General features: G+C 36.1%; 1 long non-coding RNA gene across 1 annotated transcript; it reads right to left on the bottom strand.

Annotated features, from left to right (window-relative positions):
- Positions 1-29,442: 29,442 nt before the first annotated feature.
- On the bottom strand, positions 29,443-67,089 carry LOC138715682 (uncharacterized). The gene is made up of 4 exons (XR_011336544.1): positions 66,943-67,089; positions 52,790-52,973; positions 42,086-42,231; positions 29,443-30,879 (listed from the first exon to the last, which is right to left on the bottom strand). It is a non-coding gene; the product is annotated as an uncharacterized lncRNA (long non-coding RNA).
- Between the last annotated feature and the right edge of the window lie 5,000 nt (positions 67,090-72,089).

Below are 72,089 nucleotides of genomic sequence, written 5' to 3'. Positions count from 1 at the left end.
CGAGTTCACCATAGTCGAGTTATTTTCTTCCACTCAGTAGCGGCTGGTGGTCAAAATAATGAGTGTGCTACAATCTCTATATCTGCCTACTATATACACTTATATGTATTTATCTTAATTTGAGACTCGCCTAGTGACGAAATATGAAGTCCATACGACGTTCCTTCCTACTGCAGAACTTGTCAATTACCCTGGTGTTAAACCCCTCCATCTTCGAAATCATACTCTTTTCTATTGACAGTATTGCAAGAGCAGTGAGGCGATCCTGAGACATAGTGTTCCTTAAAAACGTTTTTATGCGTTTAAAAAAAGAAAAACATCTTTCTGGCTCAGCAGTGGTCATTGGTGTTGTAACCAAAATATTTAACAACTTCGTTACTTCACAGAATGGATCCTGTGAATTGTTGGAGGCTATGTTATGTATTGTAACAATTGAAGAGCTCCATCTAAATTTCGGAAATCGGGTCTTCCACATAGAACCCCAAGTTGTGTCTTTAACACTCTTTTGTTCAGTATAGTATAGCTGTTGACAGCAACTTCAAGTTCGCGTTCAGGAAAATTATGCGAAAAATTGTCAAAAAATTTGCTGTTTAACAATTTTGTTGCGTCTAGGTAGGTTAAAGACTGGAAACGGTGAGTAGCTTCCTGAATTATACGGTCACATACTACCTTGGCTTCAATTTTCTAGACTGACTGATTCAGGAGGAACCTCAAAAACCAGGTAGATGGCAGCAGCGGTCGGACACTTGAATTACCAAACAAATTGTACATAGTTCCGAGTTCTTCCACAAACAAGCATTCTTTCATTACGCTTTACTTTTGTAATCTCCAAGCTGTGTTGTGCTGAAGCTGACTACAGCACTTCCCCGCGTAAAAATAGCCAATCAAAGCAGTGATTTCAGCTTCGCACATGCGCATTAGTTGTCTACATTCTCATACAGAGGTTTGAGTAGCACAACGTACCGCCTGAGGCACCAAAGAGCGAAGAGCGAAGAATAAACACTCTGTAACGCGTCGTGAACATAACCACGGGAAATTGTCAAATGGCAGATCAAATACTGTGGTATTGCAAATACATTATTTGAGCAAAAATTATCATTATGCTGTAGCACTGTAGCACATAAGGACGGGCCGCCCCTGCTTCCACTTCGTCTGCCATGGCTGATGAATTGTATATGCTTTTAAAATGATTACTAGTCTGTATAGCTCTACTGATGAATTGTATATGCTGTAAATTGAATGGTAGTCTGTATAGCTCAACTGATGAATTGTATATGCTGTAAATTGTATAGTAGTCTGTATTACTCAACTGATGAATTGTTTATGATTATAAATTGAATTAATCTACTTGATATTAATTGCACAAATTTGTATAGCTTAATGAAAGTATGCTTGCAAATTGAATTAATCTGCTTACTTTATATTGTATATGTTTGTATAGTTTTGGCCGATGAATTGTATATGCTTTAAATTGAATAGTAATCTGTATAGCTCTATTGATAAATTGTTTGTGTTTGTAATTTGAAGTAGTTTGCGTGATATGTATTATCAGTTTCTGTATATCACAACTGGTTGAATTGTTTATGCCTTAAATTTAATTAACTTACTTGTTTTGTATTATACATATAGCTCAACTTATGAATGATCGTTTGCGTTTGTAAATTTAATAATCTGATTGGCTATGTATTGTATACTTTTAGTAGAGCCATCGATGTAGCTCAGTCGGCAGACTCGCTGGGCTGCTGATCCGGAGCTGCGTTCGGGTTTGGGTTGGATCCCCCTTTAGTCTTTGGTTTCTTCCGAGGTTTTCCACAGCCGTGGGACTGAAGCCGGATGGTCTATGGCGAGTCCTCGGCATCAACCCCTTTGATTTGATTAACCCCCTTTGATTTGATTACCTGGTTGGGTTTTTCCGAGGTTTTCCCCAACCAAAAGGCAAATGCCGGGTAATATTTTGGCGAATCCTCGGACCTCACCTCATCTCACTACATCTCGCCAAAATATTGTAAAAAATTGCACAAAATTGTAAAAATTGTAGAAAATTACTAAATTTTAAAATTGTAAAAATTTGTAAAAATTGTAATTGTAATATTGTAAAATTTTGACTTGTTCCATATCTTAAAGCTTCATTGCTCATGTAAGATCTATGGAATAAAATGAATGAATGAATGAATGAATGAATGAATGAATGAATGAATGAATGAATGAATGAATGAATGAACATGTTCTACATCAAGTCACGTGACAAGAAGCAACAGCTTTCATTAGACGTTTGGATATGGCCCACTCTGCTTCTCAAAAGAACTGACATTTGTTTGAGAGAGTATTTTTGTTGCTTTAATTATTTCATAACGTGAGGGATTTGGACCAAATGACGCTATCTGTTGAGTACGTGAGTCAGCAGGCAATCAAAAGATGAGATAAGCTTCAAAACTCTGGAAATGATTTGGCCCACTATGGCTCTCAAACCTTCAAATCTATACTAATAATAAATCTGTAACCGAAATTTTTCTGTAATTTTCGCTTTTATAAACGTATTTGGTGTTTAACATGTATAATTGACTACTCTGAGACAAAAAATTGCATTTTTCACATTTTTGTTTGTATGTCTGTCTGTCTGGTTGTTTGTTACCTTTTCACGCGATAATGGCTGAACAGATTTATATGAAAATTGGAATATAAATTAAGTTCGTTCTAACTTAGATTTTAGGCTATAAGACATTCAGAATACTTTATTTAAAAGAGGGTTATAAGGTGGCTTGAATTATATAAAGCGAAATAAGTATATCCACTTTTATTGATTTTCATGAAAAATGTTACACAACAAAAGTCTCTTTAAAAACTATGTCCGATAAGTTTTATTCTATGCAAAATTTTGATAGGACTGATATTTAAAGAGATATGAGTTTTAAAATAAAAATACGTTTTATCAGTGGCGCCTTAGACAAATAAGCTATAATGAAATGAAAACAAATGACTCCGTCTATTTAAGTCGAACTTGCATACAAAAAGAGGGGAATATTATTCATTTAACACTATTCTTATATGGATATATTTCTATTCTATGATAAATGTTTTTTTCAATAGTAATATACAGAGTATGTTTGTGTGTTTGTATGAAGTAATCTCAGTAGCTACTTAACCGATTTGGATAATTTCTTCACTATTTGAAAGTGTAATTTCTCTAGATGAAGATAATACTATATGAGGACTGAGTTGAGATTAAAATAGATACTTATGCACAGAAAACTTGATATTCTGTCGAAACATTGTATAGCTTGATTATATAAACTTTATTAGGTTCACGTAAAATACTCTTAATTTTATACACTTCAGTTTCTTTTTGTCCACAAAACATAATGGTATTTTTAAAGAGTTTTGTCGCAAAGATAAATAATTTTACTGAACCAAAAATATGCACATACGGAGTAAAAATTTGTTCGGAATATGTATGATAAGAACTTTCTTGTGTTAAATTTTAACGTACCTTGTTAACATGTTTCGACCTATTTTCGGTCATCTTCAGAACTGGTCGTTGTTGGTCTTGGCGCCTCTTGTTTCCTGTGTGGGTGCGTTCGTAGTGTAGAGTATATGTTTTGAAATTGAGTTGTGTGTTGAGCATATCGTTGGGATGTGATATTCACACACAGCAATTCTACCTCGACAATCGCAAAGAGGTGAATGACTTTTGGGAAGACTCCAAAACACTGGTAGAATACCATAATTAATATGTCCCATACATGGAGAGGTGGTGGTAGTGATGACGATGTTCTACTGACAATTACGATAATGATAAAGTAGGCCTATTAAGTTGTTTTATATTTAACTTCTCAAAGCAGTCGAAAATCAGGAACATGACCTCTATCCCACGAACTTACTATATAGCTAGTGTGGTAGTAGCTCCTGAAATTATGAAATACGAGAGAAGTTGCAACAGTAAGAGTCACTTAAACACACATTAAAACTAACTTAATCAATAGACATGTTACAAATCTTACTTCTGCTCAATCCTCCACATGGTCACCGAAGAGTTACAACAATTTATTACAGAGTATCAATGAATTATTTCTTTTTCCACTTAAAATTTTTGTCTCTTAAGTTACTAAGCTAATTCCTTGTTCCAATTACCATATTCTTATCAGAGACAAAACGTTATCATGTATAATTACAATTCTCCAAATAGTTGGAAGGCTGAAGAAGGAAAATCGGAACTGTAATGGGAATGTTCGAGAACTTGTCACCTTAGATTGTAGCAAATTCCCATATTGCGATGGTAATATGAAAGTTTGATCCAGAGAAAAGAATCCGAAGCATACTTCATGATTAGTTTCAATCATGTTTTACAGTATCTCATTGTTGTTCATTCTTCTTTAATTTATGTTTTTGACTTTTACTTATAAAGAATATTTGATTACTATAAGGCTATAAGCTATACAAATATTCGTCTTTTAAATAGAAAATAAAGACTAGGCTTCGGACAATGAAGAATTCCACCTAGAAACTAGCCAGCCAGGTAATTTAACCAGTGAAGAAGTTATAAAGTTAATCAGTGAAAATAAAGAATTATATATTTGAAAATTTATACAGAATATTTTGTTTGATTTATAGAATCTCGTTACAGATGTTATTTACATTACATCCTTACATCGGATGAATTTTCAATCAGCATTTTAAAAAATAATTGCTATAATCTCCAAACGCAAAGCAATAAGAAACTGAGGCCCACAAAGAAATTAAATTTTAGTTACCGGTACTGTCAAGTACGAAAGCAGTTTTGTTTAGAACACTTTGCGCGCATGCGTGCAGGCGAACCAATCAGTAAAGTTGCCTGGTGTGGCATGATGGTGGGCTGGAGGAGTAAAGATGGTGGCTGCCCAGCGTGGCATGATGGTTAGCTGGAGAAGCAGAGATGGTGGCTGCCCGGCGTGGCATGATGATGGCTGGAGGAGCAGAGATGATGGCTGCCCGGTGTGGCATGATGTTGGCTGGAGGAGCAGAGATGGTGGCTGCCCGGCGTGGCATGATGTTGGCTGGAGGAGCAGAGATGATGGCTGCCCGGCGTGGCATGATGTTGGTTGGAGGAGCAGAGATGATGGCTGCCCGGCGTGGCATGATGTTGGCTGGTGGAGCAGAGATGGTGGCTGCCCGGCATGGCATGATGTTGGCTGGTGGAGCAGAGATGGTGGCTGCCCGGTGTGGCATGATGTTGGCTGGTGGAGCAGAGATGGTGGCTGCCCGGCGTGGCATGATGTTGGCTGGTGGAGCAGAGATGGTGGCTGCCCGGCATGGCATGATGTTGGCTGGTGGAGCAGAGATGATGGCTGCCCGGCGTGGCATGATGATTGGCTGGAGGAGCAGAGATGGTGGCTGCCCGGCGTGGGATGATGGTGGGCTGGAGGAGCAGAGATGGTGGCTGCCCGGCGTGGCATGATGGTGGGCTGGAGGAGCAGAGATGGTGGCTGCCCGGCGTGGCATGTTGTTGGCTGGAGGAGCAGAGATGGTGGCTGCCCGGCGTGGCATGATGGTGGGCTGGAGGAGCAGAGATGGTGGCTGCCCGGCGTGGCATGATGGTGGACTGGAGGAGCAGAGATGGTGGCTGCCCGGCGTGGCATGATGGTGGGCTGGAGGAGCAGAGATGGTTGCTGTCCGACGTGGCATGATGGTGGGCTGGAGGAGCAGAGATGGTTGCTGCCCGGCGTGGCATGATGGTGGACTGGAGGAGCAGAGATGGTGGCTGCCCGGCGTGGCATGATGGTGGGCTGGAGGAGCAGAGATGGTTGCTGTCCGACGTGGCATGATGGTGGGCTGGAGGAGCAGAGATGGTTGCTGCCCGACGTGGCATGATGGTGGGCTAGAGGAGCAGAGATGGTTGCTGCCCGATGTGGCATGATGGTGGGCTGGAGGAGCAGAGATGGTGGCTGGCAGGCTGGCAGGGCAGACATGAACATTTGACAAGTTTTAGGAAACTGTATAAATATTTTCAGGATGAAGGTGTCTCAGAGATAAAAGTAGCAGTTCAAACGTGTTTGTGGAGCGTGTATTCAGTACCATGAATAACATATTAATGTAATGATGAGAGTGAAAACACTAAAGGCTGAACATTGTGACATGGTAAACCTTGAATTTAGTTGTGCAGAGTGGCGATTTATTGGAGAAGAAAAACAAGTTCTTGAAGTTGTGGCAACATGCTCCAAACAGAAATTTTAAAAGTGAATTTGGAGCACTGAAGGAAAATTGCTCTTTCTCAAACATTTGTATTTCTCATATCAGTCATGCCTATCACCAGTGTGTATAGTTCAATAAAAAGAAATTGTTTCATTAGTCGAATCTGTATTTAGTATATTAATATACTCTTATTCATGCAAACTTGCAGATGTAAGATGACCGGTATTTTTATTTACCACAGTTGACAACCCTTAATCACATATCGCAAAATGTCACTTTCACCAAACATTTACTTTGGAACCATAGATTTTTTTATGTGGGAATTGTTTATTGAGTGGTTTGTCTTAGTATATATATATATATATATATATTTATTTTAAATTAAAGATTTTATGATTTTATATTACTAAATTCTGTTTTAAGTAAAATGAAAGTTGTCAGCCATGTCGGCTGTCTTGAGAGGAGATGTCAATATTATTTATTACTCTCGTACGACATTGGGATGTGCAGATTAGCGGCAACTAGTTGTTTTCGGAAGAACGAGGAATCTGTTAATAATTATTGATTATTGTGCTGCAATGGTAAAGTGTTTTATAAGTTTCTCTTATGAAACTGAAAAATATAAATTTCTCTAGATTAATTATAGAAGAAGAATTGATTACTAAAAATAATGGAAGACTTAGCCATCAGTAAATTTAGCAGGCCTACAAAGTAATACCGGTATGTGCAAAGGCAGGGAGATGAATCGAAGATGTAATGTCGATGTATATTAAAAAGTCTTGGATTTGAGGATGTGAAATTACAGATATGTTATTTTGTACGAAGTCTGAGGATAGACTTAGTGCGTTGGCTATGATGTACTTTGAAAATAAACTTGAGGGTCATCCAGAAGTTTAACGAGAAAAAAATGGATAATTTCGCAGTGAAAGAGAAAAGGGTGAACTTTTCATGCAAGCATCCATACTAAAGTTACGGACTATTGTTTTCTTTGATAAATATTTAAGAGTTAATATTATAGTAATTTTTCATGTATGCTTATTTAAATGTTTCGTAATATTAAAAAAAATGAAAAATGCACACCCAAGACGAAAAGTCACGAGCCGCATCACTGATTAAACTTAACTTTAACATGTTCTTTGATTTTTCTCAGATTTTGGGACTATTTGTTTGCTTGTGTCAGACTTCTGACAGGCAGGGTTTAACAGAAGAGAGATCGCTTGAGGGACTTCTCTTGGCTCCCAAATCTTGCATACCTATCTGATATTTTTAGTTTTTTAATTTTTATAAATTCAGTTTTCAGTGTTCCAATTTTAAGTGTTCACCGTTCTGGATAAGATTGAAGCAACAGTAAAGAAGTTAAACTTGTTGTGTCGCTGAGTTGTCAGTAGAGAATTCAATTGATTTCCCACTCGAAGTGACTTTCTAGCAACAAATAATGATGAACTCTAGTTCGATATCGCAGGAGTATAAGAATATCTTGATTAATTAGCATTGAAATTAATGAAATATTTTTCTTCTTCTAACTGAAAAAAAAATTGAGTGAAAACATTTTCTTGGTGAAAAAAAGAAAAACAGTTTGCTCGACAAAGAAGAGAAGCTGTTAGAATTAACTGCTGAGTACAGCTTAAAAATGGTTTCCTACAACTAACCTTATGTAATCTTGGTTCCATGCACCACCATGGGGCCCGTTTTTTTCGAATTACAGTACAATATTTAAATGTCAATTGCGTACTTATACGTTTTCTGCTTTGGTCTTCTTGAAAAACAAATAGCTATAGAAGTAAATTTAATGTTGAGCTAGACTTACCTACAATTGAAACAGACTTCTCAGAACTGACTAGGGTTGCCAACTTTTTTTTAAAGAAAATACGGGAAATTAAGGAATCGACAGAATTTCACATAGTAAATTGACAGATTATTCCGTTCAGTTACTAAAGGACAGATTCTTTCTACACTTCGATAACTAGACTTAAATTAAGAGTATTTTGAGAATACTGATATTGTTTGATTTTAAAGAGATGGCACTAAAACCCATTTATAGCTAGCATTACTTCTAAAAAGACTCCACATTTTAATGCATCTCTTGAACAACAAAATTCATCATATAAACAATCATCATTCAGGGCAAAATCAAGTGTTTAGAATAATGATTCGTATATTATCTTAATATATAAAATGAATGTGGGTATGTATATATGTATGTATGTATATGTGTGTGTATGTTCTCTATACAAATCTATACGCTTTGACCGATATGTGCCAAAGATTGCACATTTAACCTTCATAACCAGGAGAACATAGGCTACATTAAAATTGTGCAAATGGACGTTAAATTAATTAACATTATGAAAAATAAAAATAAATAGATCAAATATTCATGTGTAATATTAAAATACAAAATCTTATACAGTCAACTGTTTTTTATTATTGTCTGTTGTGTTCAACATCGACATTCACGAGGCCTTGGAAATTTTAACACAAAATTAAATTACATTGTTGTTACAGATCATGAAGACTAAAACTACATAATTCATGCAATATGTATCTTTACGCAGTCCAGGACCGTATTATGAATTCCTCGAACCAGTTTTGTAGATAGTGAGCAAACTGTTTTATACAACTGAATTCTAGAATTCTTTGAAACTACAAGGATTGCTACCACATAATTTACTTAATATTGAATAACTAATAGTACTATTGCGAAATATTGACCCACCAAAATTATGCACGAATAAGAATTGGTGTAAAATCTCATACGAAATGTAATAGAATTGGTAATATTAACTGCAAAAATAAAAGGATGTGTTTTTATTCCACGTATTGCTAGGATACTCAATCAATTTTAAGCAACTGCAATTTCAATGCCACTAGCATTTGTAATGGCCATATAAAAATGAAGCTCAAGGACAGTCGCTCAAAGTTGCAGACATTAACTTAAAAACTGCGTGTTTTTCACATCCTCAACCATATTTTATACAAAGAAGTGGGGAAAAAAAAAAAAAAAAAAAGATTTTACACATATCAATAAGCAATTCAATGATACTTTTGTCATGTTGCTAATGCAGTATGTGAATGTACATAAGCCCACTGAAAATAACATTGTATTAATTCTCAGAATATTGTTGTTCACGTCCCAAAAATGTGTTGCTGCGAAATTATATCTGTATAATCACGTATGTATGTTAAGCGTTGTGGAAATAAAAATCTCTTAATTTCTCAAAAAGCGGTAGGCCTATACGTTTCTCAGAATATTAGCCTCTATGTTAAAAAATGACTTATTGCGAGTTTATATTGTATCTGTATTCTGTGTATAAAATTATAATTAATACAGTATGTTTTGAATTTATGTTATATGGTTTCAAGTTATATTAAAAAAAACTGGATATGATATAAGTAGATGTACAGTGGTCCGGTCAAGAGGTAAAAAAAATCTTCCAATATAAATTAAATTATATATGTATATATTGATTTGATGCTGAAACTGATCAGAAAGAGGAGAAGGAATTATATTTTCGTTGGGTTTTACTTTGTTTATAGTTTGATTTTTCTATTACTTTATTTGTATTTCTGGCGGTGTGGAAGAGAAGGCCTAATGACCTTAACTACACCAGAATAAATAAATAAATAAATAAATAAAAACAAATGAATAAATAAATACAAATAAGTAAATAAAAAAAACATAAATATATAAATAAAAACAAATAAATAAATAAATTTAAAACATCAGTTTAACGTCAGGCACATGATGAAATGTTTTCTTTTCGGTGGCTGATTTACAACTGTTTTAAATTGAGTTAACCCTGGCAGGCATTTGGCTAAGGAGTTAATTAATTCATGTAAGTGATGTTAAGTAAAGCTTCATCTTTATGGGCGAGGAAAGCTTAGTAAAGACAATTCGTTTTGGTTGTTTACAGTTAGGTTTCCGAGATTTCCGAAAATTTAATAACCAGTTTAATTAAAAATAGAAGCAGAAAGGAAAACCTGGGCAACGCCGGGTGCTTTCAGCTAGTGGAAAAATAAGAGAGTAATATGCTCGAAAAGAAGAAAAAGTACGGGTTAAAACTAGGGCCAAATACGGGAGATCCCGGGAAATACGGGAGGGTAGGCAGCCCTAGAACTGACAGCTGTAATGCAATAACAACCATCACATTAAAAACCTTATGGTAAATATAAATCTAAATTCATTTTTCTCAGGAAATGTCATGCAACGTAATAGTTATTTATGCAGAAAGTGGATAATCTTGATGATTATGGCAAGAGTGCATTTTTTCGTACGAACGCTAGTGAGTGTCATAATGAGATTATCCACGAGTTGGATACAACACTTTATGGCATCTTAGCATTATAAACTGTAGGAAATAAATTATGAAAGAAATTCGGGATCCACAGCTGACAGTCTTCATTTGTTCGAATCGATAAGTTGCGCCTGGTAGTGACACTGAATAAAGAGAAATGGATGACCTTGCAGGCTGTGTTACAAATGTTCCTTTATTTTGTCAATATAGATAGTTTCTCTAAACCACTGAACTGTTTTATGTGATATTATAAAAGTGTTAAATATTGGATATAAATGATATGTTACCTTCTGTCGTGCATTTCATTTCTTGTTACGTCGCGCGTAGAAGTGGTAAGCAAGATAGCAAGCGTTCTGGTATTACGACATAGCGAATACGTCATTGCTTTTATTGGCACGCGTGCTATAATCGGCCAATTTCGAACGATATTGGATGTAGTAACAACCTGTTTATAATGCTAGGATAGCATAAAATATATCACATTTGTATTTACCTATGCAACTTCAGATCATATTCAAAAGCTAAAACCAAAATTTAATTTCTCTAGAGATTTATTAAGGATGCTTACTTCACTAGATTATGCAAAAATATGAGTAGAACACATTTTTTGGGCCTAAAATATGCAATAGTAATATGCGTTACAAGAGCGGTATGTTGAAGTTTTCATGTTCGAGGAAAAGTTTGAAAAAGCGAAACGTAGTTGAGCTTTTTTAATTTCCAAGAATTGAAAGAAAACATACCGCTCATGTATCGTACATTATTTTGTGCGAAGATCGTTTATTACATACCTGAAAGAGGAATTTCTAATTAGTTGCAATGAAATCTTCATCTTGGTTTCTGTTCAATGACGGCAAATTTGTAAAACAAAAATATCTATCTTCAACATTGTTGCTTTGAAATGTTTTCTGTGTTTATTATACTCCAGCAAGCCGTGATATACGTCTGTCTTTTTTTCCCCAGTCCATAAATGCGAACTTAAAACAAACGGTAAGGTTATGTAATGATTTATTTTTCATTTTAATATTTTAACAATATTATTTATATAACATATTGCAGTAATAACATCGGCATCTGGAATCTTGTTGATTTTTTCACGGCTTCCTTAATGTTACTTGCATCACGGATCCAGTAATTTTAGTGGAGTTGTAGAGTTTACTTAATTTTTGCAAATATTTAAAACCAATAATTAACAGTGCAATTTAGGTAAAATTGCAGTGGTAAGTTTCCAATTTATAATTATTACTATATTGAACGCGTCTAAAAATAATATGTTAGAAGCCTAAAGCAGTAAAATCAATATGTCACTTAAGCGGCAAGAAAAGGGAAATTGTTATGTGTGTTAGGTTGGGAATACTGAATGTGGAATTTTAGACTTACCGCGGATTGGTTTTGTGCGGAAACCAAGCAAACACACACGATCCCGCACAAAACATTTTAGAGGGTCCGTCAAAATGAAATATGAGACTTACGGTGACTGTGACACTCAAAAGGCTGGGGGCCACTGTCTAGTAACAGAGTACAGAACTGCTAGAGATGGAGACAGGAGTTAATTATTATATACTGTAAGCCAAAGTTGTCAATAAGCACTGGTAGTGAACGGACGCGGCTCTGACGTTGCGAGTGGAGAGGCATTGCCCTTACGGAAGAAGATTCAATCCAAGAAAGTGAAAATGCACAGGAGTGTACAACAGGAGATATTAGCAGGGGCGAAAGAATTAGTAGAGCGGAAGAAGGAGATCTAAATTAATAATGAAGAAAGAACAATTAATAATGAATCGAGTACAGACAGGAGATTGAAAGAGCTAAGACAAACGTAGAGGGACACGGTGAGAAGATTGAATTGTTGAGTCGACCTGGTTGGCGAGTTGGTATAGCTCTGGCCTTCTATGCCCAAGGTTGCGGGTTCGATCCCGGGCCAGGTCGATGGCATTTAAGTGTGCTTAAATGCGACAGGCTCATGTCAGTAGATTTACTGGCATGTAAAAGAACTCCTGTGGGACAAAATTCCGGCACATCCGGTGACGCTGAAATAATCTCTGCAGTTGCGAGCGTCGTTAAATAAAACATAACATTTAACATTTGAATTGTTGAGACAAGAAATAGAACAAATGAAGAGGAAAATTAAGCAGTACGAAATAAGTAAAAAAAAGGAAATTGTTATTCTTCGGAGTAGAGGAAAAGGGACGTGAATTCGCAATATAAACCGGGGAGGCAGTACGCAGTGTATGCTACGAAATCTTCAAACTGGAGGTAAGAGCAGAAGATATCGAGGAGACTTATAGAATCCGATTAGGATATAAAATACCTATTGTGATAAGATTCTCAAATATAGTAACCAAAAGAAAAAATATTAAGGAACTTACACAGAGTGCGAGGAACGGGAATGAGAGTTGAAAATGACCTGAACTACGAGATCAGATGTAAAAGGGAGCCATCATGAAGGCGGCAAGAGCGAATGGACACTTTGCAAAGTTATACGAAGACAAATTAAACATCAATGGGAAATTCTATGACGTAGAATTCTGTAAACCAAATGAAGATCATCCAATGTATGAATTAAGTACGAGGAAGTGAGAACATCAATATGCAAAAGAGCAGAGGACATCTGAAGACACGAGGCACAACGTACGAATGGGCAAACTGATGGAATTACAATCGTGAGGGAGAAGAAAGGTCAAGAGACAAATAAATGAAGCAACCGCAGTTATCGCACAAACTGGAAAGTAGGGAAATTGAAGGAAGTCATTGGCATGGATTAATACCGACCAGCCCAACTAAACAGATGTTAAGTGAAGATCGGAATTCGAACTGGGACAAAATATACGTGACAGGTGATGGACAGTCTGCACAAACATTTGCTAATATACTGAACGCAAAGATCTCTAGTAGGCCTATAGATCCATTCGTTATTGAATGATACTCCACAACTCGGTCAACAAACGCTCTCAGCTCTCAACAAACGCCGGCAAGGGCAGAAAAGTACAACTAGCCGTAAAACAGCGAAGAAAATTAAGAAAATCGTCAACTATGTAATGTGAGCACAATAACATAATATTCTTCTTAGAGAGTCAATCTGTATTATTTTCATATCCTCACATAAGTGTTTAACGAAGTCTAAAGAGCCCACAATAATTGAAAAATTGTTTGGGATCACAATGGTCTTCTTATGAGTGTCATAAATATCTTCGGTGCATTGCTTTCCATAGTACGAGGCATGTTAAAAGTCCCGCCTTGACGACAGATGACGTCACGAGAGGTGTGATGGCCCCTGCCTTCTATATCTATTCTATTTTCCTTGGTGGAGGAGGCTAGATAGGATAGCGAAGTATAATATGTAGAAAATCAGTGAGATCTGAAAATGAAATGTACCCAAGAAACAGAACAAGTATTATTAGAAACAGTGTGTGTTCGATATAGTCTAAGTGAACTGAAAACCAAGAACGGAAAAGAAAAGAAAAGTGAAATTTTCAGATATAGGCCTATTTATTTACTAGCCTTACAGAATGTTTTCGTAACTCTAATATACCGTATATACGTATTACTGAAGATAGTGTATTGAAATTTTTGAAAATATTCGCATGGAAATTGTTTGTAAGGAAATGAATTAACAAAGCAACTATTGTTACATCATAAGCAAAATATACGTGCTTATGTGTTGTATAGCTTCACAGGCGCGGATACAAGGGGGGGTCTGGGGGGCTATAGACCCCCCTATCATTTCAAAGACTTTTTTTATTTAAAATGTACAAAGCATTATTTTTTCATTCATATAACTTCTATGATTTCTTCACTCTCTAAACTTCATATTATTTTGCTATTTTACTTTGACATACAAACTCTCTTTACAGTTCGCAGTGAATAGATCAGGTAAGTGGTCGCATTCCTTAGGGGTCGTTACCGTGGGGTTTAACAATAGCTCGGACTTCGGAACGGAAATCTAACGGTAACCACCTCTACCACACTGTAGCTAGGCTGCTACCAATATCTTTGTTATCGTACTTTACAATAGCCACTACATTCGACTTCTGAATTGAGACGAGAAGTGATCAGTCTGCACAGGTGAATTATTTAGTGTAACAGTTATAAGAAATTATAAAATGTCGGAACGTAAGTTTCAAACAAATATCTTACAGTTTTTCAAGAAGCCGTGTGGTGAAGTGAAAGAAAAGTGCAGTACGGATGACAATGATACAACTGATGAAGAAAAGTGTATGCCTGTTAATACCGTAACAGGGAATTGGTTATGTGCGGTGAAAGTGATGACGCTAGTTCGACGACTCATAATGTATTAGATATTGGTTGCTTAGTGGAAAAAGAAATATGCAGTGACGAGATAAAATACAAAGCTCTAACAAATCCATGGGTTCCAGACGAAAAATATCCATTTCCGAGGACACTAGAATCGGGACAGTCTAGACAATTTCAGCATGCGTGGCTTAAAAGATTTCCATGGCTGTCTTACAGTAAGAAGGATGAAGGTGCGTTCTGTCACGTGTGCGTTTTATTCGGAACTAAAGAGGGAGGGCGAAGCAAACTTACGTTACACAATTTAGTTACGAAACCTCTAAGAAAATTCAAAAAGGCCTCTGAAATATTCAGGAGACATTCAGAGAACAGTTATAACAAAACTGCTCTCTTAAAATGTGACAACTTTAAACGAGTGTTTGAAGGTAAGGTAGAGAACGTTCTGGTTCAATTGAATAATGAAGTGTTACAAACAATGCGCGAAAACGGGATGAAACTTGTCCCAATAGTAAAAACAATTATTCTGTGCGGCCGACAAAATATTCCATTAAGAGGACACAGGGATGATGGTGCGATTGACTTGGAAAGCGAAAATCAAAACGAAGGTAATTCCAAGGAGCTTCTTAAATATCGCGTTGATGCCGGTGATCAGATTCTGCATATTCATCTTAAAAATGCCCCAAAAAAACTCTTCTCTAACAAGTAAAACAACGCAAAACGATCTCATAAACTGTTGTGGCACCATTATTGAAAAGAAAATTGTTGAAGAGGTTAACCAAAGTAAAACATCCCAGACGACTTCAGCTTCGTTAAACTGTAAGTAACATTTAATCGACTTTCCATTCCAGTCACCATTTCCTTTAGAATTAGAACTAACTGAAGACTTAGAACCTAAGAGTGACAATATTGTTGTGGTTTATTTATTTGTTTTTAATCCCATTGTTCTGTGTAATGATTATACTACTGTATTCATATGTTAATTGAGGGGTTGGTGCAAGAAAGGCACTTCTCTCAAATGCAAGTTTAGAGAAAATTGATGTTGGAAACTCAAACCGTAATAATGTTATCTATGCATGCCTTTACATTTTGTGTACCGGTACTCCTGACCTCTATGATTACAGTATTGAACTACAACTTTGTGATCATATGCATAACAGAACAGAGATCACAATAAAGCGTTTTACTCAAAAAGGGCACATCCTCTAAAATGCCCTTCTTGCACCCAGCCCCTCAATTATTATTAGCCCCCCCCCCCTATTATTAAATTCTAGATCCGCGCCTGTAGCTTCAGCACATTTCGAGAAAATAATTTAATATTCTGATGATAGGAAGTTGCTCACCAATATCACCTTAAAAACATAATACAATGAGAGTTTTGTTATGGAATATTAGTTACACTTAAAACATATACAGTACCTAAGTAACTTTGTTTTGTACTATAATATTGTTTTGTTAGTTTGTTAATTACATTTTTAAGGCTAAAGGTACCATCAATACCAATTCCATCTTATCATGTCATACTCAATCCCTTTCTTTGGGACATCACTTTCTTTATGAATGATGTGTTTCATCCATTATTTTAGTACAGTATAGTTGTACTTCTATGGAATTTATGTGAATATTCCTTCTTAACTCTTTATTATGTTATTAACATTTAAAACACAAGTGCAATATTAAGAAATTGGTATTAGTACTTTTGTTTTACAGACAATATAGATAATATCAAACAGAAAGAAGCCATATAAAAATAACGACATAAAATTTCACGTTCCGTTTGAAGTTTGTGCATCACTGTTTTCTTAATCCAACAGGCTGCTTATTCATACACACAACCCTTCCTCTTTCCATACTTAGCGCTTGATGCCCGCGCTCGACGTCAAGATCAGAAAAATGTGCTTGCTTTGACATCACTGCCCTAGACTCTAGGGGTAAAGCGCTCTCCTCTAGGCCGAAAGTTTGCGGGTCCAAACCCGGCTGGGTTCCGAAGCTTCAAGTCCTCCACTAGGAACTTTAAGTCGTGCGTGCCGTGTCGGGGAAAAAGGGGAAAGGGAAAAAACGTAATACGGCGAACGCTAAGCTCCGCCCACGACCCCTTTTCACTTTTCTCCTCCAAGCTCACCACATACTCTAGCGGGAAAGATTGGAAATAGGGGTTTGGGGTGGGGTGACATCTAGTGTAGGAAAGTGGAACAAAAAGAAAAAATGCGACATCTATGAACCAAAACAGGAACTTCGTCCTGTCAGCCTCTGTCTCTCCTTTCTCTCTCTCTCTCTAGCCTCTCCTTCTCTGTTCCTTGCTTCATGTCTCTTTTTTTTTTCTTATGACTTTGCAGTGAGTAAGTTTCGATCCGAGTAAGTTCGTAACTAAACGCTAAACGCACGCTTTAGACCTCTCGGCTACCGAGACGAGTTGGGGGTAGAAGGGAAAATGAATCTATTTATGTTTAAGGGAACTGCCATAACGTATTGCAGAAGAATGGCACGGGGGACAATGACCGAGGGTAGAAACTGGCGGGCTTTTGTGAATGTAGCTTGGTAGGGGTTGACTGCGGGGGTGGCATAAGTTTTAACACGCTCTGGTGGAGCTTCATTGTGTCCGTGTCCAGCTTCGTGTAGTGATGAGCCGTACCGAAGACGTGTACTTCTTCCTCAAATTGTGCAGGGAGAATTTGATGGCGGATACGGTAAGGTACTGTGAGGAGCATGCACTACTTCTAGTAATTACGAGTGTCGAACCTGTGGGGAAAATATGAAATTAGCGCCGAAAAGCGATGCTACTGATGGTGTGCATTGGACAGTGGGGCAGTGCGAAGTTAACAGGTGAGTGTTGTTTAATGAAAAAAACCACATTACAAATTAGCGCCGAAAAGCGGTGTGCTCTGGTGACTATTGTGATACACATTACATTGTATTGTATTGTGTTGTGTTAGTATACCTTATTTTATTTCAAGGAGCGCAGTTCGGTGGCTCCTTTGAACACCCACTTACAGATTTATGACTTCCTACACAAACACCTCTGACAATTCCATCCTGTCCCCTCGTCCCAACATTGCACAGTTTCCACAATCCTGGTGACCTTCGAAATTATGCAGCGAAACTGACGGGATTCTTGAAATTCGGAAAAGATGCGGCAACTCTGCCTCCACGTGGATTTGACGGGCACCTGTCAATTCTTCTGAACGAGGGTTGTGATTGTTTACTAGTAAGAGAAGACAAGATTTCCGTCACAGTAAGGAAGACATTTATTTATGACAACCAATTAGTAGGGGGCAGTAGAAGGTCTGTCGGCAAAGTCCTTTGTATGAAACTGCACTCCATGAAAAAAAAATTAAGTATACATGTGGTGGAGTGTTGTCTAATGCGAATTACATTGTGGTAGGCAGTGATCCATCGAAGCGGGACAGACAGTAGAGAGAGAGCATGCGAGCGAGGTGCTGAGGGGCGCGGGTGGGATAACTTCCCAAAGACGAACTTCACCTACTGGCGTTCGCCGTGTTACGTTTTTGCCCTTTCTTTGCATATTAGGTGGCGTTTCAGGCGATGAGCTTACCACTTGTGCCTCTGCTCCCATAGTCCCTATTTACACTTGCTATTTGTCGCGCAACATCAAGCGCTTTCTGTCGGCTATATGTAGCATCACCGTTTACACTTGGCAGATTTTTCGTCCACAAGTCGACGCAAGTTGTTGCGCTTTCTGTCGGCTAAATGTAGCATCACCGTTCACTCTTGGCAGATTTCTCGTCTGCTACTCGAGGCTAGTTGCTGAACTCGAGCAACGTGTGAATGATGTGGTGAGCCTTTTAAATGAACAGAATGGATTTTAACAATAAAAAGTAGCTGTTTTAGTTTCTGCAGCTTCAAGAGTGTTTTGTTAGCTTGCACTAACAAAAAAAAAAAAAAAAAAAAAAAAAAAAAAAAAAAGAGAGAGAGAGAGAGAGACTGGGAAAGGAAATGGATATCCAGAAGGCAGGAGAAAGGTTTGTTCAAAGCTCTGGTTATTCCATGTTCTCAGTAAAGATTTCAAACTGGAACAAAATTGTCCAATAGATATTTATTATATTAAAATGAATTGAAAGTTTAATTTTTTTCTTGCATGTTGACTTCTGATGTTCTTATTTTTGTTTTGATGTCGGAGGGAATATTATTGGGACGAACAGACTCCAAATTTTTACAAATAAACTCCAGTGCATTTTCCCTCCGAACCCTATTTTGATAGTCCTTATTTGTGATGTCGTAAAAGTATGGAAATTCCTCGTAAAGCTTGATTAATTTCATTACTTGGTTTCTGTTCCACTCTGACATGACGCTACAAGGCGCGCGGAAAGAGAGAAACAGCTGATTAAATGTTGTCTGCTACTGCTTTTCCGAACCATGTTCAGGTCCTGTCGCGTCAATTCGGCTGGCCCACCTAGGAAATGTCGCACAGAAATAGAGACAGCTTCTACCCAGCAGATGTCGAAAGGAAAGGAACGAAATCCGTACTGCGCATGCGCCCGCGCTGTAAGTCGAACGACAAATAGCGAGTATAGACTTACTAAATAACCGCTGCCCCCTGTCGGCAAATAAGTGTAATTAAATTCTTGTGGGTATGGAAGTCTCCGCTAGGGGATACCTATGTTCAGACTTCGGAATTATGGGTTAAATTACGATATTACTGGTACAGATAGGGTCGTTTTGGGAGTTCTCGGCATTTTTGTATATCTCGACACTTTTAAGAAAAGCAGCCATTGCGAGCACTGTTTCTAGTGAAAACAGTTCGAACTATATGAGATCTGTGTTGACTGTGTTTATAATCTCTGTGTAAGTAAAACTCGTGGCTCCAACTTATGTTTTACGATCACACAAGGCAATAAACATAATACATATTGTGTAAAGCTTGCTGTCCCCTCCATATTTACAGGAATTATGTAGACCTTATAATGACCTCCCGGGTTATGTCATTAGTAGGATACATTAACATAATGGAACACAGTTCACTATATACATTGAATTTAATACATAAGTAAATAATTAACATTAAGAGAAAAATATCTTAATATATAAAAGTGAATGTGGGTATGTACTGTTCTCCAACCAGGAGATTAACCGTGAAAGGATATGCTTACTATTGCGTCATCTATTAGAGCGAAGTAGATAGATAATGTTACCGTTATAACGTCAGTTTAAAAAACATGGGTTCTCCTGCATATGTTATTTCCTGTATGGAGAGATTAAAAGACCAGAGGTGCTATTCATAGTCATTTCGCAGCACGCGCTACGAGCGTACTAAGCTAGCCCCGGCTATCCACTGGTTACTTGTACAGAATTCAAATCATATCCTATCGCTAACACTGGTTTATGGATACGAAAAACGCTGATCATCCACCGGAAGCCCGCGCTAAACATGTCTATGAATACGGCTCCAGGAGATTAACCTTGATCTAATTTTGTAATTAGGGTAGTATAAATATGTGTGCATCAGTGTTATCGTTTGTGCTTTGATAGTTAGCCAATGGAGATGCGTGTACCCACGTGTGCGACCTTATGACATCAACATTCATTCACAGCATTACCCCGCTGCGTCTCATTCCCCTGAGACTTTCTCCTGGTTGGAGTACAGTATGTATGCCTATGTGTGTATGTTCTCTATACATATCTACACGCTTTGACCGATATGTGCCAAAATTTGCACATTTAACCCGTCACAACCAGGAGAAAAACATAGGCTATATTAAAATTGTTACAATGAACGTTATATTAATTAAAAAAAAATAAAAGATAAAAATAAATACGATCAAACATTCATGTGTAAAACTAAAATGCAATCTTTGTATTATTGTCTGTTGTATTCAACATCGACTTTCACGAGGTCATGGGAATTATAACACGAAATTAAATAACATTGTTGATACATCTTGAAGCCTAAAACTAGAAAATAAAATTCATGCAATAAGTATCTTTATGCTCGACCATGCCGAAATGTAGTAATTATACACCTGGTAGCAATCCTTTAATGCATGTCATTAAAGTACACCTACTCATTAAAGTTCAGATGTTCAGCCAATGACAAGTCAGCTTTGTACCGTTATATCGATTATTCTCGGATATGCAATCGAAAGACAATTAGCGAAAAGTCACGGAGGCTGGAAATCCAATACTGTCGCAGAAGGTTACGTTCTGTTACTATAATAATTAGCGTTAATTGTAAATGATATTCAAATAAATTCAATTTGTCATCTCGTTTTTCAATTCTAAATCAATTTCCAGGTTATATCAGAGTAATCTTCATCTTATTCTCTGCCAAGGTCAATGACATTCGGCCTTGGAAAAATCAATACTTTCGCATCTGCGCACATCTCACAATTCAGGTCAGTTCGCACATAACCATAAGAAAACCTAATTTTAAATAATTTCAAGTTACAAATATGGTCGAGCATAAAAAGTCGTATGAAACTTGCCTATAATGGTAATTAAGACGCTCGTATGAAAATTATGAAACTCGCTTGCGCTCGTTTCATAAACAATCATACTTGCGTCTTAATTACTACCATTATAGGCTCGTTGCATAATGTACTATTACGCAGTTGTAGATAGTGAGCAGACTGTGTTTTATCCAACTGAATTCTTTGAAACCACAAGGATTGCTACTATATAATTTAATAATTATTACTGAATCACCAATAGTACTATTGCGAAATAATGACCCACTAAAATTTTGCAGTGGAACAAGAATTGGTGTGAAAAAGCTCATTCGGAACTTAAGAAGTGACAACATTAACTAGCAAAACGAAAGAAAATGTTTTTATCCCACACATTCCAATGATATCCACTAAAATGCCTTTCCATTTTAAGTAACAGCAATTTCAGTGCTGGCCATATTAAAATTAAGTTCACGGACAGTCGCTCAAAGTTGCAGACATTAACTTAAAAACTCCGTGTTTTTCACATTCTCAACTATATTTCGCGGGTGCTCGTATAAAGGGGGTTAAGTATGATTTCGCTAAACTGGGATAAGTACAGATTTCAACTCTCCACAATTACTTTTTTCTTGTGTTAAATATTTTGTGAAAAAGGGGTTTTGTTCAGTACCAAAGGAGAGAAGTTTACATACCTTACAATTTGCATTCAGCTAATTAAAATAATATACAGTATAACATTTTACACAAACTATCAATTGAACTGCTTCCGCCTGTTGATCTTGTTGTTTATTCAACTGTCCAAAGAGAAGTCTGAACCTCATAAGTGATACCAACAAGGCACCACTTATGAGGCAACTAGGCCAGAATATCATGGGGTAGAGTGGCCAGTTCCTTTTCCCTTCCATTGCATATATTGCCGACTAGCTACATATTACACTAGTCAGACTTCATATGCATACAAACAGTATTGTTCTTCCTCTGACACATACCGTCAAGTGAGATGTAGGCCTACAGCCTGATAACAGATGTACATATCAGCCAGAACCTCAATCAGAGGTAGTATGTTGATGATATTGTTCATTATGTGTTGTGTCTTAGAGAATTTGCAGTCGCCCATTATTCAGGAAGTGTAATTAAGAATACTTTTAGAATTAAATCACATTAAAATACGTAATTTATAGAGACATTATACACACAAATATTACACACGTCACGACATCAAATATAAGTATATCAATGTTTTCGTAATATGACTGTTCATCCTCATTCCATGGTCTGAATTCTGATTTAAATGCCAAACAACCTGATATTTCAGGAATTTTGTAGTTACATTTTTACAGTCCTCTAGCAGTACTGAACTTTCCACTGAGTCTATAAAATAATTAAATACTGGAGATTGCTGGGTTTGCAGTGAAAGACCTGCCCTTGGGCAGAACACCATGAATCAATGAGCCTATTCTTACTAATATTACAACTTTTTATCGGCAGAAAGCCGTATGTAATCTCTATATTACACATGACTGCGAGCCTGTAGTTAATTAGGAATTGAGACACTGCACGGCGCCACCAGTACGATTTTGAGACCCATTCACGGTGCCTATACACAAAGCCCCACATTACTGACACTATTCATGACCTTCAAAAAACCTCAAAAAGCTGTATTAATAACTCAAAATGAAGATAAAGTACATTACGTAAACCACGGCCCTCTGCACAACACTACGAAACGAACTGCAAGATGTCCTACGGTATACGCTTTACTGCGACGATCGTACATATTTTTTTTAATTTAAAGCTTCTTATGAACTTCGCTACAACCCATTTAGATTTTCCCGCAGTATTAATATTATTAACTTTCCATTGAGACATCACACAACCTTGCAGGATGTATAGTTTTCACAAAATTATCTGCCATAGTTCAAATTAAATATATAGATAGATGTTTTGAATTTGTGAACTATAATTTCTCAAGTCACATTAAAAAAAAAAAGGCGTACAGCGGTCAAAGGGTAAAAAATCTTCCAATATAAATTAAATTATATATCTACGTATATATTGATTCTTTGGTACGATCGATAGAGAGATAAATTTTGGCTCTCCATGACACCCCAACGGGTTCAGACTGGGAACAAGTGAATTCCCTGTTTATCGTCAGCTGTCTCTGAAATTCAAGCGAACGCATACACAGACATGAAATTACGTGAATTGCAGAGCTTCAGAATCAATGTACGGATTTTATAATTATTTTATCTCTGCCACTGTGCAACGTCACAGTTGCGGGGGAGGAAAGGAGACGGTAGAAAGGTTGTAATGCTTTTTAATACGTTGATTCCTATGACTAAGATAGCTACTTGAAATCTAACAGTCACTGACCGGCAGAGATAAAATGTAAGACCTGTAGAGCATTGATACAATGCTAAGTGGGCCTATAGGGACCGAGGGGTGTGATTTTGTTTTGCTAAATTTTAAGATAATGCTAATTCATTTAAAGTTTGTGTGACTGTAGCGTATATATAGGCCTATGTTCGTTTGGTTTTACTTTATTTATAGTTTGATTTTTTATTTGTCTTTCTGGTGATGTGGAAGAGAAGGCTTGTTGGCCTTAACTACGCCAGAATAAATAAATAATGCTTTTTAATACGTTGATTCCTATGACTAAGATAGCTACTTGAAATCTAACAGTCACTGACCGGCAGAGATAAAATGTAAGACCTGTAGAGCATTGATACAATGCTAAGTGGGCCTATAGGGACCGAGGGGTGTGATTTTGTTTTGCTAAATTTTAAGATAATGCTAATTCATTTAAAGTTTGTGTGACTGTAGCGTATATATAGGCCTATGTTCGTTTGGTTTTACTTTATTTATAGTTTGATTTTTTATTTGTCTTTCTGGTGATGTGGAAGAGAAGGCTTGTTGGCCTTAACTACGCCAGAATAAATAAATAATGCTTTTTAATACGTTGATTCCTATGACTAAGATAGCTACTTGAAATCTAACAGTCACTGACCGGCAGAGATAAAATGTAAGACCTGTAGAGCATTGATACAATGCTAAGTGGGCCTATAGGGACCGAGGGGTGTGATTTTGTTTTGCTAAATTTTAAGATAATGCTAATTCATTTAAAGTTTGTGTGACTGTAGCGTATATATAGGCCTATGTTCGTTTGGTTTTACTTTATTTATAGTTTGATTTTTTATTTGTCTTTCTGGTGATGTGGAAGAGAAGGCTTGTTGGCCTTAACTACGCCAGAATAAATAAATAAACACACACAGTTACATACATACATACATACATACATAGATACATACATACATTCATACATACAAGTTAAAACACATTTGAAACAGTAGCTGCTCGTGCCTGAAAAAGTAGGTGAAGCATAAAATTGTTGCAAGGTTTTCAAAGCCCATGTAGGCTAGTTACATTGATAATCGGACCTCTATGTAACTAAAGTAATTCCCTCCCATAAATTCTCATGATATTCAATCGTGAAAGTGATTTCAATGTATTTATTTCTGCCAGCTATCAGTGCACTTAACGGTACATGTAAATTAAGATATGCTTATCGCTTACCTATCTTTTGTACGTACAGTAAGCTGATCCTTCGTTCCTTCAGGGCTGCGAACCTGCCTACTGTATAACGTTCTCATGGAAGGGCCGTGATTCCATCATCTTGTCCAACATATCTGTTTGGAGCGAAATATTCCCTAAAGCTGACAGTCTCTTCTGTGACATTGAGTTTCTCTGTTTTGTTTGTATTCGTTTCAAACACGAGAAGCTCCTCTCGACCGATACGCTAGTAGACGGTAGTATTAAAATGAGGGAATATAACTTACACACTTCTCCAAATACATCTTTGTGTCACGAAGTCTAGCACTTTCTTAACTGGTATATTTCTATATTCATTGTTCTGGAACAAAAGCATAAGTTCAGTTTTTAGAATCTGCGTCTTTTTTTAATATGCTAAAATAGCTAGCTTACAGTGAAAAAAAAAAGCGGATCATGTGGGAAGTTTCTACTATAAGTGTCAAATTTGGAAGTATCAGCAAGGCTGACGAAACGAAGTTCTTCTAAATCCCCAAATCTTTTATCGATCTGGATGATAATGTTGTCAATGATCTCAAAGAACAATATCTTGTAATTAAGATCATGTTCTACATCACTTTTTCCATTGTAGTAGCAGTCTGCAGGACCGCCGAGAAGGGGGGGGGCAAAGGGGGCAAGTGTATATGGGCCCGTGAGCAGTAAGTGCCCTCAGATCAAGTGAGTCTGATTACTTTTTATTATCACAAATAATTATTCACAGATAGGCCTATATACTGGTACTATAAAATTTTGTAAGAACATTTGTTACATGAATCTGACATATTAACCAACAATAGTAGAATTAATACAAATTACTACTTCATTATGTAAATGTTTAACTTTCATATAATAGAATATCAGTTTCCCACGTTAACAATTATCAACACGACACTTAAGGCCTCCGGGATTTGCATGAAATATAATTCCGTCGCTTGTACCGAACACGTTCAATTGGCTTGTCCTCTTAATTATCAACCCCTGCCGGCCCACCGCAATATGCTAGTGGACTCTCCCAAATCCAAGCCGCAGGATCACGATTCCTTTTCAGTAGGGCCTACATAGTATGTTTCGTGACGAAACTTTCGTCTTTTCGTTGTCGTTTTTCTAGTAAATTCTGTTCATTAGTGTTACCGGTGGACAATGGAAAAGTAGACGCATAAGTCGGGAGCTGAGAAGTGCAAGGAGAGACAGAAAAATTGGTGTAAAATTGAGCGACCTTGGAAAACTAAAAAGTAGCAGACAAATTGTGTTATTGAATGTGTTGTTCGAAAACAAGAGCCTTTCCAAAAGCAGTATTACAGTATTTTCAAAACTCAAGAATGGAGAATGTGTTTCCAGAGACTGGCTAGTGTGGAGTGAAACAAATCAGGGAAAATAGTACAGTGACAGATTTGTTTCACTCCACACTAGCCAGTCTCTGGGAACACATTCTCCATTCTTGAGTTTTGAAAATAATTCTGTAAAGGCTCTTGTTCCGTCACTTAGAAGGTTATTAGGCAGGTTGGGAGTAGTTTTTCGAACAACATATTCAGTGACATTTACAATTTATCTGCCACTTTTTACCTTTCCAAGATCGCATGTTACTTGCCATGACTCAGAGTTAGGAACTGGTGTATGTAAATTTGTTTCACTTGCACATATTAACACATAATTTTTACTATTGTTTGCTTGTTCTCATTCAGTACTATTGTTATCAGATTTTTTTTCTAAACAGCCACAACCATCAGTATTCACTTCTAAGCATGAACTGTCTTCATTTTTGACAACCTGAACAGACGGGCTTGAGATTGGTTTATTTTCTGCACCTTCACTAGCAACGCTCAATTTCACACCAAATTCAAACAAAATGAAGCAAATCAAAATGTATTCAAAGTAACAATGTGTCAAGAGAGACTGAGTAACTAAGCCTCCTTAGTCTGGAGAGCGATCTTGCTATGTCTTTCAATTTTGACGATACAATTGATGATTTTGCATTAATGAAGTCAAGGAGAGTTGTTTGTTGATGTTGGCCTGCAAGTCAGAAATTACAGCTGTTTAAGAATAATGTTTTATGAAAACGAAACGAAACAAACGACAACGAAAAGACGAAAGTTTCGTCACGAAACGTACTATGTAGGCCCTACTGAAAAAGAAGCATGATGAATACAATACATTGTGCTAATGCGAAGTTTTGCTAAAAGTTTTCAATGTAACAAAAGTGTATATTTTTAGATTCGTATCTGTGTATGAAGTTATCTTTTATTTATTTTGCAAATACTTATTATGGTCAGAATAATTGGTAACTTGGCATTTCTTTTTCAACAGGGCCCGAGCACAATATTGCACAGGGGCCCATAAATCCTGTCGGCGACCCTGACAGTCTGTACTTTCTCCCTGAGAATTCACTTCTACTTTTTGTTACGTTTAAAATCCTAGCATAGTGCAGTATCTGAAATTTCCACAGTAAGCGAAGAAGTGCTTTCGTCATGGCCCCGAACTAATTGCTGCTTGCTTAAATACAAAGCGGCGTCGATGACTGACCGCATAACATGTCTGTTTAAACGAACATTTTCAATATATTGCACTAACAACAGCCTAGCATTTTCTTTCAGAATATTCCCAATAGTGTTCATATTCTTCTGTAAATGTTTGAACTGCACTTTAAATGTTCCGCCGAATTTTCATGTTTTTGTAGAGCACGACTAACATTATTTTAGAAAAACACTGAATCCAGTTTCATTCCACACATGTTTTTTAACTCCAGTAGTAGGCATGACTAACAAAATAGTATTTCAATGTAGTGGCTCCCACACAACCACTCAGTGATGCTTGCAGTACCATGAAGTTTTAAAATTAAGTTCGTATGATTTACCAGCTTGTGAGCTTAACTTTTTACAGTTTATGTCTAAAATTGGTTGAGTTCTGTCTAGAAACAATAGATATCTCTTATACTGCTCACACCAGCGATTAAACGAGGTTTGAATTAATGTACACACTGTGTCATTGAACGGATTCATTTTCACATTGCAACATAACAATACAAAAACTTATATAGTACAGGTAGGTTCTAACACAGTTTGTATTGTATTGTATTTATTTATTCCCTGTACAATCATTACAGATTATAGGTTCGTTATTAGAAATTCATTAAAAACTGAAACACACTTAATGTATTCACTTAATAAAGTAATAAGTAAAATAAATTATATTTTAAAAATTAGGCCTATCACAACTGAATAGCCCGACATAGGCCTACCGACACAAAACACGACGAAAAACAGAGTGAGACACTGAGGAAAGGCAAAAATTCATTCACAACTTCCATAAACAAGGCTGTGTTCAGAAAATCAAACTTTCTTTCCATTGCTTTCATAGTATACATTTTTAATGGAATTTTCCTATGAGGGTCAGTAAAATTGTGGCCAGAAGAATGAAAAATGAAAGGAATGAAGATATCAGCATAAAAATTAAAATCATAAAACATGAGAGGACCTATATAGGAAGAAGAGTTGACAAAGCAGAATTTTTAGGAAAGAATTTTCTTTAGGACGGGCCATGTTGCTGGACAGACAAGTACTGTCTTCCTCCGACGAGTTTAGTGCTGGGACCTGAGGTATTCTTGCCTCGGTGCGGGGAGGATTGCAGGCAGATTCTTTTGTTGCTACAGCCAAGCCGAGCCGAGCGGAGTGGGAAGTATTAATCGTCCAAAAACATGCAGTCTTCAGTTTGTAGTAGTGTGTGAATATTTCATATACATATTGTTTATCTAGGCCTATATGGTTTTGTTATTAATATATTAGAGCAGCGTTGTCAGACACAGCCTAAACAGAGCGGAGCGCTCCACTATAACTCGTTGCGTGCTCCGGTGCTTCCACAGACATAAGCAAGTTCACGCTCCGACTGGACGTCTCTAGCTCCACAACCGACTTCGGAGCTTACAACTCTGACACTAATGTATTAGAGAGAAAGACATTCTGTCAGCTTTCCCAATAACGGGACTGCCTCATTGGACAAAGCATTACAAACACACAGAGTGAAAACAAAAACAAATCACAAAAGAGAAATGTGGAGAACGAACAAAAAAGGGAAATTAAGTACAGATAATAGCATACACATAACAGGCCTAAACATAGTTGTAATTTTTGCTCAAACATCTCCCTGATGTTAGCTATGTTAATATTATATGAATTACTCATTAAATATTTCACCGTTACAAGTCATTTTTAAGGAAACATGCTGTAGAAAAGTTTTTGGTTTTATTCTATTGGAATTTTAGAATATGTGTGATTGGTATCGTGAAAAACAGATTCCTATAGCCTAATGTCATGCGAAAATCATTTGTTGGTGATATCTTAAAATACAAATCAAGTAGTTCTACTTCTCAAGTGAGTTCAGCAGTACAGTAGGCCTATATTTAAAATGATTACTTTACAAATTTAATTCAATTCTACTAATCACTAAATTGTATAGTATACTTCTTCTTTTCATTTATATTATTGTAATCGTATTAAGATTTCCTTTTTATTTATTTTATTGTGTTTGTATTTCTGGTGGTGTGATAGCCTTAACTTCACCTGAATAAATAAATAAATAAATAAATAAATAAATAAATAAATAAATAAATAAATAAATAAATAAATAAATAAATAAATATATGAATATATGAATAATCTAAAGTTATCTGCACCTAAGTTGGCTTTGGAGACTGAAAAGTGTTTAGGGAAGAAATGTAACCCTGAAACAATTAGAAATGTATTGAGAAAACACAACCAGAAGCGAGGAAGAAACCGTTCGTTAGTGAGGTCAACAGGAGAAGAAGAGTACAGTTTGCTAAGGAGTACATAAATAAGGATTCTAAATTTTGGAAAAGGTTCTATTTACTGATGAGAATATGACATATCTCTTTGGTTCAGATGGGAGGGTTTATGTGTGGCGTAAGCCGAATACGGAACCCAAGAAAAAAATCTAAGCCCTCTATGAAACACGGTGGAGGATCAGTTATGATATGGGGTTGTATGGCTGCTAGTGGGGCCGGTAATTTGGAGTTCATTGAAGAGACCATGGACCAGAATGTATATTTAGACATTTTAAAAAAGAATGTGAAGCTCAAGTACACAGAAACTAGGGATAAATAACACATTAAAATGTTATCAGGATAATGATCCGAAACATAAGGCTCTGAAAGTACGCACTTGGCTTCCTTAAAACTGCCCCAAAGTGTTAGAAACTCCACCCCTGTCACCAGACATTAATGTAATAGAGCATTTAAGGTCTGAATTACAAGTTAAAATACAGCAGCACTCCATAAAAAATAAACAAGAGTTGAAGAAAGCTATATTAGAAGAATGGTCGAAGATTCCTGTATCTTACTGTGAAAATTTGGTAAACTCTATTCCAAAAAGATTGCAAGATGTTATCAATAAATAATAAAGGACTTCCAAGAAAATATTCATAAACCAAAGTTGTAGCATATTTTCACTTTTTACTGTGGTAAAAGATTATGTTATTTTGTTATAGTCAGAGTGTGTACGAGGTTTATTTTTAGACAGAAAATGTTCAATTTGCGTCCAAATATTTATTTTTTCCAGTATTACTGCAAGTTGTAAATCTTAAATATGTATTGTATTATTGTCATATTTAGTAGTATTATAAACTGTAAGTTTTGTTTAGTACTTATTTATTATATTGTACATCGTTTGGTACTTCATTGTACGAGTTTCACTTCGAGCCACTGTACCATCTTGGAATGATACTCAGCATTGTCCGGTCCGACTAACGGAGAAAATGGCAGGAAAACCCAAAAATATGCACTCTGTCTCTGATAACGTGCTCACAAACCCGGTTGGTACCACACAGCACCACGACCAGTAGAAAATACATCAAGCTTTGTTCTCATCTCCAGTCCTATAATTTCCATACAGTACCGTCCACGACGATCACTGAGTTGCGGACGTAATACGTCTATCCTGGAGCGCTGACAGTCCTCGTCCCGCAGCAAGCGTAACATCGATGAACGCCGTTAACTAGTCCATAATCCACTCTGCTCGATGCGTATTTGTCGGAGGCGGGCGGGTCACTCTAACCCCGCTTCCTCGTAATTCACTGGACTTCATCTGTAATTCTCGGATGTCGGGCACATTCTCTCTAACTCCGCTTCTACATAAGCCACTGGAGTCGATGTGTGCTTCCTGGTGGTCGACCACTCACTAAGTCTGTTCAGAAATACCATGAGAAAAACCGTTACATATAAGACAATTGGCATACCTGGCCTGAAAACCAATAACAGAACATCGTTAATCTCGATACCTGTAGATATACATGAAATAACGAGTTCTCCGTGTTGTTTATCTAGCCTTGTTTCAATCAGTCATTCAATACGGAATAATAGGATGGGGTGGAATGACAAAGACTATCTTAACTCCATTAATATTATTACAAAAACGTATCATCAAAATTTGTTTGCATAAACCACTTGATTATCCGACACAATTTATTTATTCTGAATTCCAAGTACTAAAAATTGAGCAAATATATAAACATTCATTACTAACTAATTTCACAAAAATCGAATGAATTTTATAACTGAAAAACATATACACAACACCAGAAGAAATGTCCCAACTCTTTTGGCAGAACCTAAATGCCATACTACAGCTGGATTAAGACACAGTAGGAATTATGGACCAAGACTATACAATTCAGTATTGAAAAATAATCCAGACCTAAGCAATTTACACATTCTTAAGTTTAAAAATAAAGTGAAAATGTTTGTATGATATTTGATAATTTTTATTATAATTTTTTTTAAGTGTTACTAGCATTATATGGTACTAATTTTTATTGTATTTATCTGATGCATGTAACCTGTAAGATAAAACATTGTAATAAATATAAATAGATCATTTTCTTAATTAATAACAGTGTATATCTCCAATAAATGATTCCTTAGCATAGCCACAGATACACTTGATTGTACTTGTCACTAGAAAGTTATTGAAATTTATATTTTCCCCGCCATTCATAAAATATTTTGATATGATACCTCTTGCACAAAAGGAGAGATCTATAACTGAAACTCGATTAATATATTTCAGTATTATTTGTATTTATCCTGGTAATAATGAACAGTTTGACTCGTAGACATTTTGTTTTTACAGCATTAACTTCCCATGATTGTACGAGAAGATTCGAAGAGAACGGCAGTAACGTAGACTTTCAGCTCCCCCCTACTACCAATAATGCACAACACAATGTCAATACGGCGGTTGCTGTCGTCTGCGATACAACGAACTTTTCTGTTGATTTTCGAGTTTGGCATTTTTTCCGGTTATTATATGCTTATTTAAGTTGTGTTAACTCTCGCTAGTGGTTTTATATTTTATTTTATCCGTCTTAGTATTTATTTTATTATTGTAAATATTTTTGTTTTATCACTATTATTATTATCATTATTATTATTATTATTATTATTATTATTATTATTATTATTATTATTATTATTATTAATGAATTATTTTGTATTACGATCTTTGTATAATTTCTGTCACGATTATTCTATTATTATTATTATTATTATTATTATTATTATTATTATTATTATTATTATTATTATTATTATTATTGTTACTATTATTTTATATCATCAGCATTATTATTTGAACCCTGTAAAATTTATGTAGACTACTGGACTGTACCCGAGCACGAGCATATGCTCATTTCTGGTATCTATCCAAATGTAAATTCAAATGTAAATTGTAAATAAATTGTAAATTGTAAAATTGTAAATAGAAAATCTCTTCTAACTCGTTGTGAAATAAGGACACGCTTCCTAGCGGAATTTTAAGGAAACACTAGAAATATCCGGAACTCTAACGTAACACTAACTACATAGAACATCCTAGAACAAAGTAATAAAAAAAAAAGATAGACATGAATAAAGAAAACCAAAACAGAAATAAAGGAATAAGGAAAATAGGAAAAGGCATGGTGTTGGGAACCTACGCCACAAATGTGGATTCCACTTTTCTTTTCTATCATGAAATGTAATATACAGTAAAACCTTGCTAAAAGGTATCATCTATAAAAAGGAAACCTGCACAAACGAAAAATAAATTCGGGAACGGAATGATTTCCTATGTAAAATAATACTTTAAAACGGAAAACTGCCTAACGCGAAAACGGAATCATTTTTGGGTACCATTTAGGTAAAAGAAAATCTGACTAAAACGAATAATTTTAAGCGTAACTGTTGCTAAATTCTTTCAAATCATTTTTAATTTTGTGTTAATACTGTACATAATATTTTTGTGTGACTCTACATGCAATGATCGTGAAGACTTTCGCTATTCTTTGTTAGGCGTTGGGGGTGAAGCTTCTCTAACCATGTCGTTATTCTGAGCTTATTGTCAAGGACCCGGGAAGGTTACTGACCTCCTGTACCGTTACTTCTTCCAACCCTCTTGCATTTTCTTTAATTTATTCTCAGTTTTTTGCTAACAATCCAATACAGTGATAAAGAACAGTGCGAGTAGAATAAAACTGCGAATAATTGTAGTGTAGTGTCAATTTAGCTTCACATTTACGTTTATTTATTCTGAGTTTTGTGTTAATATGCCAGTACAGTGTTAAATAACAGTGCGAATAAAGTAAAACAATAATAAATAGTAAAAAAACCTACGTGAACAGTTCTATCATGGAAGAGTGGCTTCATAATTTTAATGGAGCAATGAAACGTCAAGGTCGTAAGGTCATACTGTTTTTAGACAATGCTACCTGCCATCCAAGGATTGATTTGTCTAACGTGAAGTTAATCCATTTTCCAGTCAAACACAACTTCAGTTACACAACCGATGGATCAGGGCGGAGTTTACACTCTGAATTGATAGATCTCTCCTTTTGTGCAAGAGGTATCATATCAAAATATTTTATGAATGGCGGGGAAAATATAAATTTCAATAACTTTCTAGTGACAAGTACAATCAAGTGTATCTGTGGCTATGCTAAGGAATCATTTATTGGAGATATACAGGACGCAAAGGAAATCCTACAACATTCCCTTAAAAAAAAAAGTCGCGGCAATGCACTTTAAAAGAAATGTGGGGGCCAAGAAACTAGGACGCGAGAGAGAGAGAGAGAGAGAGAGAGAGAGAGAGAGAGAGAGAGAGAGAGAGAGAGAGAGAGAGAGAGAGGCGGGCTGCAATTACGTAAGTTAATAATTATGAAAATAAAATTCACTTTGCATGTACTGTAGTAACTTTTATTCCAAATTATTTCTTCATTGTGTTCTTCCTAAAGTGAGCATATCGTAGTAGTCTATTCTTAGTTTTGCCAAAACTCAACCCTTTGTAAAACGAAAACCTGCGAAAATAGGAAAAACATTTCTGGAACGATCGCGTTTCGTTTTAGGGAGGTTTTACTCAGGCGCGGCTCGCAAGGTGAAGTGGCTGAAGTGGCTGTTCACCTACATTTTAAAATTATAATCACAATACTTATGCATTTTCATCTTATCATAGTTATAACCTGCTCACAAATCTTCTATCGCTATCTGAAAGACGAAAGCCTTGTGAAGTGTCTGGGTGTATCGCTGCACACTTTCCCTTTCGTGTCGCTTGCTGACACTCACCCCCTATATAATGTAAGAGTAGCTACTGGTTTTCAAGAAGAAACGCTTCTTTTCCCACATTTCTAGTACACAAGCCTGTTGTAGGTTGCCATGGTAACGAGCATTGACCTTGCAAGGATAGAAGAGCCGTTCCTTTGCCTATTCAAGGAATAAAGAAACAGGTTTCTAAACACCCCTCGCTTGTCCAACCCGCCGAACCCCGACAAGGCGACAAGTGCAAACCCATTGTCAGTTTTATCCATTTCTTGGTGAGAGAGACAAGTTAATTTTGTTATTTGTGTATTATTTAGTGATGTTCATAAGTGATTTTGCGAATGAATCCAGAAAACGATGTAGTGTGTAATTTATTAGACTCACCGTTTTCTCGTTGGCGCGAGGAAGATAAGAGAGACTTATTAGTGTTTAATCGCCCAACTCCGCATTTATCAGTGTCTGTTAGAAAACAAAAAAAGTCCGGAAATTCTTATCAATTGCATTTTAAAAATACCTGGTATGGGGAGTATACCTGGCAGTGGTTTTCTGCAAAAACTTTTCTGCTGGGCTTGCCTTTTATAAGGAGTGAAAAAGAACGTTTGGAATAACGCGGGGTTTGGCGATTTTGCGAACTCAACTCGTGCATTTCACAAACATGGGGTTTCGAGTGAGCATTTGAAGTGCGTATTGCAATTAAACAAGTCGAAAGAAATTTGAACTCAATTCGCGATGCGTTACAGGAGTCGTCCTTATTGTCTAGCTATTAAAATATTTAATGAGAATGTTCGGTTAAACAGGAACTTTATGAAAGTTGTGGTTCAAGCCGTTGTTATATATTTAGCGAAACAAGAGTTGCCATTTCGAGGACATGATGAACAGGTTTCGTCACATAACCGCGGTAATTTCAAAGAACTGCTCCTAACTTTGCTCTCCGTAAGTTCCGGCGAAGTTAGAAATCAATACAATAAAATTAAATGTGTATTCAGCGGCGAGTCTAAGACAATACAGAACGAACTAATTGAATGTATTTCAGACTACGTATGTAACCAAATCAAGAAAGAAGTAAATGAAACTGATTTACTATAATAGTAAGGTTCGTGACTTCGAATGGTAAACTGGTGGAGCGTTTTTTAGGTTTTTATGACGTAAATTCTGATCGGATTGCATAAGCCCTGTTTGAACTAATAGACAGCATCTTAGGGCCTTCCAATTATCGTAATAAATTGATAGGACAGTGTTATGATGGCGCTAGTGTAATGTCAGGCCACATAAATGGCCTACAGAAAAAAGTCAAAGATGAAGTTCCTTAAGCTATTTTTCATTCATTGTCTAGCGCATCGTTTGAATTTAGTTCTGCAACAGAGTTGCAAAAGTATTTCAAGTTGCCGAATTTTCTTTGCAAACCTAAGCGGAATTCCCACTTTCTTTCATCATTCAGGTAAACGTAACCACATTCTAGATTCGATAGTTGGAAGGTGAATTCCAACAGCTGTGGAAACGAGGTGGACATCGAACTCCAAAATACTCAAAACAGTAGCAGAGAATTGGGACGGTTTAAAAGAGGTTTTTGAAGAAATAAAAATAAATCCTGGAACTGATAGTAAGTACTCTATCCGTCAATGCGGAGGGTTCTTGAATGACATGAATGACTTTGAATTCAGTTTTTTGGCTCTGGTTTTTTATGACATATTCAGTCTAACTGATGTTTTGTATGATGTTCTGCAAAAGAAATGTTTAGATATAAGTTACTATGCAGCTAAAATTCGAGGTACTTACGATTTGATTAATAGTAAAAGGAATGAAGAATACTGCAACAAAATATTTCGTAATGCAAAAGTGAGAAGTAACTGCAACCATAAAAGACAGCATGCCCAATTATCCGATGAAGACATTTTCTTCAAGTACAAGTCATTGTTTTACGAGATAGTAGACAATATTCTGTCACAAATTAATACTAGGTTTCATAACTTGAACAAAGTATCATTTCTAAGTTTGGTAGATACAACAAAATTTAAAGACTATTCTAAAGAATTTCCATCAGGTGCTTTGCAGAACTTGATTGAGTGCTACCTATCCATATTTAAAACAAAATCAACGTTTACGAAATGAACTTGAACTTCTTTATGGTGATAGCAATTACAGCGGCGTTAACGCTTTGGAGATGTTATGTCAGAGTGATGTTCATCAAGATGTATTCCAGGAAGTGTATAAGTTGTTTTCACTTGTAGTGTCTTTGCCATCCACCAGTGTATCCGTAGAAATAAGTTTTTCGTGTCTAAAGAGAATAAAAACTTATTTGCGGAATACAGTTTCCCAGCAGCGTTTGTCTTCCTTGGCCAACATTTCTATTCATAGAGAACTTCTTTCGGAACTTGAAGGACAGCCCAGCTTTTTAGATGACATCATTAACAAATTCGCGGCCCTGAAGAACAGGAGAATAGACCTACTCTACAAGATATAAGGTAAGATAGAAAAAATATTGTTCCTTGTCACATACAGTTGTCAGCACTTCACTTATCTTCTGAATCAGGGGCCGCCCCTGGTTTTTCTGTACTATAGTCCGGGTCAGCTTACTTCATACCCTAAGGGTGAAACCTAACCATTTCCCCTCCATTACTACATATGCTAGTGGATTGTGTTGATTTTCTAGTTTGCAGGTTGAATTTTCTTTTGCCAAATTCGTTTCGAATTTCGATGCTTACAAATACTACAAATAGTAGTAATTTTGTAACTGGTATGTTGGCAGCTGAGACAAATATCGACAATATTTGTCAGTACTGGAGTTATATGAAATTAAAATTGTACTAGATTTCTGAGCCGGATACTGGAAGCTAGAGAAGTTTGAACATACTCATAATTAAGATCAGTATTAATATTAATACATAATAGTTATTTCATGTGTTGCGTTGTGGTTATAATTCAAGACTGCAGTCAGGTAGTACTAATAATTTCATGTGGTCAAACAAAATAGATTTTTAGGTTAGGTCTCATGAGTCAATTGTTCAGTCAAACCAATGCATTTCGTATTGCTAGACAAAATACTTGACATGTTGATCCCTTTCTCGTATAATTTGCCTACGAAAATATGTTACAAATTATTGAGTTATTTAGAATAACCTTCCAACATAAAGTACGGTAAGTAAATAAGTCATTTAATACGTAGGATCATGTGATATCTGGTAACAGTTGGCAACACTGACTAGTCGGCGATATTTGGTGTTTAGGAACTGTTCTTATGTGACCCTCACTATAACTTTAGTTTATTGTAGCCTACTTTGACTGGATGTACGTGATATTAGTAAATGCACAAATTTTTGTATAGGCCTATACATTTTACAGGTTAGTAAAGGTGCCAAGTGATTATCCTCAAACAGTTATCGACAAGTGTCGAGTTGTCCCTGATTTCGCATGTGGTCCTCCTTAGATGACCCGAGTGAGTGTCTCTATCAAATGTTTTGTGTGTCTGGCCTTAGGAGAGTTCGCAATCCTTCATACAGCTTCTTAGTGCCACTTTGTTCGTCTATCTGTGTCTGCCTGCATGTATGAAACTAGTCATCTTCCATTGAACTAATCTTAATTAAACTGCATATTTTAATTCTCATATCGGACAAATAGGAAAAAGCTCAACTCTCGTTATCAAATATGGAAGATCAATTAGGCATATCCTTCGCCTTGATTCTAAGGGCTATATGGATTAACAATTAATGACGGGAGAGAATTGACATTTGACGAACTGCAGGATAACATGTTTGAGAAGATCTGGATCTAGCCGAAAATTTATACGAAATTCTCGTTGAGGAAAATGTTACCACTCCTCCAAGAACACCATAGGCACTATCTGTACAGGGACATTTATGCTTGCCTAATTCCTCACCTACTGATAAATTTTTTGAAGAACTGTCGCCAATTCCACTGCTAACACTTCCATCTGGTGCAAAAGAGTAATAAAACTCAAGACTGAAACGTAATAATGTCTGAAAACTATAGGGAACAGCTAGAGATTAAACAGCAGAAATAAGTTAGGCTTTTTCCTTGGAGAACGAATAGGAATTCAAGATGATATATTATTCCAGTAAGATGGTGCCTTGCACATTATGGAATGGCGGTAGTGAATTACTGGAACCAAGAATTTCCAGGACGATGCATAGAAAGAAGAGGAAGTATTAAATGGTCTTATGATCCCCTAACCTCAACCAACCATGAAACCTGGAAGAGTTAAAGAGAAGAAATTGGAATGAGATACAACAGATAAGCCAAACAGTGTTGCTAAAACATTAAATTTCCAAAACAGACAAACTCACTCGTACATTGTTTGGCAGTGAATGAGAGTCATTTCAATATCAACACATGAACAATTGAAGCATTGCTAATTTTTTTAATGAACTTTCTTTAAACCCCAAGCCTTTTGTTAATATTGCAGTTAATTTCCAATGGTGCGTATTCAATTTTTAAAAGCATTAATAAGTGTTTCTTTCAATTAAATCAAAAAGTGCTTGTATTATTTACGTTTTGAGACTTGAAGAATTCAGAACAGGAAAAATTAGTACTTTTTACCAATTAAAACAATAGAATCTTCAGCACAGTTAAAAAAAAAATTGTAATTTAAATTTTCATCTTACGAAAAATGCAATTTCGAACACATGTTCAGAGTATTCCTTTTTTAGCCCGTATAACTTTTGTGTACATGCTTATGTAGATTTATTTCATAAAATCAAACGTAGGAAAGTTACAAGAGACCTTCTATACTTTTTACTGATCGTGTACAATGAACATAATATTCAAAGGGCTTTCCTCTTACCAAAATAAGTCTACAGAAGAAAAGCAATGTTTCACAATTTTTGAACAAATATTGCTAACCTATCACTGCTACAGTAAAATTGTAGCTTTTTGAAAGAGATTATTAATGAAGTATACCTTCAATAATTTATCATAAACAGTTGAGAAAATAGCAATGCCATCGTTGGTCAGTGTGAATATTACTATTTCTAGTAAAGTAATATAAAATTAGATTTATTTATTAAACACTGAATTGTGATTGTTATTAGACATTCACAGGGATTGGAAGAAAGAACTCCATATTTGTAGCATAAATGAGTAAAAAGAAGAACATAGTATTCCGTAATGAATTATGAATGATTTAAGCATTGAGTAAACACCGTATGTTAAAATATCGTGTCACTGGGTTCGCGCGTCGCCATGTTGGTGTGGGAATCCCTCTCTCTTTCTAACACAGTTGCTGCACGATGTTACCTCCCAAATTCGTGTATACATATTGAAATTAATTATATTTTGGGTTATCATGAACTATTTCTATCAATTTAATGTGGACTATGAATTCTCTAAACTTGGACGTAAACATCATAAATGAAATTAAGGTACTACGCGACCAAGGCGGGACCCGTCGTGGCAGAATGAGGAACTCCGTGCTCGCTGCGTATGTTTACTGCTGGAGTGTCGTCACATCCAATGCCTAGCATTTCAATCTGGTCGCATTGCCGCGTGTAGGAAGACGTGTGTTTCGTAGCCAAGCGCGGAGCATTATTTATAATGCCATAAGTTTTGTGATGAAGAAAAGACAACTGGTTTATTCCTACCTCTATCGAAGACAACAGAGCGTGCTGCAGGTATTGTGAAGTTAAATAAGGAAATAATTAGAAGGATTAGAGAAAGGAAGGTAAAGGTAAAGAATGTGAGGACAAGGGTGTAGAAATATCGACACCAAACAAAGTTAGACGACCTCCTGCAAATAAGGTTGAATTAGACGACATGGACAAATGTATCATAAAAAGAGAAGTTCATAAATATTATAGTGTCTACAAAGAGCTTCCAACAATAGGCAAAATGCATAAATTTTGTAAGAGAGAGATAGATTTTAAAGGGTGCAAGGAAAATTTACGAAAACTCATACTATCCATGGGGTTTGCATTCAAAAAATGTAAAGATAAAAGGAAATATCTAATAGAACGCTCTGATATAGTAGCCCGTTATTTACCTGGACATGGTTACACTGTCCACAAATGTTGGCAAGACGTAAACGTGTCAGGAGTTTATACAAATAGCAGTGCAAGTCAACGACTTATAGTAGCCCATGCTGGTGGTAGTGATGGTTTTATACCGGAGTCGGCCACTTTAAAATGCTAAGGTAAGAAATGTATATCAAATGCAATATCGTATAAAATACAGTACCTATTTTAGTTTACTTTACTTTCGATTCATGTTCCTTCCTTTACGAACACCGATGTCGTGGTGTGTTTTCTGAATAGATTCCTATGTGTGTAAGCATATGATAAAATAAAACAGAACAACAAAGTTAACATATAAAGCATGTTAATAATAATTAAACAAGAGCGCAGTTCGGCATGTGCTTCATTTTTCATCTGATGCGGACTTTACAGCACGGCCTGTGTTGTGAAGCGAATCGCAGCGCCACCAAACAAAACGGTCCCCGCCTTGGTCGCGTAGTATATATAAAGTGCTCTACATTATTTCTAATTAAAAAGAAATGCATACCAATGTAAACATATCAAAACTAAAGACAAATTATAACAGAAATCTCTTACTTCTTCTAGGCCACATATTTACATGCACTACTCCCGATCAGAAGGATACGTATGGGTTAGGAATAGTGAAGATTAAGTTTGTTACTTAAATACAATACAAGAAAAGCACACAATTATATTCATAGTTTAAACATATACTGTTGTACTGGTAGTAAACCGAAAGTTATATTTTAAAGTAGAAATATTTATTTTCCATTAAGATTGTACAGGGACATCATTTTATTTTTACTTGCATTTTTATTGTGCCTGCATTTCTGAATGTACTTCACTCCCACCCCTTCACTAATGTCCTTGCTCCCGTCAGACACACAAACTTACGGCCGCTGTTGCATTCGAAATCTTCAAGCAGTGAAGTAAACACTGCAGTGTATAGTGTGTTTCAGAAATATGGTTGCGTTTTCTATAGAAGAAAGAACCTATATTAATAATATCGCACTAAAAAATTATATTCAAGAAACGATAAATTCAATTTCAGAGAATATGCTTCAAAATGTTTTTAATAATGTGCGTAAAGAATTGAAGCCTGCATTGTAATGAACGGCAACCATTTTCAGCAACTTGTTTAAAAATTCAGATCAGCTTATTTTGAATTGAGGTGGCTAGAAGCAAAGGAATGCTAGTGACATTTGTAATAACATGAGTTAAGTGCATCCAGTGTAAGCTAAAGTATCTAAAATTTTAGTGGCAACGGGATATTTTAATCGCATCACATATTAAAATTTAAATAAATATTTCACCGATTTTACGAAAGCTTAAATATTTAAACCCCATTTTCTCAAAAGTAACTTAAGTGTACTTACAGCCCTTTACTTATGACCCCCTCAATTTAAATGCACTCTCTATATTGTATGTTAACATCAATAATTAATATGCTAAATAAAGTAGACATTACATAACGAACATAGCCACCTGAAAAGTTGAGTTTTTGAAAAAAAAAAAATGTTACTACTCTGCTGTATTTTGATAAATTCCGTAAAAGTGGTGATCAAACTGAAAATCGTAATATCGTATTTCCCTACAACATAAATGAATACACTACTTTTCTCTCCTCCTATACCTAGTAAAATGATTTGTTTACATATTGCACTAGTAACATCAAACTCCTGTAATGGAAGGGGGCAACAGTGTTTCCGAGTATAGCCAGGATAATGTTAAAAATGTTGGTAAAAATAAAGTGATGTCCCTGTATAGTTTTTGGCTTTGTCACGAGTTTAATTACTATAAATAATGTAACTAAAGTTACCAATTTTTAGAAGTACATACCGGTATCTATACCATAGAACAGGCCTGCAGAACTCGTAAGTAGGGGAAATATGACGTCAACCTCACTCCACTTCTATTGGGGATGTTCGACTTTTGCGTAGAGTTGTTGACATTCTTTGCGTATGTAAGGTCCATCAGTGGCAGCACTGTAATTTTAAAAAATGATTGTAATAAAGTCATTGTATTTATAATGCGTTATGTCGTTTCAATGTTAACGATTATGCTAGATTTTCTGTCGGTAGTTTCTTTGAGATTTCTTTGCGTCGAACCTGCTTTATATTTTCCAAAACTTTCCTTCTATCATCACCTACGAAAACATAAATTTGTAACATTTCAGTAATGAACCTTGAAAATTAATATAAATGCCATTATTCATTTCAATATAAAATGGATACAACGAGTGATGTCCTTAATTTGACAGTATATAAATAAATATTCAACATACGGTTCGTAATAATGAACTTACCCGAAAGTTTGTCTACTCCGTAATTCTTAATATGGACTTTGTTTAAATGTCAATTAATCATGAAATGACGAGTAGAAATGAATTGAATGGGACACAGTAAATAATCAATTCTTTCGTCTTCTTCAGCAATAAATTTATCATATTCCCATTTTCTTTGGAAGTAGTTTTTCTTCACGGGTTCAGATTTTGCCATGTTCCAGTTCTGTTCAAACTGCAGTACGCGTATTGTGTATTTATTTATTTGTTTATTTATTTATTTATTTGGCTGCAGTGCGTTACAATGTTGAATGACAGCATTAGGCTCCGGTCATATAGCTATCACTCACTTATCAACATACAATATATATATATATATATATATATATATATATATATATATATATATGCAGGTAGACGTCTTACATTATATGTGCACACATTTTAAAATTTATTTTACATCATCTTTTAACTTATTTATTTCTCTCATTCGTTTTTCTATTAGCCTACATTGCAAAGGTATGTTCCTAAGGATTTTATTATCTGTTCGCTTGTAATTCTTGATGGCGTATTGTATACCTGCCGCCGCGAGAATAAATGTTGATATAGCCGAGCAAAACTAGAACGCTATGACCGCACTGGTAGAAAAGGTGAGTGGGATAGAAGGGGTACGAAGGCAGTCACTCTGAGGAGCCATAGACAAATAAATCAATCTATACTTTGTCCTTACAGTATAAAAACCTGTTATACCTAATTGTGTATCGTATAAGAGCTGAGTTTCCTGTTAAAATTTATTGTTTTGTTAACAGAAATACATATCAGTAAGAAAGCTAAGTGTGAACATAATAAATACTAAATAACGGTATATAAGCACTAGAAGAAAAATTCAAATTTATCAAAATAACAATACATACAAAATATTACATTATACCTGTATTGAACTAAAAGGTCAAAAGTTGAAAGTGTATACTTGAAAAATACGAAATATACAAACATTATGTAGGAACAGCGGCGAACGTCTGCCTAAACAAACTAGCAACTGCTAGGGCCCCAACTTGGGGGGGGGGCCGCGGCCAGGGAAAATAATAATAATAATAATAATAATAATAATAATAATAATAATAATAATAGTGCTCTCTGTTGGACACTAAACTTTCGCGTGGCAATATGTATAAATTGCTGTTTTTTAGTCGAAAGACAGGTTTGAAGCTCAATGAGGCATCACTCATGAAGCAAGTAAGCAGGAGATATGTCTACTTCATTTCTAAGTCTGCTTCTCTATTTTCTAACTTCAAACTACGTTAAATAAATCCTACTCTGTTAACTGCCTAGATGTCCTGGGTCTCTATGTTCGGGCTTGTTTGGAAAAATAAAGTAGGCCTATACTACCAATACTCACATTCGAGGGCTGAATGTGAAACTAACGTAACTATAATCGATATTTTATTTACAACAAAATTTTTAACAGACAATATGCTTATTTCACATGAACTATGTAATCATGTTTTGTAGTTAAGAATTGAATTGTATACAAGCATAGGTGGAGTTACGGGAGGGGGCATGGGGGAAACTGCCCCCTCCAAACTTGGCCGAACTCTTTTCTTTTTTATTAACGTTAGAAAATATTGGATTCAAAAGATTTTTCTTGCTTTTTGTTGATGGTTAAGTTTCTGTGCTTAATTGACGAATTAATGTCTTCAGACCATGTGTCTGGACTATAATACTTATTTTAAATTTCTGAATGTATAAGAATTTCTATAACTCGTTTGAGGAATGGAAGCACTGTAAGTTTCTTTTGTAACAGCCTGTACTCATGTGTTAGAAGTCTGCAGGTGTTGAAGCAGTCACTTGGAGAAATATGAATAACATACTGCAAAACAATGCAGAAAAAAGAAAAGTGATCTCGGTATAATGTGTAAACATAAAGACGAGATTAAATAAAATAATCAGAATTTACATTTCATACGATATCTTGCTTTTTTAAATAAACAGATAAAGTAAATGTAAAATTGGTCCACCGCTGTGGAGTGATGGTTAGCGCTTCGGCCATGAAACGAGCGGACACAGGTTCAAATTCTCGTTGAGGCAAGATACTTTGTTGGGGGTTTTCCGGGTTTTTCCTCAACCAATTGAAGCAGAATTGCTGGGTAATTTTCGGTATTGGACCTCGAACACATTTCGCCATCATTAATTCACATATCATCATGCATACAATAGCCTGGGTTAAGTTCACGGTGCGGCGTGCTGCACTTGTACAAGAGCGCGACCGTTAGGCTACCCAATCATTCACAGAATAAGAGTGGAAAGCACAATAAGCCTCAGGCTACAGTGCAAGCCTTCGGGTCCCTCCTCCGTACAAGAGGAAAAAAAAGTAAAATTGTCTGTACATTTTGTTAAAATTTTACTTTATTTTACAACTAGCCGTACCCGTAGGCTCCGCTGCACCCGTTAGAAATAAATATAAAGTAATTACATAATTAAAATAGGACATTTGATCCAGGGAACATTCGTGTTTGATAGAAGGATAAATCGTTTAATATGTTACTTAATTTAAATTGCATCCAAATAATTAAAATGCGATCATTTTGGTCCAGAGACACTCATTTGGTGCAATGACAATTCCTTTAACATGTTTCTTAATTGTTATTACATGCATCCATAGTTTAATGAAGATTGACATCATTTAGATTTAATGTGTATATTTTATTTTACTTGTTATAGGTTTCCATTGAATTATGGTAATAACTTAATTTTAACCCTTGTTTTCTACGTATTCAGTAAATGGCGCTTGGCCCACTCTGGTTCTGAACCCTTCAAATAACTTAAATTATATTATATAATATTACATATTATATATTATATTATATTATATTATATTATATTATATTATATATTATACTATACTATACTAATATATTATATTATATTATATTATATTATATTATATCAGAAGTTACTGTAATAACATTATAGCATTATGTCCATCTAGAGAAACTACACTTTCCAATGGTGAAATAATAATTAATTATACAAATCGGTTAATTTAGCTTCCGATATTACTTCATACAAACACAGAAACATTCTCTGTAGGCTATGTTTCATAGCTTTCGATTGTTGCTGTCCAAGGCCCCTTATAGACGAAGTCATTTGTTTTTTAATTCATTACACGGCCTTAGATGGCAGTTATTTTAATTTTAAAACTCGTTTATCTCATTAAATATCAGTCCTATCAAACTTTTTCAAGGAATAAAACTTATCGCAAATTATTTTTAAAGAAACTTTTGTTATGTAACATTTGTCATAAAAATCAATAATAAGCGCGATATTTCGATTTATTTAATTCAGGCCCCCTTATAACCCCCCTTTTAAATGTATTTTGAATGCCATATAGCCTAAAATCTAAGTTACAACGAACTTAATTTATATTCCAATTTTCATCGAAATCCGTTCAGCCATTATCGCGTGAAAAGGTAACAAACATACAGACAGACAGACAGACATACAAACAAAAATTTCAAAAAAGCGATTTTCGGTTTCAGGGTGGTTAATTATATATGTTAGGACCAATTATTTTTGGAAAATCGAAAATTACCAGAAAAATTTCGGCTACAGATTTATTATTAGTATAGATTAGTATAGACCAGAATATTGTACGAAATGGAACTATAAAAATTGGAGATTTATCCTTCGAAGAGGTGGAAAAATTCAAATATCTTAGAGCAACAGTAACAAATCTAAATGACACTCGGGAGGAAATTAAACGCAGAATAAATATGGGAAATGCCTGTTATTATTCGGTTGAGAAGCTTTTGTCATCTAATCTTCTGTCAAAAAGTCTGAAAGTTAGAATTTATAAAACAGTTATATTACCGGTTGTTCTGTATGGTTGTGAAACTTGGACTCTCACTTTGAGAGAGGAACAGAGATTAAGGGTGCTTGAGAATAAGGTTCTTAGGAAAATATTTGGGGCTAAGAGGGATGAAGTTACAGGAGAATGGAGAAAGTTACACAACGCAGAGCTGCACGCATTGTATACTTCACCTGACATAATTAGGAACATAAAATCCAGACGTTTGAGATGGGCAGGACATGTAGCACATATGGGCGAATCCAGAAATGCATATAGAGTGTTAGTTGGGAGGCCGGAGGGAAAAAGACCTTTGGGGAGGCCGAGACGTAGATGGGAGGATAATATTAAAATGGATTTGAGGGAGGTGGGATATGATGGTAGAGACTGGATTAATCTTGCTCAGGATAGGGACCAATGGCGGCTTATGTGAGGGCGGCAATGAACCTACGGGTTCCTTAAAAGCCAGTAAGTAAGTAAGTATAGATTAGTATAGATACCTTTATTAAATGATGATATTCCGATATACTGTAACAGGCTATAATGGGGGAAGGAGATAAATGATGTCCCCCTTAATCTCGTTATATAGGGATTCTATGGTTTAGCTTTGCCCCCCCCCCCCCCAAGGAAACTGTTCTCTCTCCGCCTATGTCTACAAGACTGTTTGGAGCAGAGGATTTTTTGTGACCATGTAGAAGAACGAATTATCAACACTTGGTGTAAAAACCTATCAAATCAATTTTTAATTAACACCTAAAGAGATGTATTAGGTATTTTCATTACAATTTAATCAACGTATTTTCATTACAATTTAATCAACTAAATGGGTATATTCACAATGCATAAATATCTTATACCAGAAAAGTTTGATGTTGATCCTCATTCTGATTCAACTAACAAAGAGCGGACTCATTGGCTGAAGACTTGTGATAGTTTATTTGCACTGTTACCTATGTAGCGTGGGGAAATATCGATGTTCCACCTACTAATACGATAATATACCGCAATGTAATAATGATATGAAATGAAATGGAATTTAACTGAGGGGGACACGTACGGCCCAGCACTGCGACCTATTGAGATCTATTGCGCTAAAGATCGAGAAGTATAGGGGAGAGAGAAAGTGTATAAACAGATGTGTAAAATAAAATAAAAGTATTTATAGGAAGTGTGAATAGTGGCAATGGATTAGGTGTAAGGAGAATAGTGAGAAAGTGAAAGTGAAAGTGAGCGCAAATAGGAATGAGTAATAATAGAGAGAAAGGGTTTAGAGAAATGAACAAGTGACAGCATAAAAATAGTACTAACATTTGAATGTTGGAACAGTAATTGAATAAAAGGTCAAAGAACATATAGGCAAATAATTCAATATGATAATTTATAGAGAAAAATTGAAATTGAGATTTTAGTTAATAGTAGTTAGAAGTAAAGGGGGGTGTGAAAGGAGTATATAATATTAGATATATTAGGATTAATGAACAAATAGAGAATAGCAAATGAAATGTAGGGAAATACTGAAGGGGAGATTGACCAAGTAACAAAAAAGGTACATAGCTTAATTGGGAGTATGTGTGTAGACGTGTACTGCAAATACTGTGTTATTGTAATAATATGTTAATGGTGCACCGGGTACAGAAACGTGAGGTACACCATTACATGTAAAGAAGTGCTGTGAAGAAATATATATCATATATATATCATATTGCGCTAACCCTCGATATGGAATGAGTTGCATGCCACAGATCTCCTACGCGCATTGCCCTAACCACATGACTCCCTTAACGACCGGTCTCTACAGCCAACAGAATCATATACCATTCCTGCTTCGGCAAATTCCCCCAAGACCCCCCCCCCCCCTCTGTCGGTCCGAGGAGAAACTCCTTCCCCGAGTAGGTCCGCCTCGGGTGCCATTGCAGAAGCCATCCAACATCGCTGAACTACATTCCACGGAGGCCGGTCGAGAGAGTCAGCAGCTTCGGGAGGCCGGCGTAGAGTGATCTGAAAAACTAGAAACGGGATGATGAGGGAAGGATGATGGAGGAGGAAAGGAAATGGCGAAGGTGAGTGGGGTTCCAATCGCCTGATAACGTTACCTGATATTCATCCATAGGAGTGAGGGGAAAAAGCCCGAAAAAAACTTCATCTGACCGGGAATCGAACCCGGGATCGCTGGGTTCGGAGTTAGACTCTATCACATCGTGATCAGATCATTGACTAGATAGGTGATTAATATTATAATTTCGAATTCATGTTTTGATGCAAGTAGTTTAAAATATGGAAACTGAATTCCACTTCTGGTGTTCGTAACTGTTTACAGCCGAATGCTGCACAGTATTTCACCATTATAACGGCAAAATTAAATAAATATAATTAAACGAAGTACTTCTTTCAACAAACAGCAATTCCCCTTTGAGTTTGAAAGAGAGAGAGATACGCTTCAGGTGTGCCAATAGTACGGAAGTTATACGTCGCGGTTTTTTTAGCATTTGTCTACAAGAGTTGTGTATCCAGTTTATAATGTTGAGATCACCGGATTTAAAATAATATACGTATAGCATACATAATCCGTACCATTTCAAATGCAGAATAAATTTCTTTTAAGTAGCCTAATCTGAGTCAAGAACCCAGATTAAGTTAAGTTTCCCGGGAATAGTATACAATGCACAGTGGGACGGATTGCGATTCTAGCCGGAACAGAATCTAATATTGATAAATTCCTTTCAAACCGTTGAAAATAACAAGATGAAGGTAAATTATTGTGACATTTGATGAAATATTTGTATGAGAATTATTATTTTAGTATAGAATGCCTATTGTGTAGGACATCTTCTAAGTTTCTCTCACGAGGACACTTCCTAGCGTGATCTAACCTGTACTTTTGTAAATGTTTGTGTCTTGCCTCTTGAGCATCTTCAGATAACATCCCAATAGGAAGTATCGCAGTTTCTGCAATTTTTCCTACATGTATAAGTATCTTATGCACGCTAGATGGCACGGATATATCTATTGTACATATAAATGGACTGTATCATTGGTGTACTTCTCAAACGCCTCAATATACTGTATATTGAATATACACATGAAATGGTGCATAAAATTACAGAATATCTGTGAATGAGGTCTTACTAATGGCCGTAATATTGGCTGTAATTTGTGGGTTTTCAAAAAATCCAACGTGCTATATTGTCTTCATTTGATGTCCCAGGGCCACCAGATTTCTGTTTGTCAATAAGAAGATCTAATTGTCAGCGAAATCTAGAAATAAGCCCCTGTTTTCTAGCTTCAAAAATATCTTTGTTGTTGCCTCTGACCTGGCAAGAACAATGTTTTTTAGAAAATAATCCTTTTTACGGTGACAGTGCATCCAACGTCTGTTAAAATTACTTCGAATATTTTTCAAAATATTATAAATGCACTTCTCACTATTATAATCACATGTTTCAATACATAATTTGTTCAAAACATATCTATATAGTTCATCTAAGTCGCCCCTTTTATTGGCAAGCATTGGAAATAGATCACGGCGCGAAATCACCGGTAGCGGTTCCGAGTCTGAAAAAAATTAACCACATGCAGAGCGGTCAGTAGGAGCAAATGAAACTAGGTTAGTCTTAAAGTGCACACTTAAACCTACATTCTGACATAAAAATAAATGTGACTCTGCGTGACTCTCCTATTATAAGTCAAGTTTACTTTGAGAAATAGTTTTAAAAAATCGAATTTCCCGCCGTTAAGTTAGCATGCCGTTTCTAAAAATTGAAAGTCATTATGAACATAAAATTTATATAATAATTATCTACCAACATTGTTCTTCATTTTCCATTTCAGAATCACAAAATATTTCACCCCCAGATCACAGAAAACAAGCTTGCTTCTTACAATATTTCAGCGTGGCTGAGCAATAAAACTGGTTACGGAGGGGAATCCTCGTCAACATCATTGTGTGACGTCCGTATGTTTAGTGTCAAAGCTTCTTTCTCATAGATAAGCATTCTGTGATTCATTAGCAACAACTTGAGATGGGACACGCATAAAAATGAGAACATGTGAAAATTGATTTTGTTCCGGCTAGAATCGCAATCCGTCCCACTGTGCAATGGTACGAAACCACGGTCTACTATATACAGTCACGAAGCTTGAGTTGTGAGGGTACTAGAAACAATAGCCTGTGCCGGTACTATTTCGCATTGTCTGTAATGAAGAGATATTAGCGATCCTAGTGGTGAGCAACTATCTATGGGTGCATATTTACTACGTATTGAGGTTCGTGACTGTATATAGGCCTACTAGACTGTGATGAAACCGTATTCAACAGAATGATGACGTCACATGACGATGACATCTCAAGATGGCGATATCGTCAACAAAACACATTTGTCCCGACCAGGAATCGAACCCGGGCCACCTGATTTCGTAGCCAGAGGCGCTAGCCGTTACTCCACAGCTGTGGACTCCATCATTGAATCTAATTGGTTCTTGTATAGGGCGGGAATTAGCAGATGAATGACATCGTGCACTGTTGTGTCATGGCGGTGTGTTCTGCTGTATTGTTTGTAATGAGCACAACATAAAAACAATATGTTAATGGCTTATGAGCGAACATGTCAATGGACCAGTTATTACTATTGGTTAAAGAAATAAATTGTTTGTGCTCTCTTTTCTTTGAACGAGATGACAGTACGGAAATTTCGCAAAATCTTGCTAGCGTAGCACAGACAACAACTTGTACAGCCGCCATGATAGCCATCGAACCTTCCAGCAGTTTTGTTCCTATTTCGCTGCAGCGTGACGTCATTGTTGTCAACCGGTCCGGTGAGATTCGGAATACGCTGTTAACATGAGCAGTATTGCCAACTCAGAATTCCATTTTCCGCTGCACAAGCTTAAAAAACTTCTAAACTGTAGTTTAAAAAAATCCAGATTTTTCCTTAACACATCACTTCCAAATCTAAAAGGCAAACTAGTTATATGGTTCTGGGAATTTTATATAAATATAGACTAAATTGTGGAAAGTGTGTATTACTTTGTAGGGTTTATGTTGTATGCAAAATAACCTTCATCTTTGTACAGGAGGGATGATGTATACTGTACAGTCCTGCAACTCACGAGATGATTCTCTTTCATTACCCGACGAGCATCGTTTCAAATCGTATTATGTACAACTTACAATTTTTTTTTACACAACTGGCGAAAAACTGAATTACTCGTAAACTGGACAAGTTTTGAAAACACTACACAAAACCATTTTTAAGTACTGGTTTCACAGTTTACAAATATGACGACTTGGAACCATCAGACTTCACAGCATGAAAGATAAATAAATAGAAAGCAACAAATTTAATTTCGTCCACTGTTGGACTTAATACGTTTTGAAACGATGCTCCTGTACTCGTGTCGTGTTTATTATGTAAATAAATATTTTGTGGTAAGATACTGTTTTTAAATTATCATTATTTATTGTTTAACTCAATTAAAAATGGCTGGATACAAACCTCCTCTCGCTCAATACGATAAAACTACATTAATAATACCGTTTACTATAAATAAATCAGGTTTGTCTTCGATGAATATAAATCAAAATTTACTTATCCATGACAGTAATTGCTCTCAGTTAGCAATTTGTAGATGCTCAAAAATAAAAAAATAATCGAACCAAGTAAGATACCTAGCTATTATTACAATTACGATGAGATTATCATATGAACTATCTGTGTCTTAAACTACGTAAAACAATTTATAATTCTTTTTACTACGACATTTTATGCTAAAAATAAAATTAAGACAAACTTAAAATATATCATCTCCTTTGCCGGAATCATCAAAACATGCTAATTAAGTAGCTAGCCGCTGACGGTAAAATTATGTAGCTGACCATAGTCCTGAAAACACCAGTTTTAGCTACAAAACCGCTGACTTGGCAACACTGAACATGAGGCCGAGGTTTGTAACAAGTTTGGTGGGTTAGTTGAGAGACATAAGGTCGAGAAATGTGAAAAGGTTTCAATGATTTAAGTACGTTTTCACTCTCTTGTATAGTGTGGGGAGATAGTGGATGAGGTTTTTTCCGGGGTTTTCCCTCAACCCAATATGAGCAAATGCTGGGTAACTTTCGGTGTTGGACCCCGGACTCATTTCACCGGCATTATCACCATCCCATTCAGACGCTAAATAACCAAAGATGTTGATAAAGCGTCGTAAAATAACCTACTAAAAATCACTGATGGCGGCTGATGAAGACTGCCACCACCTCTGCAAGCTGATGGAACCGGTGCGATACCGGTGGAGCATCAGTGACGTCATCGTTGAAATTCGGAACACTGTGATGCCATGAGATTGCTCAGCGCTGAGATTCGGAATACGCTCTTAGCTATAACCCATATCGTAACGCAAATCAGACGTTAGTCCCGTTACTCACCTTCACCGTCGTATAGGCATCCAACAAGGAAAACTCTGTGCGCAGAAACCAGTTGGCGTGACTGTCTCGCGCAGATGACGTATGCTTCCGTTTCCAGCATGCTCTCACGCCTACTGCAGGGGAGTAAGAGGAGTATAGCATGCGCGCCGCGAGAAGTCCGAGCTGAGTTTTGCTTGTAGGATATCTATAACAAAGGATTTTACAACGTCAGAGTAATCAAATCAAATTCTAAAGTCTAATCACAGTCACAGTAATCAAATCAAATTCTAAAATCCAATCAGGCCAACATACAAAAACTTAAATTATACATAGTCCTACACCGAAAACCTATGAACTCAACTCCACTGCCTTCTAAATCAACATACTTTTATCGACATCTTAGGTAATTAAAAAAAAATTGTAATAAAGTCATTGTATTTATATTGCGTTATATATCGTTTCAGGGTTTACGATTATGCTAGATTTTCTGTCGGTAGTTTCTTTGAGATTTCTTTGCACCTAGCCTGCGTTAGATTTTCAAATATTTCCTCCTTTCATCACCTACGGAAACATAAATTTTTTGCATTTAAGTAATGAAACTTTAAAGTTAATATAAATGTCACTATTCATTTTAATACAAAATGAACACGAGTGATGTCTTTAATTTAACAATATGTAAATAAATAATCACTGTACAAGAGATAGGTTTGGAAATAAATCCCGAAAAGATTAATTATATGATGATGTCTCGTGACCAGAATATTGTACGAAACGGAAATATAAAAATTGGAAATTTATCCTTTGAAAAGGTGGAAAAATTAAAATCTCTTTGAGCAACAGTCAGAGCTTACAACGATTCCAAAATATCCATGTAAACGCTCGTCGCAACTTGTATAATGAAATTGGGTTTGTTTAAATAAACTTGGACTTCAAAACATCTCTTCTGATTCACTTCAAGTGAAAAAACTGAGACAAGAACTCAGGGAGCGAGCATTTCAATCTTGGTGCTCTTTAAATCAGAAAGGGAAAGGCGTCATCCTCTATAAGGAGTTCACTCCCGCCAATAAATGGATCCGACAACCTGATCGCCTCACTAGCAGTGAATGGAGACAAGCTCTTAAAATGACAGGTAATGTTTGTCCGCTGCGTGCTATACCAGGAAGGTCCCGAGAAGGAAACCACTGTCGTCGATGCGTCAGTGAGATTGAAACTCTTGGCCACGTTTTGGGTGCCTGTCCTTTCAGCGAGACACTGCGGGACTCTAGACATCACAGAATCAGGTCCATGATTGCCGAAGCCTTGAGGAAGAAAGCTCTCACTGTACACGAAGAAGTCCATGGCATCTCTCAAGAGGGATCCTGTCGGCGAATTGACATGCTTGCCATTCCACCAGGCTCTACATCCGCCTGCATTATCGACCCGACAGTCAGGTTCGAGGCACAGGAACAACAGCCCGCTGACGTCCACGCAGAAAAATGCAGAATTTATGAGCCCACAGTTCCATTCTATTTGGAGAAATATCACCTCACCTCCATTGAAGTAGTTGGGCTAATGGTTGGCGCTAGGGGCACAATACCTCGCCTCTTTGCCAGTTTCTGCAAGGAGTTCCAGCTGAACAACGACTTCATTCGTGATGTTTCCCTTGCCGCTATCAGAGGATCACTTGCCATTTTAAAATACCATCTGTACTTTGTTTCCTAAAAAGGGATAATTTTGCTCGAATATCTAATCTGTTTGTTTACTATGTATAGGCCTGTTATATGCATGCTATTATCTTTCCTGTACTTAATTGTCCCTTTTGTTCGTTCCCCTCCTTTCTCTTTTGCGATCTGTTTTTTTGTTTTCACTCAATATGTTTATTACGCTTTGTCCAATGAGGCAGTCCCATCATTGGGAAAGCTGAGTGTCTTTCAATGTGTATAAACGATACTCGGGAGGAAATTAAACGCAGAATAAATATGGGAAATGCCTGTTATTATTCGGCTGAGAAGCTTCTGTCATCCAGTCTGCTCTCAAAAAGGCTGAAAGTTAGTATTTGTAAAATAGTTACAGTACCGGTTGTTCTGTATGGTTGTGAAACTTGGACTATCACTTTGACAGAGGAACAGAGGTTAAGGGTGTTTGAGGATAAGGTTCTTAGGAAAATATTTGGGGCTAAGAGGGATGAAGTTATAGTAGGATTTTTCAAAGGATCCGCAGTCGGTCTCTGTTGTTGCTAGAAGAACTTTGCCGCACTGTCCACCCGGTCATTAAGGGACGCGTGCGGAAATTTCTAGGCGCGCAGTTGTCACGTTTTACATTGACTTCGTCACGTGGGTATGAAACAATCGTATACACTGGTGGCCATAATTCTGGAAACTTTTTGTTTTTGTACTGAATTATTATAACATCTGCATTGATTCACAGATTTATACAATCGAAAATGTTACTCGTGACTGATCCGTGAATTATGGCAAGATCTAAATATTAATTTCAGATTTCATTATTATTTCTCATTATTTCCTGTATTAATTATTATTAATCGACAAATCTGTCTCACATCTCTTGGACATATTTTAGGTTTTCTACCAGTCCTAGGTGTTGTTTTACAAGATTTTGTGGATTTGTACTTCTGCCATACCTTCTGGACTCCAGACACTGTAGCACCTTTACCAAGTTTCCTTGCAATTTAATGTATAGACTTCTTCTCGAAGTGTGACTGCCCTAGAACGTTTCCAATCCTTTCGTGCATCCATTGTGATAAAAGGATCAATAAAATTTGTTGTAAAGCAATCAGGTGTTAACCTAACGAAATCTTAAGTCAGACTAATGATATAAACACACTAATAATGTCCATATTTTATGCCAACAGTGCTCAACAATGCTTCTACTGATCAACAATAATCTTAAAATCAACAATGGACCAGTTTTTATTAGGAAAATAATGGGAAATTATAATGAAATCTGAAATTAATATTTATATCTTAAACGACAAGAACATAATACATAGTAATGATTATTTATTGTTAAAATATTCAGGATTTAATATAATACCTTTATTACAACCCCAAAATTAACGGATCAGTCATGAATAACATTTTCAATTGTATAAATCCGTGAATCAATACAAATGTTATAATAATTCAGTACAAAAAAAAGTTTCCAGAATTATGGCCACCAGTGTATTTATTTCTATACAATAAATTGTACTTTCATTCAATCAATCACGAATTAATGAATTGTTAATTTTGAGTTACTGTGTGTATAAAGGTCCTTATAGAATCATTGTACGGTCAACTTCTTCAAACTAATATATTTTCATACTCAGACTATAATAATAATAATAATAATAATAATAATAATAATAATAATAATAATAATAATAATAATAATAACAATAACAACACGGAAAGAATATTGTCAATTTGTGTTTTGTGTCTAAATTCGCAGCGAAATCTGAAATGTTATGTAATAAAATATGATTTTTTCTTCTCTTACTTCTATTCGTCGTCACTCTCTCCTAAATGAATCACAAATCTCTCTTGGTTACTATTCCTGTCATGCTTCATATAATTGCCTTCCGTTTTAATTGCATGTTGAACACAGGAGGACCAATTATGAGGACCGATTGTTGCAGCTCCATCACGCAGAAGTTAACACACTAGACTCAAGTCGGGATAATATTGTTTTTCCTAACATAAGACTTCAGTTGATGCCAGATCATTTCCCAAGGTCGACCTGGTTGGCGCAATTGGTATAGCGCTGACCTTCTATGCCCGAGGTTGCGGGTTCGATCCCGGGCTAGGTCGATGGCGTTTGTGTGCTTAAATGCGACAGGCTCATGTTAGTAGATTTACTGGCATGTAAAAGAACTCCTGAGGGATAAAATTCCGGCACACCGGCGACGCTGATATAACCTCGGCAGTTGCGAGCGTCGTTAAATAAAAAAACATAACATTTAACATTCCCAAAGGATTTAGAACACAGTGGTACGGAGGAAATCGTAACACAACGTGTCCATATGAGGCTGCGAGCTCCTCCACTGCATGTTTCTTACTGCATGGCTGATTTGATATCCTTGATGGGTATGGGGTTGGGCAGGGTTATATTATTGTCCTAATGAAGTTAATTATGTCTTTAAAATTGCCGTTCATCTATCATTGCTATCTTGGGGTTGTAAAAAACTAAGTAATTTACAATATACTCCCCGAAATAATAATAATAATAATAATAATAATAATAATAATAATAATAATAATAATAATAATAATAATAATAATAAAATTACAGAAGACATTAAAACAGCGAAGAAAAACACTTGTGAATTGTTTGAACATATTAACAATGACTGCAGTTAGTATTAGCATTCAGGGGAGAATTGGCAACATTTATGTTTGCCTCAGAAAGCGGAAACAGAGATTACCCCATCCCCCGAGTGGGCAGAAAAGGTTGGGGGGACCGTCTTACTTCAAAGACAACCGCTCAGCGTGCGGTAGCTTCTGTCCTTAACTGGGGATCCAAAGAGCGATCCTACTTACATAAGAAAATGGAGAAAGTTATACAACGCAGAACTGCACGCATTGTAGTCTTCATCTGACATAATAATTAGGAACATTAAATCCAGACGTTTAAGATGGACAGGGCATGTATGAGCGAAACTAGAAATGCATTTAAAGTGTTAGTTGGGAGGCCGGAGGGAAAAAGACCTGTCAGGAGGCCGAAATGTAGATAGGAGGATAATATAAAAATGGATTTAAGAAAGGTGGGATAAAATGATGTCCCTGTACAACTGCTGAACAGTGCACTGTGAACATAACCCGGACTGTGGTATGGATGATGATGGTGATGATTATAATGATGATATGTGAATTAATGATGGCGAAATGAAGCCGAGATCCAACGCCGAAAATTACCCAGCAATTCTGCTTCTGTTGGTTGAGGTAAAACCCCGGAAAAAATCTGAATCAAGTAACTTGTCCGAATCAGTATGAAGATTGTACTACTATGACTGTCTTATACAGGGACATCATTTTATTTTTACTTCAATTTTTATTGTACCTGAGTTTTTGAATGTACTTCAATCCCACCCCCTCTACTAGTAAACTTCCAACCGTTCTCCACACAGAACCAAGCGTCAAAGTCCCCTTACGATCATAGTAAACACAAACAGTACTGAGTTAGTGAGTATAGTACGTTCCAGAAATATGTTCGCTTTCAATATTGAATCATATTCTCGCACAGGTACTGTCGTCCGTTTGCCTATGTCGCATCCCGGTTTCCCCCACCCACTTCTGCCCGTCTCTTTGTGGCTGGGCTGTCTTAGCTCTTTTCTGAAAACATTAATTTCTGTTAGGAATTGGACATCTACGTCTACAACTGTTTAAAATAACTTAAGTAAAAGAGCCTCGTTAAGTAATTAACTTTCACGTGATTTCCCCCCTTTCGACGATCCTGCGACAAAAGCACTTGGACGGACAGTAAATAGCATGTCTGAATAATTTTATCTTTTCGGATTGGGCAGAAGTGAAGACTGAATTTACAGTATCTACGTAAGGTACTCTTTTATAGAGTAGGTATACAATTATTTCAACATGAGTTACTAGTACGAAAGACGAAACTGATAATTGGAATTAGATATAATAGTCTATGTGCGATAATATGCAAAAAAGAACTGAAGCCTGTATAGAAATGAACGGCCATCATTTTAAAATATGTGTTTAAATATCCATATTATGATTATTTTTCAATTTAACTTCATTCTGTATATTGTACGCTAATGTGCTGTAGACAGTATAATATGCGCTGCATAATGAATAGCCTACGTCCGAATGGACGGCTCAGTTCGAGAGTAAAAAGACTTATTGTTAATACTGTACTGTATTTTGATTAAACAAAAACCTAATGAAAATTACCAAACTCAAAATCGCGATATTTCCTACTTTACGTAAATGGATGAAGTACTTTTCTTCCCTCCTATACTTAGTAAAGTGATTTGTTTGTATCTTACTCCAGTATCATCGAACTCCAGTCGTGTAAGAGGATAGCAAACGGTGTTTCCGGTTCACAACCTTTAAGCCAAAGGTACATATAGCTAGGTTAATATTATAAATGTGAGTAAAAATAAAATGATGTCCCTGTACATCATATAGTATGTCTGTATGTAACACTGTATCTATTAGTTTAATATTGTATTTTATATTATTTGATGTGTGTTATCATTATCAGTTATGCAATATCTTTAAATGTACCTAGATACCTACTAATTATTTACTTTCTTTGATTCACTCTGCCCTTAACTTCAGTAATATGTTGCACAATAAAATTACTATTGAGAATTGCTAGATTGCAGTATATAGAGCATAATATTGTTGAAAATTATTAGCAAGACATGTTCAAACTACACATTTCATTTTCTGCTGGTAAAACTGTTGCCTCTATTTGTATGAAAATTTAATTGTATTTTTCAATCTAGAAAAGGTCATATTTATACTCAGAGGTTATTGTTATTGTATTATATGAATTTTAAAATGTGATTAAATTATTGCTTTTTATATTTAATTTGTATTCCTTTATAAATTAACGTAATATAAAGGATACTGTATATCTCACGAAAGAACATGTCTCGCATTTCATCAAGTAAAGCCAATTACAAAAATGAGTCACTAATAAAATTCCTGTCATTTAGATAGTCTATGACACTCTTGTATTTAGTAATATAACACTGCATTGTAGAATCAGTTTTACAATAAAAAAATCCTAAGATTTCCATGGCTCATAAAGTGATGTCCCTGTAAGTGGAGATCCCGGCTTCGACTCTGAGGAATATGATCGCCTTAGATAATGAAAATATTTCACACGCACCAAATAACAAATAACAAATTATTATACACAAAACTCGTACACAAGATGCAGCTGACATGTTCTGCGTTGTGTAACTTTCTCCATTCTCCTGTAACTTCATCCCTCTTAGCCCCAAATATTTTTCTAAGAACCTTATTCTCAAACACCCTTAATCTCTGTTCCTCTCTCAAAGTGAGAGTCCAAGTTTCACAACCATACAGAACAACTGGTAATATAACTGTTTTATAAATTCTAATTTTCAGACTTTTTGACAGAAGACTAGATGACAAAAGCTTCTCAACCGAATAATAACAGGCATTTCCCATATTTATTCTGCATTTAATTTCCTCCCGAGTGTCATTTATATTTGTTACTGTTGCTCCAAGATATTTGAATTTTTCCACCTCTTCGAAAGATAAATCTCCAATTTTTATAGTTCCATTTCGTACAATATTCTGGTCACGAGACATAATCATATACATAGTTTTTTTCGGGATTTACTTCCAACCCTATCGCTTTACTTGCTTCAACTAGGATTTCCTAATCGTTTGTGGATTTTCTCCTAACATATTCACGTCATCCGCATGGACAAGAAGCTGATGTAACCCGTTCAATTCCAAACCCTCTGTGTTATCCTGAACTTTCCTAATGGCATATTCTAGAGCAAAGTTAAAAAGTAAAGGTGATAGTGCATCTCCCTGCTTTAGCCCGCAGTGAATTGGAAAAGCATAAAATAAATGATTAAAGAGGAATAATAACATTTATAAATAATACGTATTATTATGTTTAGTTCTGTTAATTATGTTAAAAGCGAGAGTTTAAAAGCAGGGAAGGTAACACATAGTAACCTGTTCAGTTTAAGTAACATGATGATAGAGACGTAATTTTGTAGTTCAATCGCCGAGTAGCACCTCTAGGCTAAACTGCGATGTTTCAAAGTAATCACTTGGGTAATTATTTACCATAACTTGTACTAGTTTTATAATTTCATTCACTACACTGAAACATTTCACTTGATATTGCAGATTCAAGAATCATAGTTTCAAGGTTTTGCGACTCAGTGGATTATAAGCCGCATTCTTCGAAAGAACAAGCTTTCAGTTAAAGCTGCTGCAATGTTATCTACAGGTAGAAGTGGCTTAACAAATTTCACAGTAATGATATTAGCAAGTCGTTTTTGACCGCCTTCATCACAAACTGGCATTGCAAGAGAGGGCATCTACACAGTAACGGCTCAATTTCTGAACACAAATTTTCTAATATAGTCTTTTTTTTGGTATTCTCTTTCGATGATCTAGAATAAATTTTGCATGAATACTGCTTTCATCGGCCTCTTTCTTTACATTTTCCAGTTCTTTATGTAATGGATCTCTTTCAATTAGTTGGAGTTTTTCGCTTGTTTTCGTTATCTCATCTGGCTTCTCTTGTAACACCTTATTAAGTTGTGTAATTTTCACATGCAATCTGTTAATATTTATTTTTAGCTCGTCAAAGTTGACAACGTCTGTTTGCGTCGCTTTATGGTCATTTTCAACTGGCAAGAAGGGAATGTCATTAACTGATGCTGAGCCACTCGGAACATCTTGTTCAAATAGTGAAAAACCATTACTGCTAAAAGATTTGCGTTTCTTGGGTGGAGGGAGGTCAGTTTTAGTATCTGTTCGTCATGGTATTTTGATATCTGTCACTTTATACCTAGGATAATGAGGGAATATTGTTGGCACAGCATTTGGTTTTAATCGTCTAAATTTCCCATTATTAGAATAATCTTCTACCCTGAAATATAAACTACAAACGACTGAAGATAGGGGGGAGTTGCTTTTGGAACAGAGTCTTGCCGTGAAATCACTTTAAGCCATTTTCGCATCTTTCCCTTACTAACTTATTTACTTACTTATGGCTTTTAAGGAATTCGGAGGTTCATTGCCGCCCTCACAGAAGCCCGCCATCGGTCCGTATCCTAAGCAAGATTAATCCAGTCCCTATCATCATATCCCACCTCCCTCAAATTCATTTTATTATTATCCTCCCATCTGCGTCTCGGCCTCCCCAAAGGTCTTATTCCCTCCGGCCTCCCAACTAACACTCTATATGTATTTCTGGATTCGCTCATACACGCGACATGCCCTGCCCATCTTAAACGTCTGGATTTAATGTTCCTAATTATGTCAGGTGAAGAATACAATGTATCTTATAGCTAGCTCTGGCTATCCGCTAAATGCAAAAATTTCCCGCTGACAAACTTAAAAATCCGTCAAATCTAGCGGAAATTCCGCTAAGTTGGCAACAATGCTGGGCATAGTCGTATGAGCACCCCCCCGATGTACTACAATGAAAGAAACGGTGAAATTTCAACTGTCTACTTTCACTTTGTTCCAGAGAAAATTGCGACATATGCAAAAAAATGTAATTTTTTAAAAACTAAATGCACAGATACACACATAAGAAGAACAGAAAGAACTATGTATTCTTAACTGCACAGTCGCAACATTAAAGCCATGGTTCCGCTACGGCGATCATCGCCGAGCGAACAACGCTGACGATGTTCGCTCAGCGCTCAACGTCGGCTATGCGGTTTCCTTATGCAGCGAACATCGCCGTCTTTGCTGTAGGGAATAATCGATTTATAAGAATCGACAATCAGTCGATCGAGGACATCGCAGATTAATATCGATTGTCTCCAGCTGTTGAACAATGAACTTGAGAATTTACAAGTTGTTAAAATGGCTTTAAATAGGGAAAAATTAATGACTGTATTACTTTTTCAGGAAGAAGTATATGATCGAATTAAATATAATGTACACCAATAGACAGAAGTCTCCAAACCAATGATATGTTTAAAACCAGACGTACAGAAGGATGTTTCAATGCGCTAATTTGTAGACATATACTTAGGCCTACTGATAAAATTAAATTCAAAGACTATTTTACACTTACCATAGAGCAGTTCAATTTTATTTTGCCTTTAATTGAATGTGATGTGAAGAGAAATCCTACTTCATTTGTTGAAAAACCATCCAGCGAGAAATTGTCTATTACTTTAAGATAGGCCAACCGGTACCGTAAAATGATATTGCAATTATGTTAAAACAATTATTCATGTTTATTAAATTCCATAATTTTCAGAAATATGTAGCTTTCCTCCATCTGCTTGTTACAAACATAATACTCGACAGGTGCAGGAGCAATACTAAGGAAACTGACCATATAGGTAGGCTACAGTAATTCATCCTGGATCTCTCGCATGTTATGTTGGTAAATTAACAAGTGGAGTGGGGCTACAACAGGGCATTAGAATATATAGGTAGGCATTAAATGATTTTTATTCCGTATTGAAAATACATGTGGCTGCAGACTAATACTAGGTCCGTGTTTATCAATACACAGTATGTAGCTAAAGCTCACAGAAGTCAGTGAAGGGAAAGAATATTGTGCCCTCTTTGTTTTAGCTTTTCTGGAAAAAAATACCTGTATTTTCCGAGCGAGCAAATCATGTCAACAAAATAAATTACATTGTTCGTTATAAAATTGTAGTGGTTTCAATATTCAAGCTATGGCCAAGCTGTTCAACTGAAATCTAATGATAAGACACACTTCGTTTGAATTTTAGAATAGTCTCAAGTAGGCTAATTAATTGGACCTACATTACTGTAATCGTCGTTATTAAAGGTTGACATTTCATGGAAGAGATTCCCTTGACACCCTGTTTATATATCCCTGCTTAAAAACACTCAATTCGGCATTTTTTATAACCACCGTCATTAAGAAGTTCATTTGTAATATTGTTTTTCTAATGTACCTATTCGCATATTATCCTATCTCGAAAACAAGTTTCTTTACCACCCTTCCCTATAATTTCACCAACTTCCTTCCACAACATTTATTTTTTATGGGCATCTCTATATACTTTCGAACCCATATCATACAGGCAGGATGACTGGAAACAAAATTAATTAAAATATCATTTATTGTTGAGAAGTTCTAAATACACGTTTTGAAGCCATATTGCTTTATCGCCATTCTTTTGTTTTCTAAATGTACGACGAACATCGCTCTCAATTTGAAATCAAATCAATCCAGAGCGATGAACGCTGACGCACATCGCTGCAGCCAGCGATGAACGTCGTAAAGAAACCAGCTCCGTATATTTACACGTAGAGCTAATCGAGCGGCGTTGTTCGCTCGGCGATGATCGCCGTAATGGAACCATAGCTTTTGGTTCATCTCCTAACTATTAGAGATGGTTACACTGCTCCAGTGATGTTTGTTTGTTATGTTTATGTTTTATTTAACGACGCTCGCAACAGCGTCACCGGATGTGCCGGAATTTTGTCCCGCAAGAGTTCTTTTACATGCCAGTAAATCTACTGACATGAGCCTGTCGCATTTAAGCACACTTAAATGCCATCGACCTGGCCCGGGATCGAACCCGCAACCTTGGGCATAGAAGCTCCAGTGATAACTTCAACGTTCCACACGGTTCCAACAGATAAACAGTTCAGTTTCTAAACAGTTTTCCTCTTCTTTGTTGTCTGCAAGGGCCATGTGTAGCGCTATCACTGACCTCCAATCGAAAGTAGATATAATATCCATGTTCCACATGGCCTTCGTGCAACAGTAGTCTATGTAGGATCGCGCAATTTAATTGTACGAATCAAATTCCCTAATAAATCTCCTAATTATTAGCTGTCCATTGTTGGAGAATATGTTCATGGTGCCCTGACATAGTGTTAATTATTAATATACCGCGAAAAATATCATCGGCTAATGTCATCGTTATTAAACTCTCCTAGGGTTATATGCGTTATTTTTACTAAAATCGATTTATTTTGAATTGTAGTTATTTACTGTACCCTTAACAGTAACCTACGAAAACTATCTTTAGTTGTCATAACACACTGAACAGGTGATTTAAAGATGATTCAAGGGCTTTGAAACATGTTCCCGAAGCAGCTGTGAGGTTGAAAGAGTTGGAACACTTGGAACAGTTGGCACTGATGTTGTATTATTCTTATGAAATTGTTTCTTTGAAACTGTTACTTTGGAACAGTTTCATTCATGAAACAGTTACAGTCGAAACTGTTTCTTAAAAAGAACAGTTTATCCCATCTCTACTAACTATTATGAAAATGCAGCCAAGCCAACATAGTATAGAATGAAGTTTCATCTACAAAATTAATAAAAGGAGAGGAAGATCTCTAAGTTTTATACTTAAAAATCAAGTAACATGAATGCAATACATAACTGCATCATAAAGTGTATGTTATATTAGTTTATTTAGAAAACTTAAAAATAGGCTACGTTTTAAATATAACTTACAATATCAAAACGAGAATATTTAAATTCCCTTGCGGCCGGTTGACTACATTTAAAATCAGATGGAAAATTCTCAACTCAAGTAGGCCTACCAGCGAATAGGGATTATAAAGAATGGACACTTCGCGTCGGTACCTTTGATGTAGCCGGACTGATTTCATTGACCTTCAAGCCAGCTAAAGCGTGAGATTCTGCTTTCTCCCTAGAATTGGCGCTGACATCACACCAGCTAGCAGTCGACACAGCGGAAATATAACACATATAATTAATACATCTAGGTACATTATGTACTCAAATAAAATAAATTGGATCCATAAAATAATAAATCCGTCATTAACTGTAATGTCTAGACTCTAGAGTTCCTTTATAATGCGAGTTGAGACATTGACCACTGCCATCAGGCCGTAATGCAGGATGTGTGACGTCACTCGATGGGTCGGGGTTTTCTATTTGAGTATACGGAGCTGAGTGAAATATATTACTTTAATGCGTGTCGGTGTTCAATTTTATTTAGTGTAATGTGTGTATAAGATACGTTCACTTCTTATTGCATAATATGTTGCAGAAATAATTACAAAACTGTGTTATTTTAATGTGAACGGAGTTTTACATGTTAACATAACCTGTTTGCATCAACATTTTAAGTTTGGAATGGAAGCTATTTTGACATTTAATAAAGAAGAATTATTTATATTGTGATTTTAATTTAGCACATCTATCTTCCTTACTTGTGGGTAGAAAATTACCACAGTCCCTCCTATGAAATTAGTGTAGATACGTACGGTTGTGTGTTACTTCATCTGGTAGGTTAGATAAATAGAATTAAATACTACCCAGTATAGTAGGGAACAAATAAATAAATCAATTAAATTGTTATTCAATGTAATATGTGCATAAGTTCCATTTATTTGTTGTATAATGTGGCAGGATTATAAAACTGTGTTATTTTTATGTGAAGAGAATTCAGCATGTTAACATAACCTATTTGCGTCAACATTTTAAGTTGAGAACGAAAGCTATTTTGAGATTTAATAAAGAAGAATATATTTAGGATAAACTTCAGAACATGGTTATCTTCCTTACTTAAAGGTAGAAAATTCACCGCACTCCCTCCTATGAAATGTACATACGGTTATATTACTTACTAGCGCTGAGGTGTAGTTCCGGTAATTTCTGAACTGAAAACAGTTGAATTTATTTTTTGTGGGAATGCATTTAATCCTCTAAGCAAGGCATAATAAAAGCCTGAACTAACCGAACTAATTAGTATATGCAAGGTGTATGAATACGAAGGGAACTACCTCAGCGCTAGTTTAGGCCTGGTAACATATTAAACTAATCAGACTGAAGTACCGTATGAAACGAATAAATACAATTGAAGTGTAGACAAATTGCATTTACAAGTTATACGTAGCGTTATGCTTAATTATGATGCATAATTGCGAATATAGAAATAAGGCAAGTACTGATAGAGTAAACATAACCTATATTTTCAACACATCAAAATATGCGTGCGATGCAACTGAAAATTGTTGAAACGTGCTTAAATGAATGTGCAAGAATTTCGTAATGAAGTGAGCGTGCTTTATTTCAATTAATTACAATACTAGATATTGTACCAGTAATGAAAACTATAAGGTACCGTATAATTTTTGACAATATACTATATGTATCTCGCTTTTAGTTCAAATTGTGTATATTATCAAACGTCGTATTATTTATAATGTAGATTATTTACACATAAGAAGGGCGCAATAATTTAAATTTAATAAAACAAATACGGTAAACTAACAAGAATGAATTAGACAAGAGTAGCATCAGTAACGCTGCACTTAGGCCTAATCATAATTTACTTTACATCCCAGTCAATGTTTCACTTTCACGTGTATATTATTACACATATTTACTGTTTATAACACCAAAAATTCACTTAACCACATAAGGGCGCAATGTTTAATCGAAATAAAGGCAGGTATTACACATACGAACTTTGCCTGCAACAACGTAATTTTTACACCAAAAATAATATTATACCTTACGTTGCAAGTGAATTGTGTCTCAAGTGTCTCACAATCACTGTTTAAAATTTTACTGACGCAATTACACTGCATTTCAGAGAAATATATTTTATTTTTCATGTACTGCAACTAATTGATATGGTTGAAAGACCGCTCTTCGCGATCAGCTGTTAAGCGAGTCACGTGGTCTGCCTTACGGCCTGTATTAGATCACGATGGCAGTGCGTTGACCCCAACAACAATTAAAATAGTAATGATTTGATAGCGATGAAAATGGAAAAACAAAACTCTTACGAGAAGTAAAACCATATACCTATATTATATTATATACAAATATTAAACGAATTCGATACTTAATTTTATAATGTATTATAATATTATAATTTATTATATCTGAAATATGAAATATTATTATTAGAACTGGTTTGTCACTGAGAAATAAGGAAAAACTGTTAACTTGAATTTATTTGAAGCAAAGCGTTACTGGATTATGCAATAAGGTAGGCGATGTTTGGATCCTGTGTCTCAACTCTAATTATTATCTTAGCGTATGCTCGATTACACTAACCTCTAGCGCTTGAAAGTGGAATTAAATGCTGCGCACAGAGAAACAAAACAAAGGAAAATTCGCTGTGTCCATATTCGCTGGGTCTGCTATAAATTTTCTTATCTGTAGCTTCTACTCGCTGACGCTAGTTCCATTTTTTCATTCTCTATGGAATTCGAGTTCATCGCTCCACGCGTAACAATGCCGTCTTCAACAAAATAAATGACAAATTGGACCGCCATTATGAGTTTTGATTTCAATTAAGGTAAGCAAAAAGAGCGCTGTATGGAGAGTATGTGTATTGAAGAGCTCGGTTCGATTCCCAGGGGACAACCAGGATGAACCTCTTCCCACTGAGGTAAGCTTTCTAAGTTTACGATTTCTGTTTGAAAACTGCAACAGTAAGTAGGGAAAAAAAACATTTACATTTTGTAGCGTCAATGGCGATTCTAGGAATAATGTGTATATTGGGGGCTGATAATTAAGCCTCGATTGGACAGACACGTTTAAAAACACTACCAAACGCTCGGCGCAATTAAAAAGTTATTGAGGACAATGAGTTTTTATGATTTTAATACATTACATTGTATTATGACCATCCTCCCTTGTCAATAAATACAAACAAAATAAATCGTATAATGCAGCGGTTCTGAAAGATTGGAATTCTGTGAATCGTAAATTTGATTTAAATAATATTTTAAATCTGGAGAATACTGCAAAGCGCATACAAAGTCACGAAAATACGAATCAATAGAACCATGAAACATCTTACTTACTTACTGGCTTTTAAGGAACCCGGAGGTTCATTGCCGCCCTCACATAAGCCCGCCATTGGTCCCTATCCTGAGCAAGATTAATTTAGTCTCTATTATCATATCCCACCTCCCTCAAATCCATTTTAATATTATCTTCCCATCTACGTCTCGGCCTCCCCAAAGGTCTTTTCCCCTCTGGCCTCCCAACTAACACTCTATATATATATTATATAATCGTAATATTACAAAATAAATATTAATAATTATTCATTGTTTCATTATTAGACTATTAATATCATTAATATAGTATTATTAAAGATATTAAAAAAATGTAATATCAGTTTCATGTCTGGATTTTCTGTGTATTTATCCATGAAAACAAATTACCGAGATAGGCTAAATACAAAAGCAGAAATGAGGCTTCAGGTTTCCGCCCTAAAACCAAGTAATTATACAAAAAATTTGTAGCCTTTAGAAAAGAACATATTTATCCCACCCAACGGAAGAATTAAGTACTAGATTTTATATAATTAGGTGTCAATCAATCAATCAATCAATCAATCAATCAATCAATCAATCAATCAATCAATCAATCAATCAATCAATCAATCAATCAATCTTAATGTATCCCGCTGTTTGCAGACAACATAAAGTCCACTATAGTCCACTGTAGTGTATTCAGTTGTTGTTTTTCACGAGAAATGAGGGGTATTTTGATCGGTGTTCATTATAGATGCCTATTGCTAGTAGCTGAGTTGGGGTGTAGTCAATATATACTGCAGGGCTGTGTCTTCTACAACTGGTACTGATGATTTCAACTTTATTTCTTTTGTGGTTTATGGATGGACAGATCTTCATCATGATTATTACACCACACACAAGTAGGATTATCAGAAATGTGAAATCGGTATAGGTACAATTGTGTGACAATGTGACCTGTTCTGGCTCTTGTTAAAAATGTTTGAACATATCTGGGCAAGTTTTTGTACAAGGGACTGTTACCTGATTTGCGTTGTGTTTATTCATAATCAAATGAAAGTGAGAAATGTATTAATATTTTTTTATTCACTGTATTTCGGGGGTATTCTTGCACATTTCCTTCTCTGTCTCTAGAAACATGTACTAGATACAAATCGTTTACTTCAAAGTGTTTAATACACAAAAGAATGCTCTGTTAGCGTGAAGACATTTCGTGATATAGCTACGAGTAGCTTCTAACCACGTAACTTATCCTTTTCAATTAGAAATTTGAGAACTGTAACATAGCACTCACTTATAGCACTCCGATAATAGCTGGTACACAACATTTAGGAGCCATCTAAAAATAAAAGAATATGGATAAATCAATTTTATTTTTTAAATAAAAGTCTAAACTCCCTTCATTTCAGCTCCCTGAATTCACTTCTCTTTGAAGTTGTAACTATATTAGAAGTAACCGTTACTACGTGCGTCATCTTTTGATTCCTTTTCAGACTTTACTTTTATGATTCACTTATTGTTAGTTTGGTGACGTACATGTTGTAATGCTACTGTCCGTCTGAGTGGTTATGTCACACTGTCGTCAAAACGTGAGAATTCACACGACTGTTACTTAACGGGGCCCTTTTCTTTAAATTATTTTAAACAGTTACATAATACAACGTAAACTTTCAGTTCCGTACAGCAAATATTTGCAGAGAAGAGCCTAGCAGCTCATTGTCAACCACTAGCTTTTACACAGAGGACAGGAGAAACGAGTGGGACAAACCGGGATGCGACAGAACCACAGTCTAATATGTACAGTCACGAAGAATGCCGGCCCGGATGGCTCAAGCTGTAGGGGCACGGCATGTCCCTATCACTTGGTCCGAAGGGTTGTGGGTTCGAGTCCCGCCTCGGGCATGGGTGTTGTGTTTGTATTAGTATAAGTAAAACAAGGAAAGAAATGAAAAACGAAAACAGAAAACAAAATAGATAACTTTGGTAAACGGCCTCTGGCCTGTCAAAAAAAAAAAAAAAAAAAAAAGCTTGAATTTTGAGGGTACCAGTAACAATAGACTGTTCCGGTACTATTTCGCATTGTCTGTAACGAGGGTTTAGTAGCGATCCTAGTGGTCAGCAACTATCTATGGATGCATATTTACTACATATTGAGCTTCGCGACTGTATATCGTCGTTGTTCCTGCAATAAGTCTATGTGCAAAATGTAAAATTGTTCAGTAGGAAGGAAAACACATTTATTCATTCTATGACAATAGTACATAGGAGACTGTGAATTCTTACATTTTCGAAAGAAAGAAATATAATTACATATAGGAGATTTTATTATTTACTCTCTCACTATTTAAGTTATTTAAAAGAGCAAAAATCTGAAAATCGATAAATATGTCAGATAGGGGTTATTGCAGGAACAACGACGATATACTAGACTGTGACATAACCATTCTGCTGGACAGTACGGTACCTATTTATCCTCTTCATAGTTAGCAATCACTGTATTACGAAGATTTCAACTAAGAACTACACTGTCTTTTAGCTCGACATAGAACAACTGCAGGCAAGCTGGCAAAGCCGAGGATGGTGGACGCTGCCACCCAGGCCTCGAGCAGCTACTTCGAGGGAGTCAACAGGCGGTACGCCGAGTGGGAGAAGTACGTCAGGCACGAGGGGCTGCAGAGGCTACAGGAGGTGGAGACTTGTCTTTATAACTTCCAGTTCGATAGACGGCAAGGTACAGTAACTGTTTATAAGCTGGCGCCAGCGTTTTTGGCGTGTATAATAGATATATAGTGCCCTGTTTGCGAGCATGTTAATAGTGCAGCTGAGAATGGTACCACTTCCTACACACGTGACATCAGCCATATGCCAAACACAGTTGTCAGACTGACTGCGGCAAATGTGAAACACTCGCACTTAACGTTCCCATTACTTATTTCACACGCCAAAAACGGTGAAGCGGACTGTACATCTTGAAGTAGTGAACCTTTCAGCTATGCACAAGTAGAGTCCGTGGATTTCCAGAGTAGCGCAATCAGCTAGTTGGCCGCCATTGTTATTCCATTTCAACATGCTTGGGATAGGAATATTTAAAGTAGAACTCAATTTAGACCCATGTCCTTGGCTCTTAAAATAAAAAAAAATGATTCTGAAAGACTGCTTTCATTCCCTGCACTTTATTGTTCAACAGCGTGTGCTGGAATAGCAATAGCTAATTTGTCGGCATATCCGACACAAAAGGACTGCGGTACTCTGGATATCCACGGACTCTGTGCACAAGTTCAGGAGCCTTCTTACTGGTAGCGAATAGGGCATTTAACCAACGGTGTCTTTCAGTCAGTTCACACCAGTCGCCGGATTAACTTGTTGAATTTGTCGCAGTTCGTAGAACCTGTTCTTAAATGTCTGAAGTTAAAACAAATTAGGTACCAGATCGATTAGACAAGGATGCCCTGTTTCTATGGTTTTATTTGCCCTTGCACTAAATCCGCTCCTATATTTATTACATGAAAAACTTTCAGGATATAGGATTGGGAATGCTAGGCTAGATGCTGCAGCATATGCTGATGATGTCAGTGTAATTATAAATAATGGAAATGATGAAATTAAATTGGGGGAAGTATTACACCCTTTTGCGGCAGTATCAGGGTTAGAAATCAATAAAAGAAAATCGACTGCCTTGCCTATAGGGGTACGGACAGAGGAACCAAGTTTGAAACTATAAAAATTGTAGATCAACAAAAAATACTGGGAATATTATCATCGCCTTCCCAATACTATGCAGAATATAAATTAGAGTAAGGTTGTCCGAAAAATAAAAGACTTACATTGACATATAAATGGAGGGATTTCTGTCTCTGTGAAAGAGTATGGTTTATTCATACATTTAT

This window comes from Periplaneta americana, chromosome 15, assembly GCF_040183065.1.
Source record: "Periplaneta americana isolate PAMFEO1 chromosome 15, P.americana_PAMFEO1_priV1, whole genome shotgun sequence".
Lineage (NCBI taxonomy): Eukaryota > Metazoa > Arthropoda > Insecta > Blattodea > Blattidae > Periplaneta > Periplaneta americana.
The sequence above is the reverse complement of the archived record's forward strand: the minus strand, read 5'-3'. Positions and strand labels throughout refer to the sequence as shown.